Here is a 72,089-nt window from a genome sequence, read left to right as displayed (position 1 = left end):
TGCCCTGTTTCTGGGGGAGTCGCAGCTGAGGGTCCGCAGACAGAAGGGGAACTTCTTCAAACCTTCTGGTCATGAATCCTGAGTCAGATTGATGTCAAATCCCCACATTCTGCGATCCTCCTGAGAAGTCACAGAGACCATGGAACCTCACGGACCCTGGAGAAGCTCCCAGACCTCAGAGCTCTGCCCCACAGATCTGTGATACGGGGTCACCACATGGGGGCAGTGATCCCTCGGACTCACCCCCCACCCACAGACTCCACCCTCCGCATGTTATCTCCACTCTCACTGTGAGCTGCATGGAGTTACGTTTATCCACAGCCGCTCTCCTCCCCTGAAGACGCTGACTCTGGCTGGGGCCAGAAATACAAACCAAACATCTTCAATTCCCAGCACAAATTCAGTAAAAGTGCGCCACTTACCGGGCACTGTACATGGCTGGAGCAGACAACACCTCCCTCAATTATCCTGGTCCCAGACTGACCCAGAACAAGATCCCCCCTCACCCAGACCTCCAATCACCCTCGCCTGTACCAGACTGACCTAGAACCCTCCTCACCCTCCCCTGTCCCAGACTGACCGAGACCTCCCCTCAATCTGCCCTGTCCCAGACCTCCCCTCACACTCCCATGTTCCAGACTGAACCAGAATCCACTCACCCTCCCCTATCCCAGACCCCACCCCTCACCCTCCCCTGTCCCCGACGGACCCAGGACCCCCACACACTCCCCTGTCCCAGAACCCACGCCTCACCCTCTCCTGTCCCAGACTGACCCAGAACCCCCTCACCCTCCCCTGTACCAGATCTCCGCTCACCCACCCCTGTCCCAGACTGACCAGAATCCCTCACCCTCCCCTGTCCCAGATTAACCAAGACCTCCCCTCACACTCCCCGTCCCAGACAGACTCAGAACTCCACTCAGCCTCCACTGTCCCAGACTGACTTAGAACCCCTCACCCTCCACTGTCCCAGACTGACCCAGAACCCCCTCACCCTCCCCTGTACCAGACCTCCGCTCACCCTCCCCTGTCCCAGACTGACCCAGAACCCCCCTCACCCTCCCCTGTCCCAGACTGACCCAGAACCCCTCACCCTCCCCTGTCCCAGACTGACCAGAATCGCTCACCCTCCCCTGTCCCAGACTGACCCAGAACCCCCTCACCCTCCCCTGTCCCAGACTGACCCAGAACCCATCACCCTCCCCTGTCCCAAACTAACCCACAACCCCATCACCGTACCCTGTCCCAGACTGACCTAGAACCCCCTCACCCTACACTGTCCCAGACTGACCCTGGACCCCCTCACCCTCCCCTGTCCCAGACTGACCAGAACCCCTCACCCTCCCCTGTCCCAGACTGACCCAGAACCCCCTCACCCTCCCCTGTCCCAGACTGACCCAGAACCCCCTCACCCTCCCCTGTCCCAGACTGACCCAGAACCCCCTCACCCTCCCCTGTACCAGACTGACCCAGAACCTTCCTCACACTCCCCTGTCCCAGACTGACCCAGACCTCCCCTCATCCTCCCCTGTCCCAGACTGCCCCAGAACCCCCTCACCCTCCCCTGTCCCAGGCTGATCCAGACCTCCCGCACACTCCTCTGTCCCAGACTGACCTAGAACCCCCTCACCCTCCCCTATCCCAGACTGACCTAGAACCCCCTCACCCTCCCCTGTCCCAGAGTGACCCAGACCTCCCCTCATCCTCCCCTGTCCCAGACTGCCCCAGAACACCCTCACCCACCCGTGTCCCAGACTGACCCAGAACCCCTCACCCTCCCCTGTCCCAGGCTGACCCAGAACCCCTCACCCTCCCCTGTCCCAGGCTGATCCAGACCTCCCGCACACTCCTCTGTCCCAGACTGACCGAGAACCCCCTCACCCTTCCCTATCCCAGACTGACCCAGAACCCCCTCACCCTCCCCTGTCCCTGACTGACCCAGAACCCCTCAGCCTCCCCTGTCCCAGGCTAACCCAGAACCCCCTCACCCTCCCCTGTCCCACACTGACCCAGACCCCCCTCACCCTCCCCTGTCCCACACTGACCTAGAACCCCCTCACGCTCCCCGGTTCCAGACTGACCCAGGCCCCCCTCACTCTCCCCTGTACCAGACTGACCCAGACCTCCCCTCACCCTCCCCAGTCCCAGACTGACTCAGACCTCCCCTCAACCTCCCCTGTCCCAAACTAACCCAGAACCCCCTCACCCTACCCTGTCCCAGACTGACCTAGAACGCCCTCACCCTCCCCTGTCCCCGACTGACCCTGGACCCCCTCACCCTCCCCTGTCCCAGACTGACCAGAATCCCTCACCCTCCCCTGTCCCAGATTGACCCAGACCTCCCCTCACCCTCCCCATCCCAGATAGACTCAGAACTCCACTCAGCCTCCACTGTCCCAGACTGACTCAGAACCCCTCACCCTCCCCTGTCCCAGACTGACCCAGACGTCCCCTCACCCTCCCCTGTCCCAGACTGACCCAGAACCCCCTCACCCTCCCCTGTACCAGACCTCCGCTCACCCACCCCTGTCCCAGACTGACCCAGAACCCCCTCAGCCTCACCTGTCCCAGACTGACCCAGAACCCCCTCACCCTCCCTTGTCCCAGACTGACCAGAATCGCTCACCCTCCCCTGTCCCAGATTGACCCAGACCTCTCCTCACCCTCCCCGTCCCAGACAGACTTAAAACTCCACTCAGCCTCCAATGTCCCAGACTGACTCAGAACCCCTCACCCTCCCCTGTCCCAGACTGACCCAGACTTCCCCTCACCCTCCCCTGTCCCAGACTGACACAGAACCCCCTCACCCTCCCTTGTCCCAGACTGACCAGAATCCCTCAGCCTCCCCTGTCCCAGATTGACCCAGACCTCCCCTCACCCTCCCCGTCCCAGACAGACTCAGAACTCCACTCAGCCTCCACTGTCCCAGACTGACTCAGAATCCCTCACCCTCCCCTGTCCCAGACTGACCCAGAACCCCCTCACCCTCCCCTGTACCAGACCTCCGCTCAGCCTCCCCTGTCCCAGACTGACTCAGAATCCCTCACCCTCCCCTGTCCCAGACTGACCCAGAACCCCCTCACCCTCCCCTGTCCCAGACTGACCCAGAACCCCCTCACCCACCCCTGTCCCAGACTGACCCAGAACCCCCTCACCCACCCCTGTCCCAGACTGACCCAGAACCCCCTCACCCACCCCTGTCCCAGACTGACCCAGAACCCCCTCACCCACCCCTGTCCCAGACTGACCCAGAACCCCCTCACCCTCCCCTGTCCCAGACTGACCCAGACCTCCCCTCACCCTCCCCTGTCCCAGACTGACCAAGAACCCCCTCACCCTCCCCTGTCCCAGATTGACCCAGACCTCCCCTCACTCTCACCGTCCCAGACAGACTCAGAACTCCACTCAGCCTCCACTGTCCCAGACTGACTCAGACCTCCCCTCACCCTCCCCTGTCCCAGACTGACCCAGAACCCCCTCACCCTCCCCTGTACCAGACCTTCGCTCACCCATCCCTGTCCCAGACTGACCCAGAAACCCTCACCCTCCCGTGTCTCAGACTGACCCAGACCTTCCCTCACCCTCCCCTGTCCTCCCGGAGGACCCTCACACAGCACATGTCCCATCTCCCGGAGGACCCTCACACAGCACATGTCCCATCTCCCGGAGGACCCTCACACAGCACATGTCCCATCTCCCGGAGGGATTCACACAGCTCATGTCCCATCTCCCGGAGGACCCTCACACAGCACATGTCCCATCTCCCGGAGGGATTCACACAGCACATGTCCCATCTCCCGGAGGACCCTCACACAGCACATGTCCCATCTCCCGGAGGGATTCACACAGCTCATGTCCCATCTCCCGGAGGGATTCACACAGCTCATGTCCCATCTCCCGGAGGACCCTCACACAGCACATGTCCCATCTCCCGGAAGACCCTCACACAGCACATGTCCCATTTCCCGGAAGACCCTCACACAGCACATGTCCCATCTCCCGGAGGACACTCACACAGCACATGTCCCATCTCCCGGAGGGGCTCACACAGCACATGTCCCATCTCCCGGAGGTCCCTCACACAGCACATGTCCCATCTCCCGGAGGACCCTCACACAGCACATGTCCCATCTCCCGGAGGACCCTCACACAGCACATTCCCATCTCCCGGAGGACCCTCACACAGCACATGTCCCATCTCCCGGAGGTCCCTCACACAGCACATGTCCCATCTCCCGGAAGACCCTCACACAGCACATGTCCCATCTCCCGGAGGACACTCACACAGCACATGTCCCATCTCCCGGAGGGGCTCACACAGCACATGTCCCATCTCCCGGAGGGGCTCACACAGCACATGTCCCATCTCCCGGAAGACCCTCACACAGCACATGTCCCATCTCCCGGAGGACACTCACACAGCACATGTCCCATCTCCCAGAGGACCCTCACACAGCACATGTCCCATCTCCCAGAGGACCCTCACACAGCACATGTCCCATCTCCCAGAGGACCCGCACACAGCACATGTCCCATCTCCCGGAGGACCCTCACACAGCACATCTCCCATCTCCCGGAGGACCCTCACACAGCACATGTCCCATCTCGCGGAGGACCCTCACACAGCACATTCCCATCTCCCGGAGGACCCTCACACAGCACATGTCCCATCTACCGGAGGGGCTCACACAGCACATGTCCCATCTCCCGGAGGACCCTCACACTGCACATGTCCCATCTCCCGGAGGACCCTCACACAGCACATGTCCCATCTCCCAGAGGACCCTCACATAGCACATTCCCATCTCCCGGAGGACCCTCACACAGCACATGTCCCATCTCCCGGAGCACCCTCACACAGCACATGTCCCATCTCGCGGAGGACCCTCACACAGCACATGTCCCATCTCCCGGAGGACCCTCACACAGCACATGTCCCATCTCCCGGAGGACCCTCACAAGCACATGTCCCATCTCCCAGAGGACCCTCACACAGCACATGTCCCATCCCTCGGAGGACCCTCACACAGCACATGTCCCATCTCCCGGAGGACCCTCACACAGCACATTCCCATCTCCCGGAGGACCCTCACACAGCACATGTCCCATCTCCCGGAGGACACTCACACAGCACATGTACAACTCATGGAGAATCCTCACACAGCACATGTCCCATCTCCCGAAGGACCCTCACACAGCACATGTCCCATCTCCCGGAGGACACTCACACAGCACATGTCCCATCTCGCGGAGGACCCTCACACAGCACATGTCCCATCTCCCGGAGGACCCTCACACAGCACATGTCCCATCTCCCGGAGGGGCTCACACTGCACATGTCCCATCTCCCGGAGGACCCTCACACAGCACATGTCCCATCTCCCGGAGGACTCTCACAAAGCACATCTCCCATCTCCCGGAGGGGCTCACACTGCACATGTCCCATCTCCCGGAGGACCCTCACACAGCACATGTCCAGTCTCCCGAAGGACCCTCACACAGCATATGTCCCATCTCCCGGAGGGGCTCACACAGCACATGTCCCATCTCCCGGAGGGGCTCACACAGCACATGTCCCATCTCCCGGAGGGTCTCACACAGCACATATCCCATTTCCCGGAGGGGCTCACGCAGCACATGTCCCATCTCCCGGAGGGGCTCACACAGCATATGTCCCATCTACCGGAGGGGCTCACACAGCACATGTCCCATCTTCCGGAGGACCCTCACACAGCACATGTCCCATCTCCCGGAGGACCCTCACACAGCACATGTCCCATCTCCCGGAGGACCATCACACAGCACATGTCCCATCTCGCGGAGGACCCTCACACAGCACATTCCCATCTCCCGGCGGACCCTCACACAGCACATGTCCCATCTCGCGGAGGACCCTCACACAGCACATTCCCATCTCCCGGAGGACCCTCACACAGCACATGCCCCATCTTCCGGAGGGGCTCACACAGCACATGTCCCATCTCCCGGAGGTGCTCACACAGCACTTGTCCCATCTCCCAGAGGCTCTCGCACAGCATATGTCCCATCTCCTGGAGGACCCTCACACAGCACATGTCCCATCTCCTGGATGACCCTCACACAGCACATGTCCCATCGCCAGGAGGGGCTCACACAGCACATGTCCCATCTCCCAGAGGACCCTCACACAGCACATGTCCCATCTCCTGCAGGACCCTCACGCAGCACATGTCCCATCCCGCAGAGGACCCTCACACAGCACATTCCCATCTCCCGGAGGACCCACACACAGCACATGTCCCATCTCCCGGAGGGGCTCACACAGCGCATGTCCCATCTCCCGGAGGACCCTCACACAGCACATGTCCCATCTCCCGGAGGACGCTCACACAGCACATGTCCCATCTCCCGGAGGACCCTCACACAGCTCATGTCCCATCTCCCGGAGGACCCTCACACAGCACATGTCCCATCTCCCAGAGGACCCTCACACAGCACATGTCCCATCTCCCAGAGGACCCGCACACAGCACATGTCCCATCTCCCGGAGGACCCTCACACAGCACATGTCCCATCTCCCGGAGGACCCAAACACAGCACATGTCCCATCTCCCGGAGGACCCTCACACAGCACATGTCCCATCTCACGGAGGACCCTCACACAGCACATTCCCATCTCCCGGAGGACCCTCACACAGCACATGTCCCATCTCCCGGAGGGGCTCACACAACACATGTCCCATCTCCCGGAGGACCGTCACACAGCACATGTCCCATCTCCCGGAGCACCCTACCACAGCACATGTCCCATCTCCCGGAGGACCCTCACACAGCACATGTCCCATCTCGCGGAAGACCCTCACACAGATCATTCCCATCTCCCGGAGGACCCTCACACAGCACATGTCCCATCTCGCGGAGGAACCTCACACAGCACATGTCCCATCTCCCGGAGGTGCTCACACAGCACTTGTCCCATCTCCCAGAGGCTCTCGCACAGCACATGTCCCATCTCCTGGAGGACCCTCACACAGCACATGTCCCATCTCCTGGATGACCCTCACACAGCACATGTCCCATCTCCCGGAGGACCCTCACACAGCACATTCCCATCTCCCAGAGGACCCTCACACAGCACTTGTCCCATCTCCCGGAGGATCCTCACACAGCACATTCCCATCTCGCGGAGGACCCTCACACAGCACATGTCCCATCTCCCGAAGGACCCTCACACAGCACATGTCCCATCTCCCGGAGGGGCTCACACAGCGCATGTCCCATCTCCCAGAGGACCCTCACACAGCACATGTCCCATCTCCAGGAGGGACTCACACAGCAGATGTCCCATCTCCCGGAGTACACTCACACAGCACATGTCCCATCTCCTGGATGACCCTCACACAGCTCATGTCCCATCTCCCGGAGGTCCCTCACACAGCACATGTCCCATCTCCCGGAAGACCCTCACACAGCACATGTCCCATCTCCCGGAGGACCCTCACACAGCACATGTCCCATCTCCCGGAGGACCCTCACACAGCTCATGTCCCATCTCCCGGAGGACCCTCACACAGCACATGTCCCATCTCCCAGAGGACCCTCACACAGCACATGTCTCATCTCCCAGAGGACCCGCACACAGCACATGTCCCATCTCCCGGAGGACCCTCACACAGCACATTCCCATCTCCCGGAGGACCCTCACACAGCACATGTCCCATCTCGCGGAGGACCCTCACACAGCACATTCCCATCTCCCGGAGGACCCTCACACAGCACATGTCCCATCTCCCGGAGGACCATCACACAGCACATGTCCCATCTCGCGGAGGACCCTCACACAGCACATTCCCATCTCCCGGCGGACCCTCACACAGCACATTCCCATCTCCCGGCGGACCCTCACACAGCACATTCCCATCTCCCGGAGGACCCTCACACAGCACATATCCCATCTCCCGGAGGTGCTCACACATCACTTGTCCCATCTCCCAGAGGCTCTCGCACAGCACATGTCCCATCTCCCGGAGGACCCTCACACAGCACATGTCCCATCTCCCGGAGGACCCTCACACAGCACATGTCCCATCTCCCGGAGGACCCTCACACAGCACATGTCCCATCTCCCGGAGGACCCTCACACAGCACATATCCCATCTCCCGGAGGTGCTCACACACAGCACATGTCCCATCTCCCGGAGGACCCTCGCACAGCACATGTCCCATCTCCCGGAGGACCCTCGCACAGCACATATCCCATCTCCCGGAGGTGCTCACACACAGCACATGTCCCATCTCCCGGAGGACCCTCACACAGCACATATCCCATCTCCCGGAGGACCCTCACACAGCACATGTCCCATCTCCCGGAGGACCCTCGGGTGGCTGCTCTATATATTTTTAAATTCTTAATTTTTTCTAAAACAATATTCTTATCTATGTTAATGTTACTGAGAAAAACTAGGGTTATTAAATTGTAATATTTGAGCATGATCTTCAAGGGTGAAGACTGATGCAAGGTATTCATTAATATTTCTGCCATACTCAGTGAGTACTTTGTAACCTGTCCTTGAACACCCTTCAGTGGTCCAATACAGTCTTTAATAGTTCTGTGACTCTTTACATAAATAAAAAAGGCTCTTCCCATGACTGCCACAGTTGCCGACAATTCTTTTTTCAAAACAACCTTTTTGCTGATCGAATAGCAGCTTCCGTTTTCTTTAATTCTTTATATTCAACACTATTTATTTCACTGTTAAATTTCTTTAATTTATAGAGACGTTTCGGTTGACTTGTTATTTGTCTTTGTACAGAGCCAGTCAGCCACCTTGGCTTTTTGTTACCACATTTGCACCTTTAGATTTTGGCGAGGTTAGTTTTCCACATTTTAATTCTGAAACACGTTTCATTTATATTCAACATCGGTCACATCACCACCGAGTAGGGTTGGCCAATTTACCTGTTGCAAGTCATCTGCCATTTTGGAGAAGTTTGCTCTTCTGAAATGCGGTGCGAGTTGCAGGTTCTCAGTCACTTTGGTTCTCCCGGCCAATTGGGACCCTACAATGTGATCACTGTTGCCCAGATGTTCCCCCACACGGAGACCTGATAGGAGGTCAGGCTCACTACTAAACACCACATCCAATATATAATTTTCCCAAGTTACTTCATTAACATGTTGAGTCAGGAAACATTCCTGTATATTTTCAATAAATAAGAACAGAAGAACATAAGAAATAGGAGCAGGAGTAGGCCATAAGGCCTCTTGAGCCTGCTCCGACGTTCAATAAGATCATGGCTGATCCGATCATTAACTCAGCTCCACTTCTCTGCCCGCTCCCAATAACCCTTTATACCCTTATCATTTAAATAAATTTAACACAGAAATATACAGTTTCTTAATATCCCAACTTCCACAGCTCTCTGAGGCAACGAACTTCACAGATTCGCAACCGTTTGAGAGCGGAAATTTCTCGTCATCTCAGTTCGAAATGGGCAGCCCCTTATTCTAAGATCAAGCCATCTAGTTATAGTCTCCCCCATCAGTGGAAACATCCTCTCTGCATCCACCTTGTCCAGTCCTGTCATAATCTTATATGTTTCTATAAGATCACCTCTCATTCACAGAAACATAGAAAATCGGTGCAGGAGTAGGCCATTCGGCCCTTCGAGCCTGCACCACCCTTCAATCAGATCATGGCTGATCACTCCCTCAGTACCCCTTTACTGCTTTCTCTCCATACCCCTTGATCCCCTTAGCCGTAAGGGCCATATCTAACTCCCTCTTGAATATATCCAATGAACTGGCATCAACAACTGTCTGTGGCAGGGAATTCCACAGGTTAACAACTCACTGAGTGAAGAAGTTTCTCCTCATCTCAGTCCTAAATGGCCTACCCCTTATCCTAAGACTTTGTCCCCTGGTTCTGGACTTCCCCAACATCAGGAACATTCTTCCCGCATCTATCCTGTCCTGTCAGAATCTTTTATGTTTCTATGAGATCCCCTCTCATCCTTCTAAATTCCAATTTATAAAGGCCCAGGTGATCCAGTCTCTCCTCATATGTCATTCCTGCCATCCCGGCAATCAGTCTGGTGAATCTTCGTTGCACTCCCTCAATAGCAAGAACACCCTTCCTCAGATTAGGAGACCAAAGCTGAACACAATATTCCAGGTGAGACCTCACCAAGGGCCTGTATAACTGCAGTAAGACCTTTCTGCTCCTATACTCAAATCCCCTAGCTATGAAGGCCAACATACCTTTTGCCTCCTTCACATCCTGCTGAACCTGCATGCCAACTTTCAATGACTGATGAAACATGACACCCAGGTCTCGTTGCACCTCCCCTTTTGCTAATCTGCCACCATTCAAATAATATTCTGTCTTCGCGTTTTTGCCCCCAAAGTGGATAACCTCACATTTATCCACATTATAATACATCTGCCATGCATTTGCCCACTCACCTAACCTGTCCAATCAACCTGCAGTCTTTTAGCGTCCCCCTCACCGCTCACACTGCCACCCACTTTAGTGTCATCTGCAAACTTGGAGATATTACACTCAATTCCTTCATCCAAATCATTGATGTATGTTGTAAAGAGCTGGGGTCCCAGCACTGAGCCCTGCGGCACTCCACAGGTCACTGCCTTCCATTTAGAAAAGGACCCATTTATCCCGACTCTCTGCTTCCTGTCTGCCAACCAGTTCTCTATCCACGTCAGTATATTACCCCCAATACTATGTGCTTTGATTTTGCACACCAATCTCTTGTGTGGGACCTTGTCAAAAGCCTTTTGAAAGTCCAAATACATGACTTCCACTGATTCTCCCTTGTCCACTCTACTAGTTCCATCCTCAACAAATTGCAGAAGATTTTTCAAGCATGATTTCCCCTTCATAAATCCATGCTGACTTGCACTGATCCTGTCACTGCGTTCCACATGCGCTGCTATTTCATCTTTAATAATTGGTTCCAGCAATTTCCCCACTACTGATGTCAGGCTAACCAGTCTATAATTAACCACTTTCCCTCTCCCTCCCTTTTTAAAAAGTGGTGTTACATTAGCTACCCTCCAGTCCATAGGAACTGATCCAGAGTCGATAGACTGTTGGAAAATGATCACCAATGAATCTACTATTTCTAGGGCTACTTCCTTACACTCTGGGTTGCAGACTATCAGGCCCCGGTGATTTATCGGACTTCAATCCCATCAATTTCCCGAACACAATGTCCAACCTAATATGGATATCATTCAGTTCCTCCTTCTCACTAGGCACTCTGTCCCCTAGTACTTCCAGAAGGTTATTTGTGTCTTCCTTCGTGAAGACAGAACCGAAGTATTTGTTCAATTGGTTTGCCATTTCTTTGTTCCTCATTATAAATCACCTGAGTCCGACTGCAAGGGACCTACGTGTGTCTTCACTAATCTTTTTCTCTTCACATATCTCTATAAGCTTTTGCAGTCAGTTTTTATGTTCTCGGCAAGATTCTTCTCATACTCAATTTCCCCCCTCTTAATAATACCCTTTGTCCTCCTCTGCTGAATTCAAAATTTCTCCCAGTCCTCAGGTTTGCTGCTTTTTCTGGCCAATTTATAAGCAGCTTTCTTAGATTTAACACTATCGTTAATTTCCTTTGTTAGCCACGGTTGAGCCACCTTCCCAGTTTTATTTTTACTCCAGACAGGGATGTACAATTGCTGAAGTTCATCCATGTGATCTTTAAATGTTTGTCATTGCCTATCCACTGTCAAACCTTTAAGTATCATTTGCCAGACTATTCGAGCCAATTCACACATCAAACCATCAAAGTTACCTTTCCTTAAGTTCAGGACCTTAGTTTCTGAAATAAGTGTGTCACTCTCCATTATAATAAAGAATTCTACCATGTTTTGGTCACTCTTCCCCAAGGGGCCTCGCCCAACAAGATTGCTAATTAGTCCCTTCTCATTACATATCACCCAGTCGAGGATGGTCAGCTCCCGAGTTGGTTCCTCCACATATTGGTCTAGAAAACTATCCCTAATACACTCCAGGAAATCCTCCTCCACCGCATTGCTACCAGTTTGTTAGCCCAATCTATATGTAGACTAATGTCGCTCATGATAACTGCTGTAACTTTATTGCATGCATCCCTAATTTCTTGTTTGAAGCTGTCCCCAACCTCACTACTATTGTTTGTTGGTCTGTACGCAACTCCCTCTAGTGTTTTCTGCCTTTTGGTATTCCGTAGCTCCACCCATACCGATTCCACATCATCGAAGCAAATGTCCTTTCTTACTGTTGCTTTAATTTCCTCTTTATCTAACAATGCCACCCTGCCTCCTTTTCCTTTCTGTCTACTTTTTCTAAATGTTGAATACCCCTGGATGTTGTGTTCCCAGCCTTGGTCACCCTGGAGCCATGTCTCCGTGATGCCAATTACATCATACCAGTTAATTGCTATCTGCAGAGTTAATTCGTCCAACTTATTCCGAATACTCCTCGCATTGAGGCACAGAGCTTTCAGGCTTGTCTTTATTACACACCTTGCCCCTTTAGAATTTTGCTGTAATGTGGCCCTTTTTGCCTTCAGTTTCTCTGCCCTCCACTTTTACTTTTCTTATTTCTATCTATCTTTTGATTCTGCCCCCATTCTACTTCTCTCTATCTCCCTGCATAGGTTCCCATCCCCCTGCCATATAAGTTTAACTCCTCCCCAACAGCACGAGCAAACACTTCCCCGATGACATTCGTTCCAGCAATGCCCAGGTGCAAACCATCCAGTTTGTACTGGTCCCACCTCCTCCAGAACTGGTTCCAATGTCCCAGGAACTTGAATCCCTCCCTTTTGTACCACTCCTCAAGCCACGTATTCATCTGAGCTATCCAGAGAATCCTACACTGACTAGCACGTGGCACTGGTAGCAATCCTGAGATGACTACTTTTGAGGGAGCATTATTCTGCATTTAATCCATGTTGTACCTGTACTGGGAGTGTTTGATGGGACAGTGTAGAGGGAGCTTTATTCTGTATCTAACCCGTGCTGTACCTGCCTGGGAGTGTTTGATGGGACAGTGTAGCGGGAGCTTTACTCTGTATCTAACCCAGGCTGCAACTACCATGGGGTTGTTTGGTTTGACAGCACTGAGTGAGCTTTACCATATATCTAACCCATGCTGTACCTGCCTGGGAGTGTTTGATGGGACAGTGTAGAGGGAGCTTTACTCTGTATCTAACCCAGGCTGCAACTACCATGGGGTTGTTTGGTTTGACAGCACTGAGTGAGCTTTACCATATATCTAACCCATGCTGTACCTGCCTGGGAGTGTTTGATGGGACAGTGTAGAGGGAGCTTTACTCTGTATCTAACCCAGGCTGCAACTACCATGGGGTTGTTTGGTTTGACAGCACTGAGTGAGCTTTACCATATATCTAACCCATGCTGTACCTGCCTGGGAGTGTTTGATGGGACAGTGTAGAGGGAGCTTTACTCTGTATCTAACCCAGGCTGCAACTACCGTGGGGTTGTTTGGTTTGACAGCACTGAGTGAGCTTTACCATATATCTAACCCATGCTGTACCTGCCTGGGAGTGTTTGATGGGACAGTGTAGAGGGAGCTTTACTCTGTATCTAACCCAGGCTGCAACTACCATGGGGTTGTTTGGTTTGACAGCACTGAGTGAGCTTTACCATATATCTAACCCATGCTGTACCTGCCTGGGAGTGTTTGATGGGACAGTGTAGAGGGAGCTTTACTCCGTATATAACCCGTGCTGTAGCTGCTCTGGGAGTGTTTGATGAGACAGTGTAGAGGGAGTTTTACTCTGTATATAACCCGTGCTGTAGCTGCTCTGGGAGTGTTTGATGGGACAGTGTAGAGGGAGTTTTACTCTGTATATAACCCGTGCTGTAGCTGCTCTGGGAGTGTTTGATGGGACAGTGTAGAGGGAGTTTTACTCTGTATATAACCCGTGCTGTACCTGCTCTGGGAGTGGTGAAGTGAACCTAGCTGTGTCCATTCTCATTCTTGTTGAAGATGTTGGATCTTCTCCCCTGTTTGGACCTTCAGCCATGGTGATGACAGGTGTTCCCAGGTTCTGATGCTCTGTAATAAATATATTAATAGGAGGGTTAGAGGGAAATATTAAAATGGGAAGGAGGACATTGCCTTGTTAAACATGATACCCAGTCCCTCCTCCCCCACCAGTACAACAGCGGTTAGCTCTGGCATCGAGCATTTCCCAAGTGTTACGATGAACTCTCCACATCGGGTGTGACACAGACAGCTGTCCAATGAAATCCAGTGAGTCCCACTAATCTCCACAACCCAGTTCCAGACGGGCTCCTGTTGGCCGAGACTCCGCACTGGGAGTGCCCATTGGTGAGATTTACTCACGGTGCAGGCCCAAACCATTATACCCAAGGTAGGGAATATTCAGCAGGGAAATGTGGAGCGGGTGATCATTGATGGATTAAATGATCCTTCACTCAGTTTTACATAGTCTGGCATAAGAACATAAGAAATGGGAGGAGTAGGCCATCTGGCCCCTCAAGCCTGCTCCGCCATTTAATGGCGGTATTGTATTATTTTTATTCACAGATGTGTGTTTAATATTTTTGAGTTGGGATATTAATTTATGGCATTTTATGACTATTATATCTATCCACATACTCAACATATAGCTGGGTGTAATTCCTCTGGTCTCTATGGGCAGTGATATTGTCCGTGTGTTCAGGGAGATGTGAACTGGCTGCTGCTTCTATTTGAATATATTGACCATATCTCATGGTGTCAGCACCTGACTAATGAACTCCACTGGGCGAGCCACATTGTTCACATGCCTGACACAAGACTCCCAAAGCAAGCGCTCTGCTCGTAACTCCTTCACGGCAAACGAGCCCAAGGTGGACGGAGGAAACGTTTCAAGGACACCCTCAAAGTGTCCTTGATGAAATGCAACATCACCACTGACACCTGGGAGGTCCCTGGCCAAAGACCACCCTAAGTGAAGGAAGTGAATCCGGGAGGGCGTTGAGCACCTCGAGTCTCGTTGCTAAGAGCATGCAGAAATCAAGCTCAGGTAGCAGAAGGAGCCTGCGGCAAACCAGTCTCACCCACCCTTTCCCTCAACCACAGTCTGTCCCACCTGTGACAGAGATTGTGTTTCTTGTATTGGACTCACTTTTAGAGTGGAAGCAAGTTTTCCTCGATTCTGACGGACTACCTGCGATGATGAAGAATGAGCACTTTAGGAGGTGAGGACATTTCCCACTGTCCCACTGATAACATAATGTAGAATGAATTGTGTACCTTCCCAGTAAGGGGATATATAACATTGATTTGTTAAATTATCTTTAGGTGTTTTACAATCTCAAAACACCATAAATATATCATTGGTAGAGTTAGCTGCTGTTTTACAATCACAATTCTCCACTTGTGCGTGTGCAGACACACGCTCATGCACGTTAACTCTCAGCATCCTTTCCTTTCCCCACTGTGGAAATGCAAGCGATTCAGTCTCGGATAAGGAATTTCTCCAAACAGTTGTTGAAGTTATTCTCTGGCATTAATTTGTGAGGAGTTAGGAAATGAGCAACAGGGTTTTGGAGGACTGCAAGTTTACGGAGGGTGTAAGAAGGGAGGCCGGCCAGGAGAATGATGGAATATTCAAGTCTAGAGGTAGCAAAGGCAGAGATAACCTTTTCAGCAATGGATAGTTCACCTGCTGTTGTTCCTCAGTCTGCAACCCCTGTTCACTTCGAGCTGCAGACCTTTTTCTATCACTCCATCATTTACCCGAGATCTAATTATGCGAGACAGAAAATTACATAAATATTGATAAAGTGACTTGGATTGGGACTCCCGATGACCTTTTTCCCCAGTCCATTACCAGGACCAGTGTGTATCTGAGACAATGGGACTCTCTCTGACCATTCCCCCCAGTCTATCCCCATGACCAGTGTGTATCTGAGTCAATGGGACTCTCTCTGACATTTACCCCCAGTCCCCCAGGACCAGTGTGTATCTGAGTCAATGGGACTCTCTCTTAACTTTCTCCCCAGTCCTCCAGGACCAGTGTGTATCTGAGTCAATGCGACTCTCGCTGACCTTTCCCCCCAGTCTATCCCCAGGACCAGTGTTTATCTGAGTCAACAGGACTCTCTGATCTTTTCCCCCAATCCCCCAGGACCAGTGGGTACCTGAGTCAATGGGACTCTCACTGAACTTTCTTCGCATTCTATCCCCAGGACCAGTGTGCATCTGAGTCAACAGGACTCTCTCTGACCTTTCTCCCGAGTCTATCCCCAGGACCAGTGTGTATCTGAGTCAATGGGACTCTCTCTGACCTTTCTTCGCAGTCTATCCCCAGGACCAGTGTGTATCTGAGTCAATGGGACTCTCTCTGAAATTTCTCCCCAGTCTATCCCCAGGACCATTGTGTATCTGAGTCAATGGGACTAACTCTGACCTTTCTCCCTAGACCCCCAGGACCAGTGTGTATCTGAGTCAATAGGACTCTCTCTGACCTTTTTCCTCAGTCTATCCCCAGGACCAGTGTGTATCTGAGTCAACAGGACTCTCTGACCTTTCTCCCCAGTCTATCCCCAGGAACAGTGTGTATCTGAGAAAATGGGACTCTCTCTGAACTTTCTCCCCAGTCCCCCAGGACCAGTGTTTATCTGAGTCAATGGGACTCTCTCTGACCTTTCTCCCCAGACTATATCCAGGACCAGTGTGTATCTGAGACAATGGGAATCTCTCTGACCTTTCTCCCCAGTCCCCCAGGACCAGTGTGTATCTGAGTCAATGGGACTCTCTCTGACCTTTCTCCCCAGTCTATCCGCAGGACCAGTGTGTATCTGAGTCAAGGGGACACTCTCTGAACTTTCTCCCCAGTCTATCCCCAGTACCAGTGTGTATCTGAGTCAATGGGACTCTCTCTGACCTTTCTCCCCAGTCTATCCCCAGGACCAGTGTGTATCTGAGTCAATGGGACTCTCTCTGACATTTCTCCCCAGTCTATCCCCAGCACCAGTGTGTATCTGAGTCAATGGGACACTCTCTGACATTTCTCCCCAGTCTATCCCCAGTACCAGTGTGTATCCGAGTCAATGGGACTCTCTCTCAGATTTCTCTCCAGTCTATCCCCAGTACCAGTGTGTATCTGAGTCAATGGGACTCTCTGACCTTTCTCCCCAGTCTATCCCCAGGACCAGTGTTTATTTGAGTCAATGGGACTCTCTCTGACCTTTCTCCCCAGTCTATCCCCAGGACCAGTGTTTATCTGATTCAATGGGACTCTCTGACCTTTCTCCCCAGTCCCCCAGGACCAGTGTGTATCTGAGTCAATGGGACTCTCTCTGACCTTTCTCCCCAGTCTATCCCCAGGACCAGTGTGTATCTGAGTCAATGGGACACTCTCTGACCTTTCTCCCCAGTCTATCCCCAGTACCAATGTGTATCTGAGTCAATGGGACTCTCTCTGACCTTTCTCCCCAGTCTATCCCCAGGACCAGAGTGTATCTGAGTCAATGGGACTCTCTCTGACAGTTCTCCCCAGTCTATCCCCAGGACCAGTGTGTATCTGAGTCAATGGGACTCTCTCTGACATTTCTCCCCAGTCTATCCCCAGTACCAGTGTGTATCGGAGTCAATGGGAGACTTTCTGACATTTATTCCCAGTCTATCCCCAGTACCAGTGTGTATCTGAGTCAATGGGACTCTCTCTGACATTTCTCCCCAGTCTATTCCCAGTACCAGTGTGTATCTGAGTCAATGGGACTCTCTGATCTTCTCCCCAGTCTATCCCCAGGACCAGTGTTTATCTGAGTCAATAGGACTCTCTCTGACCTTTCTCCCCAGTCTATCCCCAGGACCAGTGTTTATCTGATTCAATGGGACTCTCTGACCTTTCTCCCCAGTCTATCCCCAGGACCAGTGTTTATCTGAGTCAATGGGACTCTCTCTGACATTTCTCCCCAGTCCCCCAGGACCAGTGTGTATCTGAGTCAATGGGACTGTCTCTGACATTTCTCCCCAGTCCCCCAGGACCAGTGTGTATCTGAGTCAATAGGACTCTCTCTGACCTCTCTCCCCAGTCTATCCCCAGGACCAGTGTTTATCTGAGTCAATGGGACACTCTCTGACCTTTCTCCCCAGTCTATCCCCAGGACCAGTGTTTATCTGAGTCAATGGGACTCTTTCTGACCTTTCTCCCCAGTCTATCCCCAGGACCAGTGTGTATCTGAGTCAATGGGACTCTCACCTTTCTCCCCAGACCCCCAGGACCAGTGTTTATCTGAGTCAATGGGACTCTCTCTCACCTTTCTCCCCAGACCCCCAGGACCAGTGTTTCTCTGAGTCAATGGGACTCTCTCTGGCCTTTCAGCCCAGTCTATCCCCAGAACCAGTGTTTATCTGAGTCAATGGGACTCTCTCTCACCTTTCTCCCCAGACCGCCAGGACCAGTGTTTATCTGAGTCAATGGGACTCTCTCTGACATTTCTCCCCAGTCTATCCCCAGGACCAGTGTTTATCTGAGTCAATGGGACACTCTCTGACCTTTCTCCCCAGTCTATCCCCAGGACCAGTGTTTATCTGAGTCAATGGGACTCTCTCTGACCTTTCTCCCCAGTCTATCCCCAGGACCAGTGTGTACCTGAGTCAATGGGACTCTCTCTCACCTTTCTCCCCAGACCCCCAGGACCAGTGTTTATCTGAGTCAATGGGACTCTTTCTGACCTTTCTCCCCAGTCTATCCCCAGGACCAGTGTGTATCTGAGTCAATGGGACTCTCTCTCACCTTTCTCCCCAGACCCCCAGGACCAGTGTTTATCTGAGTCAATGGGACTCTCTCTCACCTTTCTCCCCAGACCCCCAGGACCAGTGTTTATCTGAGTCAATGGGACTCTCTCTGGCCTTTCACCCCAGTCTATCCCCAGGACCAGTGTTTATCTGAGTCAATGGGACTCTCTCTCACCTTTCTCCCCAGACCCCCAGGACCAGTGTTTATCTGAGTCAATGGGACTCTCTCTGACATTTCTCCCCAGTCTATCCCCAGGACCAGTGTGTACCTGAGTCAATGGGACTCTCTCTGACCTTTCTCCCCAGTCTATCCCCAGGACCAGTGTTTATCTGAGTCAATGGGACACTCTCTGACCTTTCTCCCCAGTCTATCCCCAGGACCAGTGTTTATCTGAGTCAATGGGACTCTCTCTGACCTTTCTCCCCAGTCTATCCCCAGGACCAGTGTGTACCTGAGTCAATGGGACTCTCTCTCACCTTTCTCCCCAGACCCCCAGGACCAGTGTTTATCTGAGTCAATGGGACTCTCTCTCACCTTTCTCCCCAGACCCCCAGGACCAGTGTGTATCTGAGTCAATGGGACTCTCTGACCTTTCTCCCCAGTCTATCCCCAGGACCAGTGTGTATCGGAGTCAATGGGACTCTCTCCGATCTTTCTCCCCACACCCCCAGGACCACTGTTTATCTGAGTCAATGGGACTCTCTGACCTTTCTCCCCAGTCTATCCCCAGGACCAGTGTGTATCTGAGTCAATGGGACTCTCTCTGACCTTTTTCCCCAGTCTATCCTCAGGACCAGTGTGTATCTGAGTCAATGGGACACTCTATGACCTTTCTCCCAAGTCTATCCCCAGGACCAGTGTGTATCTGAGTCAATGGGACTCTCTCTGACATTTCTCCCCAGTCTATCCCAAGGCCCAGTGTGTATCTGAGTCAATAGGACTCTCTCTGACCTTTCTCCCCAGACCGCCAGGACCAGTATTTATCTGAGTCAATGGGACTCTCTCTGAACTTTCTCCCCAGACCCCGAGGACCAGTGTGTATCTGAGTCAATATGACACTCTCTGACCTTTCTCCCCAGTCTATCCCCAGGACCAGTGTGTATCTGAGTCAATGGGACTCTCTGACCTTTCTCCCCAGTTTATCCCCAGGACCAGTGTGTATCTGAGTCAATGGGACTCTCTGACCTTTCTCCCCAGTCTATCCCCAGGACCAGTGTTTATCTGAGTCAATGGGACTCTCTCTGACCTTTCTCCCCAGTCTATCCCCAGGACCAGTGTTTATCTGATTCAATGGGACTCTCTGACCTTTCTCCCCAGTCTATCCCCAGGACCAGTGTGTATCTGAGTCAATGGGCCTCTCTGACCTTTCTGCCCAGTCTATCCCCAGGACCAGTGTGTACCTGAGTCAATGGGACACTCTCTGACATTTCTCCCCAGTCTATCTCCAGGATCAGTGTTTATCTGAGTCAATGGGACTCTCTCTGACCTTTCTCCCCAGTCTATCCCCAGGACCATTGTTTATCTGAGTCAATGGGACTCCCTCTGACCTTTCTCCCCATTCTATCCCCAGGACCAGTGTGTATCTGAGTCAATGGGACTCTTTCTGACATTTCACCCCAGTCCATCCCCAGGACCAGGGTGTATCTGAGTCAATGGGACACTCTCTGACCTTTCTCCCCAGTCTATCCCCAGGACCAGTGTGTATCTGAGTCAATGGGACACTCTCTGACCTTTCTCCCCAGTCTATCCCCAGGACCAGTGTGTATCTGAGTCAATGGGACTCTCTGACCTTTCTGCCCAGTCTATCCCCAGGACGAGTGTGCATCTGAATCAATGGGACACTCTCTGACCTTTCTCCCCAGTCTATCCCCAGGACCAGTGTTTATCTGAGTCAATGGTACTCTCTGACCTTTCTCCCCAGTCTATCCCCAGGACCAGTGTGTATCTGAGTCAATGGGACACTCTCTGACCTTTCTCCCCAGTCTATCCCCAGGACCAGTGTGTATCTGAGTCAATGGGACTCTCTGAACTTTCTCCCCAGTCTATCCCCAGGACCAGTGTGCATCTGAGTCAATGGGACTCTCTCTCACCTTTCTCCCCAGACCCCCAGGACCAGTGTTTCTCTGAGTCAATGGGACTCTCTCTGGCCTTTCAGCCCAGTCTATCCCCAGAACCAGTGTTTATCTGAGTCAATGGGACTCTCTCTCACCTTTCTCCCCAGACCGCCAGGACCAGTGTTTATCTGAGTCAATGGGACTCTCTCTGACATTTCTCCCCAGTCTATCCCCAGGACCAGTGTTTATCTGAGTCAATGGGACACTCTCTGACCTTTCTCCCCAGTCTATCCCCAGGACCAGTGTTTATCTGAGTCAATGGGACTCTCTCTGACCTTTCTCCCCAGTCTATCCCCAGGACCAGTGTGTACCTGAGTCAATGGGACTCTCTCTCACCTTTCTCCCCAGACCCCCAGGACCAGTGTTTATCTGAGTCAATGGGACTCTTTCTGACCTTTCTCCCCAGTCTATCCCCAGGACCAGTGTGTATCTGAGTCAATGGGACTCTCTCTCACCTTTCTCCCCAGACCCCCAGGACCAGTGTTTATCTGAGTCAATGGGACTCTCTCTCACCTTTCTCCCCAGACCCCCAGGACCAGTGTTTATCTGAGTCAATGGGACTCTCTCTGGCCTTTCACCCCAGTCTATCCCCAGGACCAGTGTTTATCTGAGTCAATGGGACTCTCTCTCACCTTTCTCCCCAGACCCCCAGGACCAGTGTTTATCTGAGTCAATGGGACTCTCTCTGACATTTCTCCCCAGTCTATCCCCAGGACCAGTGTGTACCTGAGTCAATGGGACTCTCTCTGACCTTTCTCCCCAGTCTATCCCCAGGACCAGTGTTTATCTGAGTCAATGGGACACTCTCTGACCTTTCTCCCCAGTCTATCCCCAGGACCAGTGTTTATCTGAGTCAATGGGACTCTCTCTGACCTTTCTCCCCAGTCTATCCCCAGGACCAGTGTGTACCTGAGTCAATGGGACTCTCTCTCACCTTTCTCCCCAGACCCCCAGGACCAGTGTTTATCTGAGTCAATGGGACTCTCTCTCACCTTTCTCCCCAGACCCCCAGGACCAGTGTGTATCTGAGTCAATGGGACTCTCTGACCTTTCTCCCCAGTCTATCCCCAGGACCAGTGTGTATCGGAGTCAATGGGACTCTCTCCGATCTTTCTCCCCACACCCCCAGGACCACTGTTTATCTGAGTCAATGGGACTCTCTGACCTTTCTCCCCAGTCTATCCCCAGGACCAGTGTGTATCTGAGTCAATGGGACTCTCTCTGACCTTTTTCCCCAGTCTATCCTCAGGACCAGTGTGTATCTGAGTCAATGGGACACTCTATGACCTTTCTCCCAAGTCTATCCCCAGGACCAGTGTGTATCTGAGTCAATGGGACTCTCTCTGACATTTCTCCCCAGTCTATCCCAAGGCCCAGTGTGTATCTGAGTCAATAGGACTCTCTCTGACCTTTCTCCCCAGACCGCCAGGACCAGTATTTATCTGAGTCAATGGGACTCTCTCTGAACTTTCTCCCCAGACCCCGAGGACCAGTGTGTATCTGAGTCAATATGACACTCTCTGACCTTTCTCCCCAGTCTATCCCCAGGACCAGTGTGTATCTGAGTCAATGGGACTCTCTGACCTTTCTCCCCAGTTTATCCCCAGGACCAGTGTGTATCTGAGTCAATGGGACTCTCTGACCTTTCTCCCCAGTCTATCCCCAGGACCAGTGTTTATCTGAGTCAATGGGACTCTCTCTGACCTTTCTCCCCAGTCTATCCCCAGGACCAGTGTTTATCTGATTCAATGGGACTCTCTGACCTTTCTCCCCAGTCTATCCCCAGGACCAGTGTGTATCTGAGTCAATGGGCCTCTCTGACCTTTCTGCCCAGTCTATCCCCAGGACCAGTGTGTACCTGAGTCAATGGGACACTCTCTGACATTTCTCCCCAGTCTATCTCCAGGATCAGTGTTTATCTGAGTCAATGGGACTCTCTCTGACCTTTCTCCCCAGTCTATCCCCAGGACCATTGTTTATCTGAGTCAATGGGACTCCCTCTGACCTTTCTCCCCATTCTATCCCCAGGACCAGTGTGTATCTGAGTCAATGGGACTCTTTCTGACATTTCACCCCAGTCCATCCCCAGGTCCAGGGTGTATCTGAGTCAATGGGACACTCTCTGACCTTTCTCCCCAGTCTATCCCCAGGACCAGTGTGTATCTGAGTCAATGGGACACTCTCTGACCTTTCTCCCCAGTCTATCCCCAGGACCAGTGTGTATCTGAGTCAATGGGACTCTCTGACCTTTCTGCCCAGTCTATCCCCAGGACGAGTGTGCATCTGAATCAATGGGACACTCTCTGACCTTTCTCCCCAGTCTATCCCCAGGACCAGTGTTTATCTGAGTCAATGGTACTCTCTGACCTTTCTCCCCAGTCTATCCCCAGGACCAGTGTGTATCTGAGTCAATGGGACACTCTCTGACCTTTCTCCCCAGTCTATCCCCAGGACCAGTGTGTATCTGAGTCAATGGGACTCTCTGAACTTTCTCCCCAGTCTATCCCCAGGACCAGTGTGCATCTGAATCAATGGGACACTCTCTGACCTTTCTCCCCAGTCTATCCCCAGGACCAGTGTTTATCTGAGTCAATGGTACTCTCTGACCTTTCTCCCCAGTCTATCCCCAGGACCAGTGTGTATCTGAGTCAATGGGACACTCTCTCACCTTTCTCCCCAGTCTATCCCCAGGACCAGTGTATATCTGAGTCAAAGGGCCTCTCTCTGACCTTTCTCCCCAGTCTATCCCCAGGACCAGTGTGTATCTGAGTCAATGGGACACTCTCTGACCTTTCTCCCCAGTCGATCCCCAGGACCAGTGTGTATCCGAGTCAATGGGACACTCTCTGACCTTTCTCCCCAGTCTATCCGCAGGACCAGTGTGTATCTGAGTCAATGGGATTCTCTCTGATCTTTCTCCCCAGTCTATCCCCAGGACCAGTGTGTATCTGAGTCAATGGGACTCTCTGACCTTTGTCCATAGTCTATCCCCAGGACCAGTGTGTATCTGAGTCAATGGGACTCTCTGACCTTTCTCCCCAGTCTATCCCCAGGACCAGTGTGTATCTGAGTCAATGGGACTCTCTCTGACTTTTCTCCCCAGTCTACCTCCAGGACCAGTTTGTATCTGAGTCAATGGGGCTCTCTCTGACCTTTCTCCCCATTCTATCCCCAGGACCAGTGTGTATCTGAGTCAATGGGACACTCTCTGTCCTTTCTCCCCAATCCCCCAGGACCAGTGTTTATCTGAGTCAATGGGGCACTCTCTGATCTTTCTCCCCAGTCTATCCCCTGGACCAGTGTTTATCTGAGTCAATGGGACTCTTTCTGACATTTCACCCCGGTCCATCCCCAGGACCAGGGTGTATCTGAGTCAATGGGACACTCTCTGACCTTTCTCCCCAGTCTATCCCCAGGACCAGTGTGTATCTGAGTCAATGGGACTCTCTCTGACCTTTCTCCCCAGTCTATCCCCAGGACCATTGTGTATCTGAGTCAATGGGACTCACTCTGACCTTTCTCCCAAGACCTCCAGGACCAGTGTGTATCTGAGTCAATAGGACTCTCTCTGACCTTTCTCCCCATTCTATCCCCAGGACCAGTGTGTATCTGAGTCAATGGGACACTCTCTGACCTTTCTCCCCAGTCTATCCCCAGGACCAGTGTGTATCTGAGTCAATGGGACTCTCTCTGACCTTTCTCCCCAATCCCCCAGGACCAGTGTTTATCTGAGTCAATGGGACACTCTCTGATCTTTCTCCCCAATCTATCCCCTGGACCAGTGTTTATCTGAGTCAATGGGACTCTTTCTGACATTTCACCCCGGTCCATCCCCAGGACCAGGGTGTATCTGAGTCAATGGGACTCTCTGACCTTTCTCCCCAGTCTATCCCCAGGACCAGTGTTTATCTGAGTCAATGGGACTCTCTCTGACCTTTCTCCCCAGTCTATCCCCAGGACCAGTGTTTATCTGATTCAATGGGACTCTCTGACCTTTCTCCCCAGTCTATCCCCAGGACCAGTGTGTATCTGAGTCAATGGGCCTCTCTGACCTTTCTGCCCAGTCTATCCCCAGGACCAGTGTGTACCTGAGTCAATGGGACACTCTCTGACATTTCTCCCCAGTCTATCCCCAGGATCAGTGTTTATCTGAGTCAATGGGACTCTCTCTGACCTTTCTCCCCAGTCTATCCCCAGGACCATTGTTTATCTGAGTCAATGGGACTCCCTCTGACCTTTCTCCCCATTCTATCCCCAGGACCAGTGTGTATCTGAGTTAATGGGACTCTTTCTGACATTTCACCCCAGTCCATCCCCAGGACCAGGGTGTATCTGAGTCAATGGGACACTCTCTGACCTTTCTCCCCAGTCTATCCCCAGGACCAGTGTGTATCTGAGTCAATGGGACACTCTCTGACCTTTCTCCCCAGTCTATCCCCAGGACCAGTGTGTATCTGAGTCAATGGGACTCTCTGACCTTTCTGCCCAGTCTATCCCCAGGACCAGTGTGCATCTGAATCAATGGGACACTCTCTGACCTTTCTCCCCAGTCTATCCCCAGGACCAGTGTTTATCTGAGTCAATGGTACTCTCTGACCTTTCTCCCCAGTCTATCCCCAGGACCAGTGTGTATCTGCGTCAATGGGACACTCTCTGACCTTTCTCCCCAGTCTATCCCCAGGACCAGTGTGTATCTGAGTCAATGGGACTCTCTGAACTTTCTCCCCAGTCTATCCCCAGGACTAGTGTGCATCTGAATCAATGGGACACTCTCTGACCTTTCTCCCCAGTCTATCCCCAGGACCAGTGTTTATCTGAGTCAATGGGACACTCTCTGACCTTTCTCCCCAGTCTATCCCCAGGACCAGTGTGTATCTGAGTCAATGGGACACTCTCTCACCTTTCTCCCCAGTCTATCCCCAGGACCAGTGTATATCTGAGTCAAAGGGCCTCTCTCTGACCTTTCTCCCCAGTCTATCCCCAGGACCAGTGTGTATCTGAGTCAATGGGACACTCTCTGACCTTTCTCCCCAGTCGATCCCCAGGACCAGTGTGTATCCGAGTCAATGGGACGCTCTCTGACCTTTCTCCCCAGTCTATCCGCAGGACCAGTGTGTATCTGAGTCAATGGGATTCTCTCTGATCTTTCTCCCCAGTCTATCCCCAGGACCAGTGTGTATCTGAGTCAATGGGACTCTCTGACCTTTGTCCATAGTCTATCCCCAGGACCAGTGTGTATCTGAGTCAATGGGACTCTCTGACCTTTCTCCCCAGTCTATCCCCAGGACCAGTGTGTATCTGAGTCAATGGGACTCTCTCTGACTTTTCTCCCCAGTCTACCTCCAGGACCAGTTTGTATCTGAGTCAATGGGGCTCTCTCTGACCTTTCTCCCCATTCTATCCCCAGGACCAGTGTGTATCTGAGTCAATGGGACACTCTCTGTCCTTTCTCCCCAATCCCCCAGGACCAGTGTTTATCTGAGTCAATGGGACACTCTCTGATCTTTCTCCCCAGTCTATCCCCTGGACCAGTGTTTATCTGAGTCAATGGGACTCTTTCTGACATTTCACCCCGGTCCATCCCCAGGACCAGGGTGTATCTGAGTCAATGGGACACTCTCTGACCTTTCTCCCCAGTCTATCCCCAGGACCAATGTGTATCTGAGTCAATGGGACTCTCTCTGACCTTTCTCCCCAGTCTATCCCCAGGACCATTGTGTATCTGAGTCAATGGGACTCACTCTGACCTTTCTCCCAAGACCTCCAGGACCAGTGTGTATCTGAGCCAATAGGACTCTCTCTGACCTTTCTCCCCATTCTATCCCCAGGACCAGTGTGTATCTGAGTCAATGGGACACTCTCTGACCTTTCTCCCCAGTCTATCCCCAGGACCAGTGTGTATCTGAGTCAATGGGACTCTCTCTGACCTTTCTCCCCAATCCCCCAGGACCAGTGTTTATCTGAGTCAATGGGACACTCTCTGATCTTTCTCCCCAATCTATCCCCTGGACCAGTGTTTATCTGAGTCAATGGGACTCTTTCTGACATTTCACCCCGGTCCATCCCCAGGACCAGGGTGTATCTGAGTCAATGGGACACTCTCTGACCTTTCTCCCCAGTCTATCCCCAGGACCAGTGTGTATCTGAGTCAATGGGACTCTCTGAACTTTCTCCCGAGTCTATCCCCAGGACCAGTGTGCATCTGAATCAATGGGACACTCTCTGACCTTTCTCCCCAGTCTATCCCCAGGACCAGTGTTTATCTGAGTCAATGGTACTCTCTGACCTTTCTCCCCAGTCTATCCCCAGGACCAGTGTGTATCTGAGTCAATGGGACTCTCTCTGACCTTTCTCCCCAGTGTATCCCCAGGACCAGTGTTTATCTGAGTCAATGGGACTCTCTCTGTACTTTCTCCCCAGTCTATCCCCAGGACCAGTGTTTATCTGAGTCAATGGGACACTCTCTGACCTTTCTCCCCAGTCTATCCCCAGGAGCAGTGTTTATCTGAGTCAATGGGACACTCTGACCTTTCTCCCCAGTCTATCCCCAGGACCAGTGTGTATCTGAGTCAAAGGGACTCTCTCTCACCTTTCTCCCCAGTCTATCCCCAGGACCAGTGTATATCTGAGTCAAAGGGCCTCTCTCTGACCTTTCTCCCCAATCTATCCCCAGGACCAGTGTGTACCTGAGTCAATGGGACACTCTCTGACCTTTCTCCCCAGTCTATCCCCAGGACCAGTGTGTATCTGAGTCAATGGGCCTCTCTGACCTTTCTGCCCAGTCTATCCCCAGGACCAGTGTGTACCTGAGTCAATGGGACTCTCTCTGACATTTCTCCCCAGTCTATCCCCAGGACCAGTGTGTACCTGAGTCAATGGGACTCTCTCTGACCTTTCTCCCCAGTCTATCCCCAGGACCAGTGTTTATCTGAGTCAATGGGACACTCTCTGACCTTTCTCCCCAGTCTATCCCCAGGACCAGTGTTTATCTGAGTCAGTGGGACTCTCTCTGACCTTTCTCCCCAGTCTATCCCCAGGACCAGTGTGTACCTGAGTCAATGGGACTCTCTCTCACCTTTCTGCCCAGACCCCCAGGACCAGTGTTTATCTGAGTCAATGGGACTCTCTCTCACCTTTCTCCCCAGACCCCCAGGACCAGTGTGTATCTGAGTCAATGGGACTCTCTGACCTTTCTCCCCAGTCTATCCCCAGGACCAGTGTGTATCGGAGTCAATGGGACTCTCTCCGATCTTTCTCCCCACACCCCCAGGACCACTGTTTATCTGAGTCAATGGGACTCTCTGACCTTTCTCCCAAGTCTATCCCCAGGAGTAGTGTGTACCTGAGTCAATGGGACTCTCTCTGACATTTCTCCCCAGTCTATCCCCAGGACCAGTGTGTACCTGAGTCAATGGGACTCTCTCTGACCTTTCTCCCCAGTCTTTCCCCAGGACCAGTGTGTATCTGAGTCAATGGGACACTCTCTGACATTTCTCCCCAGTCTATCCCCAGGATCAGTGTTTATCTGAGTCAATGGGACTCTCTCTGACCTTTCTCCCCAGTCTATCCCCAGGACCATTGTTTATCTGAGTCAATGGGACTCCCTCTGACCTTTCTCCCCATTCTATCCCCAGGACCAGTGTGTATCTGAGTCAATGGGACTCTTTCTGACATTTCACCCCAGTCCATCCCCAGGACCAGGGTGTATCTGAGTCAATGGGACACTTTCTGACCTTTCTCCCCAGTCTATCCCCAGGACCAATGTGTATCTGAGTCAATGGGACACTCTCTGACCTTTCTCCCCAGTCTATCCCCAGGACCAGTGTGTATCTGAGTCAATGGGACTCTCTGACCTTTCTGCCCAGTCTATCCCCAGGACCAGTGTGCATCTGAATCAATGGGACACTCTCTGACCTTTCTCCCCAGTCTATCCCCAGGACCAGTGTTTATCTGAGTCAATGGTACTCTCTGACCTTTCTCCCCAGTCTATCCCCAGGACCAGTGTGTATCTGAGTCAATGGGACTCTCTGAACTTTCTCCCCAGTCTATCCCCAGGACCAGTGTGCATCTGAATCAATGGGACACTCTCTGACCTTTCTCCCCAGTCTATCCCCAGGACCAGTGTTTATCTGAGTCAATGGTACTCTCTGACCTTTCTCCCCAGTCTATCCCCAGGACCAGTGTGTATCTGAGTCAATGGGACACTCTCTCACCTTTCTCCCCAGTCTATCCCCAGGACCAGTGTATATCTGAGTCAAAGGGCCTCTCTCTGACCTTTCTCCCCAGTCGATCCCCAGGACCAGTGTGTATCCGAGTCAATGGGACACTCTCTGACCTTTCTCCCCAGTCTATCCGCAGGACCAGTGTGTATCTGAGTCAATGGGATTCTCTCTGATCTTTCTCCCCAGTCTATCCCCAGGACCAGTGTGTATCTGAGTCAATGGGACTCTCTGATCTTTGTCCATAGTCTATCCCCAGGACCAGTGTGTATCTGAGTCAATGGGACTCTCTGACCTTTCTCCCCAGTCTATCCCCAGGACCAGTGTGTATCTGAGTCAATGGGACTCTCTCTGACTTTTCTCCCCAGTCAACCTCCAGGACCAGTTTGTATCTGAGTCAATGGGGCTCTCTCTGACCTTTCTCCCCATTCTATCCCCAGGACCAGTGTGTATCTGAGTCAATGGGACACTCTCTGACCTTTCTCCCCAATCCCCCAGGACCAGTGTTTATCTGAGTCAATGGGACACTCTCTGATGTTTCTCCCCAGTCTATCCCCTGGACCAGTGTTTATCTGAGTCAATGGGACTCTTTCTGACATTTCACCCCGGTCCATCCCCAGGACCAGTGTGTATCTGAGTCAATGGGACACTCTCTGACCTTTCTCCCCAGTCTATCCCCAGGACCAGTGTGTATCTGAGTCAATGGGACTCTCTCTGACCTTTCTCCCCAATCCCCCTGGACCAGTGTTTATCTGAGTCAATGGGACTCTTTCTGACATTTCACCCCGGTCCATCCCCAGGACCAGGGTGTATCTGAGTCAATGGGACACTCTCTGACCTTTCTCCCCAGTCTATCCCCAGGACCAGTGTGTATCTGAGTCAATGGGACTCTCTGAACTTTCTCCCCAGTCTATCCCCAGGACCAGTGTGCATCTGAATCAATGGGACACTCTCTGACCTTTCTCCCCAGTCTATCCCCAGGACCAGTGTTTATCTGAGTCAATGGTACTCTCTGACCTTTCTCCCCAGTCTATCCCCAGGACCAGTGTGTATCTGAGTCAATGGGACTCTCTCTGACCTTTTTCCCCAGTGTATCCCCAGGATTAGTGTTTATCTGAGTCAATGGGACTCTCTCTGACCTTTCTCCCCAGTCTATCCCCAGGACCAGTGTTTATCTGAGTCAATGGGACACTCTCTGACCTTTCTCCCCAGTCTATCCCCAGGAGCAGTGTTTATCTGAGTCAATGGGACTCTCTCTGACCTTTCTCCCCAGTCTACCTCCAGGACCAGTTTGTATCTGAGTCAATGGGGCTCTCTCTGACATTTCTACCCATTCTATCCCCAGGACCAGTGTGTATCTGAGTCAATGGGACACTCTCTGACCTTTCACCCCAGTCTATCCCCAGGACCAGTTTGTATCTGAGTCAATGGGACTCTCTCTGACCTTTCTCCCCAATCCCCCAGGACCAGTGTTTATCTGAGTCAATGGGACACTCTCTGATCTTTCTCCCCAGTCTATCCCCTGGACCAGTGTTTATCTGAGTCAATGGGACTCTTTCTGACATTTCACCCCGGTCCATCCCCAGGACCAGGGTGTATCTGAGTCAATGGGACACTCTCTGACCTTTCTCCCCAGTCTATCCCCAGGACCAGTGTGTATCTGAGTCAATGGGACTCTCTCTGACCTTTCTCCCCAGTCTATCCCCAGGACCATTGTGTATCTGAGTCAATGGGACTCACTCTGACCTTTCTCCCCATTCTATCCCCAGGACCAGTGTGTATCTGAGTCAATGGGACACTCTCTGACCTTTCTCCCCAGTCTATCCCCAGGACCAGTGTGCATCTGAGTCAATGGGACTCTCTCTGACCTTTCTCCCCAATCCCCCAGGACCAGTGTTTATCTGAGTCAATGGGACACTCTCTGATCTTTCTCCCCAGTCTATCCTCTGGACCAGTGTTTATTTGAGTCATGGGACTCTTTCTGACATTTCACCCCGGTCCATCCCCAGGACCAGGGTGTATCTGAGTCAATGGGACACTCTCTGACCTTTCTCCCCAGTCTATCCCCAGGACCAGTGTGTATCTGAGTCAATGGGACACTCTCTGACCTTTCTCCCCAGTCTATCCCCAGTACCAGTGTGTATCTGAGTCAATGGGACTCTCTCTGACCTTTCTCCCCAGTCTTTCCCCAGGACCGGAGTGTATCTGAGTCAATGGGACTCTCTCTGACAGTTCTCCCCAGTCTATCCCCAGGACCAGTGTGTATCTGAGTCAATGGGACACTCTCTGACATTTCTCCCCATTCTATCCCCAGTACCAGTGTGTATCTGAGTCAATGGGACACTCTGACCTTTCTCCCCAGTCTATCCCCAGGACCAGTGTGTATCTGAGTCAATGGGACTCTCTCTGACATTTCTCCCCAGTCTATCCCCAGGACCAGTGTTTATCTGAGTCAATGGGACTCTCTCTGACCTTTCTCCCCAGTCTATCCCCAGGACCAGTGTGTAGCTGAGTCAATTGGACTCTCTTTCACCTTTCTCCCCAGACCCCCAGGACCAGTGTTTATCTGAGTCAATAGGACTCTCTCTCACCTTTCTCCCCAGACCCCCAGGACCAGTGTTTATCTGAGTCAATGGGACTCTCTCTGGCCTTTCTCCCCAGTCTATCCCCAGGACCAGTGTTTATCTGAGTCAATGGGACTCTCTCTCACCTTTCTTCCCAGACCCCCAGGACCAGTGTTTATCTGAGTCAATGGGACTCTCTGACCTTTCTCCCCAGTCTATCCCCAGGACCATTGTGTATCTGAGTCAATGGGACTCTCTCCGATCTTTCTCCCCACACCCCCAGGACCAGTGTTTATCTGAGTCAATGGGACTCTCTGACCTTTCTCCCCAGTCTATCCCCAGGACCAGTGTGTATCTGAGTCAATGGGACTCTCTCTGAGCTTTTTCCCCAGTCTATCCTCAGGACCAGTGTGTATCTGAGTCAATGGGACACTCTCTGACCTTTCTCCCAAGTCTATCCCCAGGACCAGTGTGTATCTGAGTCAATGGGACTCTCTCTGAACTTTCTCCCCAGACCACGAGGACCAATGTGTATCTGAGTCAATATGACTCTCTCTGACCTTTCTCCCCAGTCTATCCCCAGGACTAGTGTTTATCTGATGCAATGGGACTCTCTGACCTTTCTCCCCAGTCCCCCAGGACCAGTGTGTATCTGAGTCAATGGGACTCTCTCTGACAGTTCTCCCCAGTCTATCCCCAGGACCAGTGTGTATCTGAGTCAATGGGACTCTCTCTGACATTTCTCCCCAGTCGATCCCCAGTACCAGTGTATATCTGAGTCAAAAAACTCTCTCTGACATTTCTCCCCAGTCTATCCCCAGTACCAGTGTGTATCTGAGTCAATGGGACTCTCTCTCACCTTTCTCCCCAGTCTATCCCCAGGACCAGTGTTTATCTGAGTCAATGGGACTCTCTCTCACCTTTCTCCCCAGACTCCCAGGACCAGTGTTTATCTGAGTCAATGGGACTCTCTGACCTTTCTCCCCAGTCTATCCCCAGGACCAGTGTGTATCTGAGTCAATGGGACTCTCTCCGATCTTTCTCCCCACACCCCCAGGACCAGTGTTTATCTGAGTCAATGGGACTCTCTGACCTTTCTCCCCAGTCTATCCCCAGGACCAGTGTGTATCTGAGTCAATGGGACTCTCTCTGACCTTTTTCCCCAGTCTATCCTCAGGACCAGTTTGTATCTGAGTCAATGGGACACTCTCTGACCTTTCTCCCAAGTCTATCCCCAGGACCAGTGTGTATCTGAGTCAATGGGACTCTCTCTGAACTTTCTCCCCAGACCCTGAGGACCAGTGTGTATCTGAGTCAATATGACACTCTCTGACCTTTCTCCCCAGTCTATACCCAGGAACAGTGTGTATCTGAGTCAATGGGCCTCTCTGACCTTTCTCCCCAGTTTATCCCCAGGACCAGTGTGTATCTGAGTCAATGGGACACTCTCTGACCTTTCTCCCCAGTCTATCCCCAGGACCAGTGTGTACCTGAGTCAATGGGACTCTATCTGACATTTCTCCCCAGTCTATCCCCAGGACCAGTGTGTACCTGAGTCAATGGGACTCTCTCTGACCTTTCTCCCCAGTCTTTCCCCAGGACCAGTGTGTATCTGAGTCAATGGGACACTCTCTGACATTTCTCCCCAGTCTATCCCCAGGACCAGTGTTTATCTGAGTCAATGGGACTCTCTCTGACCTTTCTCCCCAGTCTGTCCCCAGGACCATTGTTTATCTGAGTCAATGGGACTCCCTCTGACCTTTCTCCCCATTCTATCCCCAGGACCAGTGTGTATCTGAGTCAATCGGACTCTTTCTGACATTTCACCCCAGACCATCCCCAGGACCAGGGTGTATCTGAGTCAATGGGACACTCTCTGACCTTTCTCCCCAGTCGATCCCCAGGACCAATGTTTATCTGAGTCAATGGGACTCTCTCTGACCTTTCTCCCCAGTCTATCCCCAGGACCAGTGTGTATCTGAGTCAATGGGACTCTCTCTGATCTTGCTCCCCAGTCTATCCCCAGGACCAGTGTTTATCTGAGTCAAGGGACTCTCTCTGACCTTTCTCCCAAGTCGATCCCCACGACCAGTGTGTACCTGAGTCAATGGGACTCTCTCTGACCTTTCTCCCCAGTCCATCCCCAGGACCAGTGTGTATCTGAGTCAATGGGACACTCTCTGACCTTTCTCCCCAGTCTGTCCCCAGGACCAGTGTTTATCTGAGTCAATGGGACTCTCTCTGACCATTCTCCCCAGTCTATCCCCAGGACCAGTGTGTATCTGAGTCAATAGAACACTCTCTGACCTTTCTCCCCAGTCTATCCCCAGGACCAGTGTGTATCTGAGTCAATGGGACACTCTCTGACCTTTCTCCCCAGTCTATCCCCAGGACCAGTTTGTATCTGAGTCAATGGGACACTCTCTGACCTTTCTCCCCAGTCTATCCCCAGGACCAGTGTGTATCTGAGTCAAGAGAACACTCTCTGACCTTTCTCCCCAGTCTGTCCCCAGGACCAGTGTTTATCTGAGTCAATGGGACGCTCTCTGATATTTCTCCCCAGTCTAACCCCAGGACCAGTGTGTATCTGAGTGTATGGGACTCTCTCTGACCTTTCTCCCCAGTCTATCCCCAGGACCAGTGTTTATCTGAGTCAATGGGACTCTCTCTGACCTTTCTCCCCAGTCTATCCGCAGGACCAGTGTGTATCTGAGTCAATGGGACTCTCTGACCTTTCTCCCCAGTCTACCCCCAGGACCAGTTTGTATCTGAGTCAATGATACTCTCTCTGGCCTTTCTCCCCAGTCTATCCCCAGGACCAGTGTTTATCTGTGTCAATGGGTCTCTCTCTCACCTTCCTACCCAGACCCCCAGGACCAGTGTTTATCTGAGTCAATGGGACTCTCTGACCTTTCTCCCCAGTCTATCCCCAGGACCAGTGTGTATCTGAGTCAATGGGACTCTCTCCGATCTTTCTCCCCACACCCCCAGGACCAGTGTTGATCTGAGTCAATGGGACTCTCTCTGACCTTTCTCCCCAGTCTATCCCCAGGACCAGTGTTTATCTGAGTCAATGGGACTCTCTCTCACCTTTCTCCCCAGTCTATCCCCAGGACCAGTGTTTATCTGAGTCAATGGGACACTCTCTGACCTTTCTCCCCAGTCTATCCCCAGGACCAGTGTTTATCTGAGTCAATGGGACACTCTGACCTTTCTCCCCAGTCTATCCCCAGAACCAGTGTGTATCTGAGTCAAAGGGACTCTCTCTGACCTTTCTCCCCAGTCTATCCCCAGGACCAGTGTGTATCTGAGTCAAAGGGACTCTCTCTGACCTTTCTCCCCAGTCTATCCCCAGGACCAGTGTGTATCTGAGTCAATGGGACACTCTCTGACCTTTCTCCCCAGTCGATCCCCAGGACCAGTGTGTATCCGAGTCAATGGCACACTCTCTGACCTTTCTCCCCAGTCTATCCCCAGGACCAGTGTGTATCTGAGTCAATGGGATTCTCTCTGATCTTTCTCCCCAGTCTATCCCCAGGACCAGTGTGTATCTGAGTCAATGGGACTCTCTGACCTTTCTCCACAGTCTATCCCCAGGACCAGTGTGTATCTGAGTCAATGGGACTCTCTCTGACTTTTCTCCCCAGTCTACCTCCAGGACCAGTTTGTATCTGAGTCAATGGGGCTCTCTCTGACCTTTCTCCCCATTCTATCCCCAGGACCAGTGTGTATCTGAGTCAATGGGACACTCTCTGACCTTTCTCCCCAGTCTATCCCCAGGACCAGTGTTTATCTGAGTCAATGGAACTCTCTCTGACCTTTCTCCCCAATCCCCCAGGACCAGTGTTTATCTGAGTCAATGGGACTCTCTCTGATCTTTCTCCCCAGTCTAACCCCAGGAGCTGCGTGTATCTGAGTCAAAGGAACTCTCTCTGACCTTTCTCCCCATTCTATCCCCAGGACCAGTATTTATCTGAGTCAATGGGACACTCTCAGATCTTTCTCCCCAGTCTCTCCCCTGGACCAGTGTTTATCTGAGTCAATGGAACTCTCTGACCTTTCTCCCCAGTCTATCCCCAGGACCAGTTTGTATCTGAGTCAATGGGACACTCTCTGATCTTTCTCCCCAGTCTATCCCCAGGACCAGTGTGTATCAAAGTCAATGGGACTCTCTCTGACCTTTCTCCCCAGTCTATCCCCAGGACCAGTGTGTATCTGAGTCAATGGGACTCTCTCTGACCTTTCTACCCAGTCGATCCCCAGGACCTGTGTGTATCTAAGTCAATTGGACACTCTCTGACCTTTCTCCCCAGTCTATCCCCAGGACCAATGTTTATCTGAGTCAATGGGACTCTCTCTGACCTTTCTCCCCAGTCTATCCCCAGGACCAGTGTGTATCTGAGTCAATGGGACTCTCTCTGATCTTGCTCCCCAGTCTATCCCCAGGACCAGTGTTTATCTGAGTCAAGGGACGCTCTCTGACCTTTCTCCCAAGTCGATCCCCACGACCAGTGTGTACCTGAGTCAATGGGACTTGCTCTGACCTTTCTCCCCAGTCCATCCCCAGGACCAGTGTGTATCTGAGTCAATGGGACACTCTCTGACCTTTCTCCCCAGTCTATCCCCAGGACCAGTGTTTATCTGAGTCAATGAGACTCTCTCTGACCTTTCTCCCCAGTCTATCCCCAGGACCAGTGTGCATCTGAGTCAATGGGACTCTCTCTGACCTTTTCCCTCAGTCCATCCCCAGGACCAGTGTTTATCTGAGTCAATGGGACTCTCTCTGACCTTTCTCCCCCGTCTATCCCCAGGACCAGTGTGTATCTGAGTCAACAGAACACTCTCTGATCTTTCTCCCCAGTCTATCCCCAGGACCAGTGTGTATCTGAGTCAATGGGACACTCTCTGACCTTTCTCCCCAGTCCATCCCCAGGACCAATGTTTATCTGAGTCAATGGGACACTCTCTGACCTTTCTCCCCAGTCTATCCCCAGGACCAGTGTGTATCTGAGTCAATAGAACACTCACTGACCTTTCTCCCCAATCTATCCCCAGGACCAGTGTTTATCTGAGTCAATGGGACTCTCTGACCTTTCTCCCCAGTCTATCCCCAGGACCAGTGTGTATCTGAGTCAATGGGACTCTCTCCGATCTTTCTCCCCACACCCCCAGGACCAGTGTTGATCTGAGTCAATGGGACTCTCTCTGACCTTTCTCCCCAGTCTATCCCCAGGACCAGTGTTTATCTGAGTCAATGGGACTCTCTCTCACCTTTCTCCCCAGTCTATCCCCAGGACCAGTGTTTATCTGAGTCAATGGGACACTCTCTGACCTTTCTCCCCAGTCTATCCCCAGGACCAGTGTTTATCTGAGTCAATGGGACACTCTGACCTTTCTCCCCAGTCTATCCCCAGAACCAGTGTGTATCTGAGTCAAAGGGACTCTCTCTGACCTTTCTCCCCAGTCTATCCCCAGGACCAGTGTGTATCTGAGTCAAAGGGACTCTCTCTGACCTTTCTTCCCAGTCTATCCCCAGGACCAGTGTGTATCTGAGTCAATGGGACACTCTCTGACCTTTCTCCCCAGTCGATCCCCAGGACCAGTGTGTATCCGAGTCAATGGGACACTCTCTGACCTTTCTCCCCAGTCTATCCCCAGGACCAGTGTGTATCTGAGTCAATGGGATTCTCTCTGATCTTTCTCCCCAGTCTATCCCCAGGACCAGTGTGTATCTGAGTCAATGGGACTCTCTGACCTTTCTCCACAGTCTATCCCCAGGACCAGTGTGTATCTGAGTCAATGGGACTCTCTCTGACTTTTCTCCCCAGTCTACCTCCAGGACCAGTTTGTATCTGAGTCAATGGGGCTCTCTCTGACCTTTCTCCCCATTCTATCCCCAGGACCAGTGTGTATCTGAGTCAATGGGACACTCTCTGACCTTTCTCCCCAGTCTATCCCCAGGACCAGTGTTTATCTGAGTCAATGGAACTCTCTCTGACCTTTCTCCCCAATCCCCCAGGACCAGTGTTTATCTGAGTCAATGGGACTCTCTCTGATCTTTCTCCCCAGTCTAACCCCAGGAGCTGCGTGTATCTGAGTCAAAGGAACTCTCTCTGACCTTTCTCCCCATTCTATCCCCAGGACCAGTATTTATCTGAGTCAATGGGACACTCTCTGATCTTTCTCCCCAGTCTCTCCCCTGGACCAGTGTTTATCTGAGTCAATGGAACTCTCTGACCTTTCTCCCCAGTCTATCCCCAGGACCAGTTTGTATCTGAGTCAATGGGACACTCTCTGATCTTTCTCCCCAGTCTATCCCCAGGACCAGTGTGTATCTGAGTCAATGGGACTCTCTCTGACCTTTCTCCCCAGTCTATCCCCAGGACCAGTGTGTATCTGAGTCAATGGGACTCTCTCTGACCTTTCTACCCAGTCGATCCCCAGGACCTGTGTGTATCTAAGTCAATTGGACACTCTCTGACCTTTCTCCCCAGTCTATCCCCAGGACCAATGTTTATCTGAGTCAATGGGACTCTCTCTGACCTTTCTCCCCAGTCTATCCCCAGGACCAGTGTGTATCTGAGTCAATGGGACTCTCTCTGATCTTGCTCCCCAGTCTATCCCCAGGACCAGTGTTTATCTGAGTCAAGGGACGCTCTCTGACCTTTCTCCCAAGTCGATCCCCACGACCAGTGTGTACCTGAGTCAATGGGACTTGCTCTGACCTTTCTCCCCAGTCCATCCCCAGGACCAGTGTGTATCTGAGTCAATGGGACACTCTCTGACCTTTCTCCCCAGTCTATCCCCAGGACCAGTGTTTATCTGAGTCAATGAGACTCTCTCTGACCTTTCTCCCCAGTCTATCCCCAGGACCAGTGTGCATCTGAGTCAATGGGACTCTCTCTGACCTTTTCCCTCAGTCCATCCCCAGGACCAGTGTTTATCTGAGTCAATGGGACTCTCTCTGACCTTTCTCCCCCGTCTATCCCCAGGACCAGTGTGTATCTGAGTCAACAGAACACTCTCTGATCTTTCTCCCCAGTCTATCCCCAGGACCAGTGTGTATCTGAGTCAATGGGACACTCTCTGACCTTTCTCCCCAGTCCATCCCCAGGACCAATGTTTATCTGAGTCAATGGGACACTCTCTGACCTTTCTCCCCAGTCTATCCCCAGGACCAGTGTGTATCTGAGTCAATAGAACACTCACTGACCTTTCTCCCCAGTCTATCCCCAGGACCAGTGTTTATCTGAGTCAATGGGACGCTCTCTGATATTTCTCCCCAGTCTAACCCCAGGACCAGTGTGTATCTGAGTCAATGGGACTCTCTCTGACCTTTCTCCCCAGTCTATCCCCAGGACCAGTGTGTACCTGAGTCAATGGGACACTCTCTGACATTTCTCCCCAGTCTATCCCCAGGACCAGTGTTTATCTGAGTCAATGGGACTCTCTCTGACCTTTCTCCCCAGTCTATGCCCAGGACCAGTGTGTATCTGAGTCAATGGGACTCTCTCTGACCTTTCTCCCCAGTCTATCCCCAGGACCAGTGTTCATCTGAGTCAATGGGACTCTCTCTGACCTTTCTCCCCAGTCTATCCGCAGGACCAGTGTGTATCTGAGTCAATGGGACTCTCTGACCTTTCTCCCCAGTCTACCCCCAGGACCAGTGTTTATCTGAGTCAATGGGACTCTCTCTGACCTTTCTCCCCAGTCTATCCCCAGGACAAGTTTGTATCTGAGTCAATGGGACTCTCTCTGACCTTTCTCCCCAGATCCCCAGGACCAGTATGTATCTGAGTCAATGGGACTCTCTCTGACCTTTCTCCCCAGTCTATCCCCAGGACCAGTGTGTATCTGAGTCAATGGGACACACTCTGACCTTTCTCCCCAGTTTATCCCCAGGACCAGTTTGTATCTGAGTCAATGGGACTCTCTCTGACCTTTCTCCCCAGTCTCTCCCCAGGACCAGTGTGTATCTGTGTCAATGGGACTCTCTCTGACCTTTCTCCCCATCTATCCCCAGGACCAGTGTGTATCTGAGTCAATGGGACTCTCTCTGAACTTTCTCCTCAGTCTATCCCCAGGACCAGTTTGTATCTGAGTTAATGGGACTCTCTGACCTTTCTCCCCAGTCCATCCCCAGGACCAGTGTTTATCTGAGTCAATGGGACTCTCTGACCTTTCTCCCCAGTCTATCCCCAGGACCAGTGTGTATCTGAGTCAATGGGACACTCTCTGAACTTTCTCCCCAGTCTATCCCCAGGACCAGTGTGTATCTGTGTCAATGGGACTCTCTCTGACTTTTCTCCCCAGTCTATCCCCAGGACCAGTGTTTATCTGAGTCAAGGGACGCTCTCTGACCTTTCTCCCAAGTCGATCCCCACGACCAGTGTGTACCTGAGTCAATGGGACTTGCTCTGACCTTTCTCCCCAGTCCATCCCCAGGACCAGTGTGTATCTGAGTCAATGGGACACTCTCTGACCTTTCTCCCCAGTCTATCCCCAGGACCAGTGTTTATCTGAGTCAATGAGACTCTCTCTGACCTTTCTCCCCAGTCTATCCCCAGGACCAGTGTGCATCTGAGTCAATGGGACTCTCTCTGACCTTTTCCCTCAGTCCATCCCCAGGACCAGTGTTTATCTGAGTCAATGGGACTCTCTCTGACCTTTCTCCCCCGTCTATCCCCAGGACCAGTGTGTATCTGAGTCAACAGAACACTCTCTGATCTTTCTCCCCAGTCGATCCCCAGGACCAGTGTGTATCTGAGTCAATGGGACACTCTCTGACCTTTCTCCCCAGTCCATCCCCAGGACCAATGTTTATCTGAGTCAATGGGACACTCTCTGACCTTTCTCCCCAGTCTATCCCCAGGACCAGTGTGTATCTGAGTCAATAGAACACTCACTGACCTTTCTCCCCAGTCTATCCCCAGGACCAGTGTTTATCTGAGTCAATGGGACGCTCTCTGATATTTCTCCCCAGTCTAACCCCAGGACCAGTGTGTATCTGAGTCAATGGGACTCTCTCTGACCTTTCTCCCCAGTCTATCCCCAGGACCAGTGTGTACCTGAGTCAATGGGACACTCTCTGACATTTCTCCCCAGTCTATCCCCAGGACCAGTGTTTATCTGAGTCAATGGGACTCTCTCTGACCTTTCTCCCCAGTCTATGCCCAGGACCAGTGTGTATCTGAGTCAATGGGACTCTCTCTGACCTTTCTCCCCAGTCTATCCCCAGGACCAGTGTTCATCTGAGTCAATGGGACTCTCTCTGACCTTTCTCCCCAGTCTATCCGCAGGACCAGTGTGTATCTGAGTCAATGGGACTCTCTGACCTTTCTCCCCAGTCTACCCCCAGGACCAGTGTTTATCTGAGTCAATGGGACTCTCTCTGACCTTTCTCCCCAGTCTATCCCCAGGACAAGTTTGTATCTGAGTCAATGGGACTCTCTCTGACCTTTCTCCCCAGATCCCCAGGACCAGTATGTATCTGAGTCAATGGGACTCTCTCTGACCTTTCTCCCCAGTCTATCCCCAGGACCAGTGTGTATCTGAGTCAATGGGACACTCTCTGACCTTTCTCCCCAGTTTATCCCCAGGACCAGTTTGTATCTGAGTCAATGGGACTCTCTCTGACCTTTCTCCCCAGTCTCTCCCCAGGACCAGTGTGTATCTGTGTCAATGGGACTCTCTCTGACCTTTCTCCCCATCTATCCCCAGGACCAGTGTGTATCTGAGTCAATGGGACTCTCTCTGAACTTTCTCCCCAGTCTATCCCCAGGACCAGTTTGTATCTGAGTTAATGGGACTCTCTGACCTTTCTCCCCAGTCCATCCCCAGGACCAGTGTTTATCTGAGTCAATGGGACTCTCTGACCTTTCTCCCCAGTCTATCCCCAGGACCAGTGTGTATCTGAGTCAATGGGATTCTCACTGACCTTTCTCCCCAGTCTATCCCCAGGACCAGTGTGTATCTGAGTCAATGGGACTCTCTGACCTTTCTCCACAGTCTATCCCCAGGACCAGTGTGTATCTGAGTCAATGGGACACTCTCTGACCTTTCTCCCCAGTCTATCCCCAGGACCAGTGTGTATCTGTGTCAATGGGACTCTCTCTGACTTTTCTCCCCAGTCTATCCCCAGGACCAGTTTGTATCTGAATCAATGGGGCTCTCTCTGACCTTTCTCCCCATTCTATCCCCAGGACCAGTGTGTATCTGTGTCAATGGGACTCTCTCTGACTTTTCTCCCCAGTCTATCCCCAGGACCAGTTTGTATCTGAGTCAGTGGGGCTCTCTCTGACCTTTCTCCCCATTCTATCCCCAGGACCAGTGTTTATCTGAGTCAATGGGACACTCTCTGATCTTTCTCCCCAGTCTATCCCCAGGACCAGTGTTCATCTGAGTCAATGGGACTCTCTCTGACATTTCTCCCTAGTCTATCCCCAGGACCAGTGTGTATCTGAGTCAATGGGACACTCTCTGACCTTTCTCCCCAGTCTATCACCTGGACCAGTGTGTATCTGAGTCAATGGGACTCTCTCTGACCTTTCTCCCCAGTCCCCCAGGACCAGTGTGTATCTGAGTCAATGGGACTCTCTCTGACCTTTCCCCCCAGTCCATCCCCAGGACCAGTGTGTATCTGAGTCAATGGGACACTCTCTGACCTTTCTCCCCAGTCTATCCCCAGGACCAGTGTTTATCTGAGTCAATGGGACTCTCTGACCTTTCTCCCCAGTCTATCCCCAGGACCAGTGTGTATCTGAGTCAATGGGACTCTCTCTGACCTTTCTCCCCAGTCTATCCCCAGGACCAATGTGTATCTGAGTCAATGGCACTCTCTCTGACCTTTCTCCCCAGTCCCCCAGGACCAGTGTTTATCTGAGTCAATGTGAGACTCTCTGACCTTTCTCCCCAGTCTATCCCCAGGACCAGTGTTTTTCTGAGTCAATGGGACACTCTCTGACCTTTCTCCCCAGTCTATCCCCAGGACCAGTGTGTATCTGAGTCAATGGGACTCTCTCTGACCTTTCTCCCCAGTCTATCCCCAGGACCAGTGTTTATCTGAGTCAATGGGACGCTCTCTGATCTTTCTCCCCAGTCTATCCCCAGGACCAGTGTGTATCTGAGTCAGTGGGACTCACTCTGACCTTTCTCCCCAGTCCCCCAGAACCAGTGTTTATCTGAGTCAATGGGACTCTCTCTGACCTTTTGCCATTGTCCATCCCCAGGACCAGTGTGTATCTGAATCAATGGGACTCTCTCTTCCCTTTTGCCCCTATCGATGTATGAAAGCTCTTTGAATCAATTGTTTTCTCTGTTTGGTGCTCTCACAATTCCGGGCAGGTTCACCTGGTGTTGTTCCTCAGTCTACAATCCCTGTTAGGTTCTCAAGCACTCCTAAATTCACCGGGACATCTGATCAGGACAGAAAATGAGAACAATATTATCGGTGTGAAATAGAGTGCGATGTTAACCTACCTTGTAGTTACTGGTCGAAACAAAACATTCAAGTAAAAATAATTCAATATTCCATGGTTAGAGTTTCCTCATATATCGGCCGTGCATTTTCCAGGAGTAGGTCCATATTGAAGATAGAAACATAGAAAATAGGTGCAGGAGTAGGCCATTCAGCCCTACTAGCCTGCACCGCCATTCAATAAAATCATGGCTGATCATTCAACCACAGTACCTCACCCCTGCCTTCTCTCCATAAACCTTGATCCCTTTAGCCCTAAGGGCCACATCTAACTCCCTTTTGAATATATTTAGTGAACTGGCCTCAACAACTTTCTGTGGCAGTGAATTCCACAGGTTCACCACTCTCTGAGTGAAGATGTTTCTCTTCATCTCGGTCCTAAACGGCTTACCCCTTATCCTTAGACTATGTCCCCTGGTTCTGGACTTCCCCAACATCGGGAACATTCTTCCCGTATCTACCCTGTCTAATCCCATCAGAATTTTATATGTTTCTATGAGATCGCCTCTCATTCTTCTAAATTCCAGTGAGTATAAGCCTAGCTGATCCAGTCTTTCCTCTTGTCAGTCCCGCCATCCCCGGACTCAGTCTGGTGAACCTTCGCTGCACTCCCTCAATAGCATTAATGTCCTTCCTCAGATTAGGAGACTAAAACTGCACACAATACTCCAGGTGTGGTCTCACCAAGGTCCTGTACAACTGCAGTGAGACCTTCCTGCTCCGATACTCAAAGCCTCTCGCTATGAAGGCCAGCATGCTTTCTCCGCTATCTACAATCACTGCCCATTCCTTTATATTCCTGGCTGATGCCCATCCAGGACACACACGCCCAGTCTCCACCTGTCTGTCTGTCCCTCGTGTTTTACTTTCTCTCAGTGACACCTCAGGCAGAGAGAGAGCTGACAGACAAGATATTCAGCTCAGACAACTCAGCAACTTCCCTGGAGCGTTGGCAAGCTTTAATGACACTGATTAACAAGGGCTTTCTCCCTCCCACTCCCACTTTCTGGGGCTCTCTCTGTGTCCGGAGAGACAACAGTGGACATCCAACTCGCTCTCAATTCCTGTCTGAGAGAGGGACCGCCCACCGTGTGTGAGGTCAGGGCCCCGCCCACCGTGTGTGAGGTCAGGGCCCCGCCCACCGTGTGTGAGGTCAGGGCCCCGCCCACCGTGAGTGAGGTCAGGACCCCGCCCACACAGCCCCTGAGCCCAGCAATGTGAGAGAATAAAGAGAGAAGGTGCTGGGAACAGTCAGCCTGAGAGCTCAGGCAGTGTGTGGGGGAGGACAGAGAGAGAGAATGGAGCTGAGGGAAGATCATTGTCATTGGCCTGACATTCAGGGCCACGGGCCTTTACCTGCTGCTGGGGGCAGTGCAGCTGAAAGATTGAGTGACAATATACAGCACTGTTTCCTGACACAACATGTTAATGCAGTCACTGGGGAAAACCAGAGATTGGATCTGGTGTTTAGTAGTGAGCCTGACCTGGGATCAGGCCTCCGTGTGGGGAACATCTGGGCAACACTGATCACATTATACCGTCCCGATTGGCTGGGAGAACCAAAGGGACGGAGACCCTGCGACACGGACCGCATTTCAGTGCAATCTTCTCCCAAACTGGCAGAGGATTGTAACAGGTAAATTGGTCAACCCTCCTCGGTGGTGATGTGACCAATGTTGGATATAAATGGAAAGGTTTTAAAAACAAGTTTAAAAATGTGGTAAACAAATGTAGTCAAAATCAAAAGATAGAAATGTGGTAAGAAAAAGCCGAGGTGGGCGACTGGCTCTGTACAAAGATGTAAACAGAAAAGTTTCCACAAATTAAATAAATTTCACACTTAAATAAATAGGGTGAATACAAGGAACAACTAAAGAAAACGAAGGCTGCTATTTGATCAGCAAAAAGTCTCTGGGAATAAAAGGATTGCAGACAACTGGCCGTCATGGGCAGAGCTTTTTCAGTTATGTGCTGAGTCCGAGAACTATCAAAGTCTGTATTGAGCCACTGAAGGGTGTTCAAGGACAGGTTACACAGGACTCACTGAGTATGGTGGGAATATCAGTGAGTACTGTGCATCAGTCTTCACCCTTTAACATCATGCTCAAATATTAGAATTTAATAATACTAGTTTTATCAGTAACATTAACATATATAAGCATATTGTTTTAGAAAACATTCAGAACTTAAAAAGAGATAGAGCAGCCGGACTGGAGGATATCAATCCAAGGGTCCTCCGCGAGATGGGACATGTGCTGTGTGAGGGTTCTCCGCGAGATGGGACATGTGCTGTGTGGGGGTCCTCCGGGAGATGGGACATTTGCGAAGTGAGCCCCTCCGGGAGATGGGACATGTGCTGTATGAGGGTCCTCCGGGAGATGGGACATGTGCTGTGTGGGGGTCCTCCGGGAGATGGGACATTTGCGAAGTGAGCCCCTCCGGGAGATGGGACATGTGCTGTATGAGGGTCCTCCGGGAGATGGGACATGTGCTGCGTGAGGGTCCTCCGGGAGATGGGACATGTGCTGTGTGAGGGTCCTCCGGGAATGGGACATGTGCTGTGTGAGGGTCCTCCGGGAGATGGGACATGTGCTGTGTGAGGGTCCTCCGGGAGATGGGACATGTGCTGTGTGAGGGTCCTCCGGGAGATGGGACATGTGCTGTGTGAGGGTTCTCCGCGAGATGGGACATGTGCTGTGTGGGGGTCCTCCGGGAGATGGGACATTTGCGAAGTGAGCCCCTCCGGGAGATGGGACATGTGCTGTATGAGGGTCCTCCGGGAGATGGGACATGTGCTGTGTGGGGGTCCTCCGGGAGATGGGACATTTGCGAAGTGAGCCCCTCCGGGAGATGGGACATGTGCTGTATGAGGGTCCTCCGGGAGATGGGACATGTGCTGCGTGAGAGTCCTCCGGGAGATGGGACATGTGCTGTGTGAGGGTCCTCCGGGAATGGGACATGTGCTGTGTGAGGGTCCTCCGGGAGATGGGACATGTGCTGTGTGAGGGTCCTCCGGGAGATGGGACATGTGCTGTGTGAGGGTTCTCAGCGAGATGGGACATGTGCTGTGTGAGGGTCCTCCGGGAGATGGGACATGTGCTGTGTGAGGGTCCTCCGGGAGATGGGACATGTGCTGTGTGAGGGTCCTCTGGGCGATGGCACATGTGCTGTGTGAGGGTCCTCCGCAAGATGGGACATGTGCTGTGTGAGGGTTCTCCGCGAGATGGGACATGTGCTGTGTGAGGGTCCTCCGGGAGATGGGACATGTGCTGTGTGAGGGACTTCCGGGAGATGGGACATCTGCTGTGTGAGGGTCCTCCGGGAGATGGGACATTTGCGAAGTGAGCCCCTCCAGGAGATGGGACATGTGCTGTGTGAGGGTCCTCCGGGAGATGGGACATGTGCTGCGTGAGGGTCCTCCGGGCGATGGGACATGTGCTGTGTGAGCCACTCCAGGAGATGGGACATGTGCTGTGTGACGGTCCTCTGGACGATGGGACATGTGCTGTGTGAGGGTCCTCTGGGCGATGGGACTTGTGTTGTGCGAGCCCCTGGCGTGTATGTTTAATATCTCACTGTGAAATAGTTCCTACAGATTGGAAGGATGCTAATGAAGTCCCCATTTTAATAAAAATGTGACAAGGCAGACCCGGGTAACCAGAGGCCCATCAGTTTAACATCAGTAAGAGGTAAGATGCTTGAAAGAATCATAGGGGATGCAATATATGAAGACTTGGATAGGGAGGGACATATTAGGAACTCCACAACCCATAATAAAGAGTTCATGTCTCACAACTCTAATTGTATTTTTTGAAGAAGTTACAAAGTTGGTGGATGAGGGAAGCCCAGTAGACATTATCTACTTAGATTTCCAAAAACCTTTTGATAAGTTACCGCACAAGAGGCTTCTCTATAAGATCGGAGCCTCTGGTATTAGTGAAATATATTGAGCTGGATACAGAACTGTCTGGCAGGAAGCAGGTAAAGAGCAGTTATAGATGGATTTGGATCTGTTTGGTACCGGTCACCAGTGGTGTCCTGCAGGGATCAGTGTTGGGACCATTTCATTTTACTATTTTTATTAATGATCAGGATTTTGGGTTTAGGGGCACAATTTGCAAATTTTGAAATTATACCAAGATCTGTGCGAGTGCTCGAACTGTAGAAGTGGCTCGTCTGATTCAGGCAGATCTTAATGTGTTGGGAGACTGGCCTCATGACTGGCAAATGATGTATAACTTAGATAAGTTCAGTGTTATTCATGTTGGAAGGGCAAATGCTCAACATTCATACACCCTCCAGGGAAAGGCATTAAAAAGATGGTGGAGATAGAAAGAGATTTAGACATTCTAGTGAATACATCCTTAAAGGTACACGAGCAATGCAGTGTAGTGACAGTTAGAGCAAATAGGGTGTTGGGGTGTATCCATAGGACAATTCAGTATAAGGCGAGGAGTACTGTTTTGTCCTTATACAAGACCTTAGTCAGGCCACACTTGGAATACTGTGTCCAGTTTTGGTCTCCTCACATGGTGGGTGATATTGAGGTTCTGGAAAGGGTCACTAGACTAATTCCAAGTCTAAAGCATCTTAGTTACCAAGACAGGTTAAAAGAGTTGGGACTCTTTACCTTAGAGCAGCGTAGACTTCGGGCGATATGAGTGCGGTTTATAAGATAATGAAGGTGAAAGAGAGTGTTCCAGCTGACTGTTTATTTCAATTAAGTAGGTTAGGCAGGAGCAGGGGACACAAATTTCAGTTGTACAAGGCTAGATCTAGGTTAGACATCAGGAGGTGGTTCTTTTCCCTGAGAACAGTAGACCTCTGGAACAAGCTGCCCTCTCATGTGGTGGATGCAGACTCACTGAATTCCTTCAAGTAAAAGCTGGATTTGTTTCTGGCTGCGGCGGAGATTAACACTTACAGAAGGTAGGTACTGCAGGGAGTTTAATGGCCAGAGTGATCTCCTGGACTAGTTTCCATCACTTCGATGGGTCGGAGCTGAATTTCCCAGATTTTATTTTCCCAAATTGTCCTAGTTTTTTTTTAAATCTGTATTTTTGCCTCTCCCAGGAGATCACATGGATTTGGGTGGAGTGGAATGTATACGCTGTGATATATCGCAATTGTGTGGGACAGGCTTGATGGACCAGATGGTCTTTACCTGTCCGTCATTTATCGTGTGTATCAAAACGTTTCCTCTACACTGTCCCATCGAACACTACCAGAGCAGGTACAGCACGGCTTAGATACAGAATAAATCTCAGGCCCCGAATTCGTGCCCACAGGCCCCGTGGTGACAGGCCCGGGGGAGCAGGGTCACTGGCGGCCATCTTGCACAGAGCGGGATCAGGACGCGTGCGCGGCCATCTTGGTTCAGGAATAGAGAGTGGGCGGGGCTTCAGAATCTCTGTTCCCAACTGGATCCCAGTGCCCGGGAGATGGACATTCTGGGCAACACATTTTTCATCATCTTAGAATCAGAGACTGGTTACAACATGGAAGGAGACCATTTGGCCCGTCGAGCCCATGCCGGCTATCTGCAAGAGCTTCTACTAATCCCACTCTATCTACTCTGTCCAGACCCCTCATGATTTTGAACACCTCTGTCAAATCTCCTCTCAATCTTCTCTGTTCTGAGAACAACCCCAACTTCTCCAGACTATCCACATAACTGAAGTCCCTCATCCCTGAAATCATTCTTGTAAAACATTTCTGCACGCTCTCAAAAGGCCTTTGTATACTTACTAAAATGCGGTAGCCAGAATTGCTCCAGCTCAGTCAACAGGCTCCCCTCTGAAGAGGAACTAAACTACAGAACCAGTGGCAATCTGTTCAACCTTCGTCGTCTCCAGGCCAGGTCCAAGACCACCCCAATCTCTGTCGCTGAGCTACCGTACGCGGACAATACCTGCGTCTGCGAACATACAGAGGCTGAACTTCAAGTCATAGTCAACGTATTTACTGAGGCATGGGCCTTACACTAAACATCAGTAAGACAAAGTCCTCCACCAGCCTGTCTCGCCGCACAGCACTCCCTCCACCCACCCCCCGCAGTCATCAAGATCCATGGCACGGCCCTGGACAACGTGGACCATATCCCATACCTCGGGAACCTCTTATCAACAAGACCAGACAAGATTCAACACCGCCTCCAGTGCAGCCTTCGGCCGCTTGAGGAAAAGAGTGTTTGAAGACCACGCCCTCAAATCTACCACTAAGCTCATGGTCTACAGGGCTATAGTAATACCCACCCTCAGAGACATGGACTATGTACAGTAGACACCTCAAGTTGCTGGGGAAATACCACCAACGAGGTCTCCGCAAGATCCTGCAAATTCTCTGGGAGGACAGATGCACCAACGTTTGTGTCGTCGACCAGGCCAACATCCCCAACAGTGAAGCACGGACCACATTTGATCAGCTCCGCTGGGCAAGCCACATTGTTCGCATGCCAGACACGAGATTCCCAAAGCAAGTACTCTACTCAGAACTCCTTCACAGCAAACGAGCCAAAGATGTGCCAGAGGAAACATTACAAGGACACGCTCAAAGCCTCCCTGATAAAGTGCAACATCCCCAGTGACAGCTGGGAGCCCCTGGCCAAAGACCTTCCTAAGTGGAGGAAGGGCATCCGGGAGTCTCATCGCTGAGAGCGTGCAGAAATCAACCGCAGGCATCAGAAAGAGCGTGCGGCAAACCTGTCCCACCCATACCTTCCCTCAACGACAATCTGTCCCACCTGTGACCGGGACTGTGGCTTCGTATTGGACTGTTCAGCCACCTAAGGTCTCATTTTTAGAGTGGAAACATGTCTTCCTCGATCCGAGGGACTGCCTATGATGATGATGATGACCCAGAACTGGACACAATACTCCAGTTGAGGCCGAATCTGAGTTTTACGTGGGTTCAACATAATATCCACACTTCTGTACTCTATACCGCCATTCATGAAGCCGAGGGTCCTGTAAGTCTTTGTAACCACTTTCTCAACCTGTGCTGCTACCTTCAGTGATTGGTGCACATATACTCCTGGGTCTCACTGTTCACGCACCCCTTTACAATTGTACCCTTTAGTTTATATTTCCTCTCCTCTTTCTTCCTCCCAAAATGTATCACTTTTAAACTTTTCTACGTTAAGTTTCATCTGCCACATCTGCCCATTCCACCAGCCTGTCTATGTCTTTCTGAAGTCTATCACTACCTCCTCACTGTTCACTGTACTTCCAAGTTTTGTGTGAGCTGTAGATTTGGAAATTGTGCCCTGTACACCCAAGTCTAGGTCATGAATATAGATTAAAAAAAGCAGTGGCCCCAATACCGACCCCTGGGGAACACCACTTCCTCCAGTCTGAAAAACAATGTTCACTACTACTCTGTGTGTGTCACTTAGCCACTTTTATATCCATGCTGCCACTGTCCCCGTTATTCCATGGGCTTCGATTGTTCTGGTATTGGTAACACGCCTGGGATCACTAAACACAAAACCCAGTCTGTTAATCACTTTCAGCTACTGGACTTAGCATGTACCCCACAGCATCTCTTCTACCTTCAATATGTGAATAGAGCATCACGCCTGTAAACCTGGTTTAAGTTTATATCCACTCAGCAAATCTATTTAAGAAAAGCCTGTAGGCCAATGAGACACTGTTAAGGTGCCAGTGTGCTGCTGGTTTGATTGGCATTTTGCCTGTAATGGACTCCGTATTTTGGTCTCCGTATTTAAGGAAGGATATATCTGCATTGGAGGCAGTTCAGAGAAGGTTCACTCGGTTGATTCCGGAGATGAGGGGATTTACTTATGAAGATAGCTGGCGTAGGTTGGGCCTAAACACATTGGAGTTCAGAAGAATGAGAGATGATTTTATCGAAACATAAGATAATGAGGGGGCTTGATAGGTGGATGCAGAGAGGATATTTCCACTTACACGGGAAACTAAAACTAGGGGACATAGTCTTAGAATAAGGGGCCACCCAATTAAAACTGAGATGCGGAATTTCTTCTCTGAGGGTTGTAAATCCATGGAATTCTCTGCCCAGGAGAGCTGTGGAGGCTGGGTCTTTGAATATATTTCAGGCGGAGATTAAAAAGATTTTTGAGTGATAAGGGAGTAAAGGGTTATGGGGAGTGGGCAGGGAAGTGGAACTGAGTCCATGATCAGATCAGCCATGATCTTATTGAATGGCGGAGCAGGCCCGAGGGGTCAAATGGCCTACTCCTGCTCCTATTTCTGATGTTCTCATGTTCTAACTGAACATTTCTCCCAGTGTAACCTTGTCTGTAATGAAATATGTGTCATTTAATAAGCCTCAGGTCCTTGCTCATGTCTGCTGCAGATTCCGGAGATGAGCGGATTGACTTATGACGATAGGTTGATTTGGTTGAGCCTATACACATTGGAGTTCAGAAGAATGAGGTGATCTCTGTGTGGCCCTGAAGGACTGTGTCCACGTTGAAGTTCTGTTCCCCCTGTAAGATCCTCCCCACAGATTGTCCTTTCTCAGCTCCAGCCAGGTGATGCTATACACTCAGGTGGGAAAGACAAAAATCCACAGCAATGTGTTGAAAGCAAAACTAATTTATGTGTCCATATCCCAAATATTATACCTCTTTCCAGTTACAGGAGTTATTACCATCAGCGTTGCAGGATTTATAAACCCCAACTGTCAGAATGAACACGATGCAGTCCAGGATGTGATTACCAGCAGCAATAACACCAGAATCCAACCCCTGCGGTCACTTGTGAACTCGCTGGTGTCTCAGCAGGTTGCCTGACAGAGAGAATCCCTTCCCACACTCAGAGCAGGTGAACGGCCTCTCTCCAGTGTGAACTCGCTGGTGTGTCAGCAGGTCGGATGACCGAGTGAATCCCTTCCCACAGTCGGAGCAGGTGAACGGCCTCTCTCCAGTGTGAACTCGCTGGTGTGTCAGCAGGTCGGATGACCGAGTGAATCCCTTCCCACAGTCGGAGCAGGTGAACGGCCTCTCCCCAGTGTGAAGTCGCTGATGCCTCAGCAGGTGGGATGATGTAGTGAATCCCATCCCACAGTTAGAGCAGATGAACGGCCTCTCCCCAGTGTGAACTCGCTGGTGTGTCAGCAGGTCAGATGACTGAGTGAATCCCTTCCCACACTCGTAGCAGGTGAACGGCCTCTCCCCAGTGTGAACTCGTTGATGTCTCAGCAGGTCGGATGACCGAGTGAATCTCTTCCCACAGTTGGAGCAGGTGAACGGCCTCTCCCCAGTGTGACCTCGCCGATGTGTTTCCAGCTGGGACGGGTAGTTGAATCGTTTCCTACAAGCCCCACATTTACACGGTTTCTCCCCAGTGTGACTGTGCTTGTGTCTCTCCAGGTTGGATGATTGACTGAAGCCTTGTCCACACACAGAGCACGTGTACAGTTTCTCCCCACTGTGAACGGTGCCTTCTGCTTCCATGGTCAAAAGCTGATGATATTCCAGTCCTGATGTACCGAGTGACCGTCAGATCTTGATATGATATTTGGTTTGAGCTTCCAGTCTACAAATCCTCCCCATTTAACACCCTGTAAAGTGAATTTCAAACAGGAAACGTGAGTGTGAGAGAGAACCCACAAAAACACAAAGGCAGGTTGTGAAATTGAGCTTAATGAATCTGGTCATTTGTGGGGCCGGCACAAGAGAAAAGTGACCATGAAAGCTGCCGGATTGTCGTAAAAACACATCTGGGTCACTGCTGTCCTTCAGGGAGGGGAACCCACCTCCCTCGACAGACCCACATGGGAAATTGTTGGTCCCACTGGGCCCAGAAGTACTGAGGGTGATATCCAGCAGCTTCTACCCCCTCTCCATCCAGCTCAAACTGATGCAACAAACAGACCCACACAGGAGGCCAGTGAGTGACTTCCACATCCAGCGCCCACCTGATACAGAGCGGCTGGGAATTGCTGGGCCTGCTGTCTAAATGTAAGTTGTTGTTTTCCTGGTGTGGGGGAGGTGCTGCCCCCTGGGGTTTCTGGTGCCGGGCCCAGTGTATCCGACTCAGGGCCCGTGAGCCGCGCTCGGCGTTGCCCGGGGCCCGTGAGCCGCGCTCTGTGTTGCCCGGGGCCCGTGAGCCGTGCTCGGTGTAGCCCGGGGCCCCGACAGCCACGCTCGGTGTTGCCCGGGGCCCCGACAGCCGCGCTCGGCATTGCCCAGGGCCCGTGAGCCACGCTCGCCGTTGCCCGGGGCCCCGACAGCCGCGCTCGGCATTGCCCAGGGCCCGACAGCCGCGCTCGGCATTGCCCAGGGCCCGTGAGCCGCGCTCGGTGTTGCTCGGGCCCCGACAGCCGCGCTCGGCATTGACAAGGGCCCGTGAGCCGCGCTCGGCGTTGCCCGGGGCCCCGACAGCCGCGCTCGGCGTTGCTCAGAGCCCGTGAGACGCGCTCGGCGTTGCCCAGGGCCCCGACAGCCGCGCTCGGTGTTGCCCGGGGACTGAGAGCCACACTCGGTGTTGCCCAGGGACCGAGAGCCACACTCGGTGTTGCCCGGGGACCGAGAGCCACACTCGGTGTTGCCCGGGGACCGAGAGCCACACTCGGTGTTGCCCGGGGACTGAGAGCCACACTCGGTGTTGCCCGGGGACTGAGAGCCGCACTCGGTGTTGCCCGGGGACTGAGAGCCACACTCGGTGTTGCCCGGGGACCGAGAGCCACAATCGGTGTTGCCCGGGGACCGAGAGCCACACTCGGTGTTGCCCGGGGACTGAGAGCCACACTCGGTGTTGCCCGGGGACCGAGAGTCACACTCGGTTAAAAAGGAGGCAGACAAAAAGCAGGAAATTAAAGACCAGTTCACCTAACATCTGTGGATGGGAAAATGTTGAAGAGTTCATTCTTAAAGAAGCATTAGCACAACATTTGGAAAAGCATAATTCGGTCAGGCAGTCAGCATGGATTTATGAAGGGGAGGTTAATTCTTTGAGCATGTAATGAACAGGGTGGATAAAGTGGGTGTGGTGTATTTGGACTCCCAGAAGGCATTTGACAAGGTTCCACATAAAAGGTTACTGTACAAGATAAAAGTTCACGGGGCTGGGGGTAATATATTAGCATGGATAGAGGATTGGCTAACTAACAGAAAACAGAGAGTCAGGAAATATGGTTCATTTTCCGGTTGGCAATCAGTAACTAGTGGGGTGCCGCAGGGATCAGTGTTGGGACCCCAACTATTTACAATCTATATTAACGACTTGGAAGAAGGGACCGAGTGTAACGTAGCCAAGTTTGCTGGCAATACAAAGATGGGAGGAAAAGCAACGTGTGAGGAGGACACACGTAATCTGCAAAAGGACACAGACAGGCTAAGTGAGTGGCAAAAATTTGGCAGATGGAGTGTAATGTTGGAAAGTGTGAAGTGATGCACTGTGGCAGAAAAAAATCAAAGAACAAGTTATTATTTGAATGGAGAAAGATTGCAAAGTGCTGCAGTACTGAGGGACTTGGGGGTACTTGTGCATGAAACACAAAAGGTTAGTATGCAGGTGCAGCAAGTGATCAGGAAGGCCAATGCAATCTTGGCCTTTTTTGCAAAGGGGTTGAAGTATAAGAGCAGGGAGGTCTTGCTACAGTTATACAGGGTATTGGTGAGGCCACACCTGGAATACTGCGTGCAGTTTTGGTTTCCATATTTATGAAAGGATACACTTGCTTTGGAGGAAGTTGAGAGAAGGTTCACTTGGTTGAGATGAGGGGTTGACTTATGAGAAAAGGTTGAGGAGGTTGGGCCTCTACTCATTGAATTCAGAAGAATGAATGAGAGGTGATTTATCGAAACGTATAAGATAATGAGGCAGCTTGACAAGGTGGTAGCAGAGAGGATGTTTTCACTGATCGGGGGAGACTAGAACTAGGGGGCATAATATTAGAATAAGGGGCACCCCATTTAAAACTGAGGTGAGGAGGAATTTCTTCTCACACAGGGTTATAAACCTGTGGAATTCGCTGCCTCAGAGAGCTGTGGAAGCTGGGACATTGAATATATTTAAGACAGAGATAGACAGTGTCTTAACCGATAAAGGAATACAGGGTTATGGGAAACGGGCAGGGAAGTGGACCTGAGTCCATGATCGGATCAGCCATGATCGTATTAAACGGTGGAGCAGGCTCGAGGGACCATATGGCCCACTCCTGCTCCTATTTCTTATGTTCTTATTTTCTTATATAGTGGATGTCTGGTATGGGAGTGTGGATTTGACTCTATATCTGTCCATCTCTGGTATGTGGATGAGGGTTTTACTCTCTGTTAGTTTCTGACACGAAAGCATGGATTTTATCCTGTACCTGTCAATTTCTGGTCATTGCCTGTGGGTTTCATTCTGTAACAAAAAGGGCCACATTACAACATAATTCTAAAAGGACAAAGAGTGTTTAAAAAAAACAAGCCTGAAAGCTCTGAGTCTCAAAGCGAGAAGCATTCGTAATAAGGTGGACAAATTAACTGCACAGATAGCTGTTAATGGATATGATGTAATTGGGATTACTGAGACATGGCTCCAGGGTAACCAAGGCTGGGAACATAACATCCAGTGGTATTCAATATTCAGGAAGGATAGCCAGAAAGGAAAAGGAGGTGGTGTAGTGTTAATGGTTAAAATGGAGGTTAATGCAACAGTAAGGAAGGACATTGGCTGGGATAATGTGGAATCTACATGGGTAGAGCTGCGAAACATCGAAGGGCAGAAAACGTTAGTTGGGGTTGTGTACAGACCATCAAACAGTAGTAGGGAGGTTGGGCATTGTATCAAACAGGAAATTAGGGACGCGTGCAATAAGGGTACAGCAGTTATCATGGGTGACAACCTGCATATTGATTGGGCTAACCAAACTTGTAGCAATACTGTGGAGGAGGATTTTCTGGAGTGTATAAGGGATGGTTTTCTAAACCCAATATGTCGAGGAACCAACTGGAGAGCAGGCCATCCTAGACTGGGTCTTGTGTAACGAGAGAGGATTAATTAGCAATCTGGTCTTGCATGGCCCCTTGGGGAAAAGTGACCATAATATGGTAGAATTCTTCATTAAGATGGAGAGCAACACAGTTAACTCAGAGACTAGGGTCCTGAACTTAAAGGAAACTTCAATGGTATGAGACGTGATTTGGCTAGGATAAACTGGCGAATGATACTTAAAGGGTTGATGGTGGATAGGCAATGGCAGACATTTAAAGATCACATGGATGAATTACAACTATTGTACATCCCTGTCTGGCGGAAAAATTAAACAGGAAAGGTGGCTCAACCGTGGCTCACAAGGCAAATTAGCGACAGTGTTAAATCCAAGGAAGAGGCATATAAATTGGTCTGAAAAAGCAGCAAACCTGAGGACTGGGAGAAATTTAGAATTCAGCAGAGGAGGACTAAGGGTGTAATTAGGAGGGGGAAAATAGAATCTGAGAGTAAGCTTGCAGGGAACATAAAAAACTGACTGCAAAAGCTTTTATAGATATGTGAAGAGAAAAAGATTAGTGAAGTCTAATGTCGGCCCCTTGCAGTCAGTATCAGGTGAATTCATAATGGGGAACAAGGAAATGGCAGACCAATTGAACAAATAGTTTGGTTCTGTCTTCACTAAGGAAGACACGAATAACCTCCCAAAAATACTAGGGGACCGAGGGTCTAGCGGGAAGGAGGAACTGAGGGAAATCCTTATTAGTCAGGAAATGGTTGGAGGGAAACTGATGGGACTGAAGTCCAATAAATCCCCAGGGCCTGATAGTCTGCATCCCAGAGTAGTTAAAAAAGTGGTCCTAGAAATAGTAGATGCATTGGTGATCATTTTCCAGAATTCCATTGACTCTGGATCAGTACCTATGGATTGGAGGGTAGCTAATGTAACCCCACTTTTTAAAAAGGAGGGAGAGAGAAAACAGGGAATTATAGACCGGTTGGCCTGACATCGGTGGTGGGGAAAATGCTGGAATCAATTATTAAAGATGTAATAGCAGAGCATTTGGAAAGCAGTGACAGGATCGGTCCAAGTCAGCATGGATTTATGAAAGGGAAATCATGCTTGACAAATCTTCTAGAGGTTTTTGAGGATGTAACTAGTAGAGTGGACAAGGGAGAACCAGTGGATGTGGTGTATTTGGAATTTCAAAAGGCTTTTGACAAGATCCCACACAAGAGATTAGTGTGCAAAATTAATGTCCACATTTTTTTTTCTGCAGTTCTTGTCAGGTAGAACAGTTCCACTTTGGAACAGAATTTTTTCTTCAAAAGGGGGCGTGTCCGGCCACTGACGCCTGATTTGAAAGTTTCCACAATGAAAACGTACTCCAAACTAACTCAGAATGGAGCAAGTGAAGATTTTTGTAGAACTGAAAAAACCTGTTCTACACATTAAAAAATCAGGCGCAGATTTCAAATTAGGCGTCCAGAACGAGGTGGGGGGGGAGGGAAGTCATTAAATTCTACAATCAATCCTTATTGTTTTTATACAAATATTATACAAATAAATCGAACCTGAATAAACATTTATAAGCAAAGAAGAGATTAAATAAAGCATCTTCCTATCTGTGTGAAAGTTCTTCAGCCAGGGAGAATGCTGCAGCAAGCCTCACAAAATGAGGCAGCCGTTCCCGAAGGTGGGCGGGCCGGAGTGAACCGAGCGACTGAACGCGGGGGGGGGGAACAAAGCCATTCCAGATGGCGGGAGGGAGGGAGGGAGGAAAGGAGACAGAATGCTGCAGGAAGCCACAAAAATTGAGGAGCCATTTCCCGACGGCAAAAGGGTATGTTGTCGGGAAACGGCTGCCTCAACTTTCTGAGGCTTCCTGCACCTTCTCAGTGCTGATGGCAATGTGGTTTTATTAAACAATGTTCAAAAACTAAACAGCTACAAAGAACTACAAAAATGGCCGAGTGCCAATGTTTCCTTCACACTGAGCATGTGCGAACGCTCCAACGCACACGCGCAGCGTTGCCGGCAGGAAAACAAATAATTTAAATAGTACCCGCCCCCTCCCACTTACAAAATCGGTGCGAGTGTAGGCTCCGCCCCCCTGGGCGCCGCACCAAGCAGACAAGGAGCTGCAGGGCTCTCCAGAATCGCCAGTTTTTTTCCGGCGCCGTTTTAGGCGCGAAAAACGGGCGCCCAGCTTGGAGGGTGACCGTTTTTTATCGTGTGGAGTCTTGGGCCCATAGTATTGGGGGTAATGTATTGACGTGGTGGGAGAACCGGTTGGCAGCCAGGAAGCAAAGTGTGGGAATAAACAGGTCCTTTTCAGAATGGCAGGCAGTGACTAGTGGGGTGCCGCAAGGTTCAGTGCTGGGACCCCAGCTATTTGCAATATACATCAATGATTTAGATGAAGGAATTGAGTGTAATATCTCCAAGTTTGCAGATGACACAAAGCTGGATGGCAGTGTGAGCTGTGGTAAGGTTTCTAAGAGGCTGCAGGGTGACTTGGACAGGTTAGGTGAATGGACAAATGCATGGCAGATGCAGTATAGTGTGTATAAATGTGAGGTTATTCACTTTGGTGGCAAAAACAGGAAGGCAGATTATTATCTGAATGGTGACAGGTTAGTAAAGTGGGAGGTGCAAAGAGACCTGGGTGTCATGGTACATCAGTCACTGAAGGTAGGCATGTAGGTACGGCAGGCAGCAAAGAAAGCAAATAGCATGCTGGCATTCATAGCGAGAGGATTTGAGTATAGGAGCAGGGAGGTCGTACTGCAATTGTATAGGGCCTTGGTGAGACCACACCTTGAGTATTCTGTGCAGTTTTGGTCTCTTAATCTGAGCAAGGACGTGCTTGCTATTGAGGGAGTGCAGCGAAGGTTCACCAGACTGATTCCCGTGATGGCAGGACTGACATATGAAGAAAGACTGGATCAGCTAGGCTTATACTCACTGGAATTTAGAAGAATGAGAGGGGATCTCATAGAAACATGTAACATTATGACGGGAGTGGACAGGTTAGATGCAGGAAGAATGTTCCCGATGTTGGGGAAGTCCAGAACCTGGGGTCACAATCTAAGGATAAGGGATAAACCTTATAGGACTGAAATGAGGAGAAACTTTTTCACCCAGAGAGTGGTAAACCCGTGCAATTCTCTACCACAGAAAGTTGTGGAGTCCAGTTCGTTGGATATATTCAAGAGGGAGTTAGATGTGGTCTTTACGGCTAAGGGGATCAAGGGATAGGGAGAGAAAGCGGGAGTGGGGTACTGAAGTTGCATGATCAGCCATGATCATACTGAATGGCAGTGCAGGCTCGAAGGGCCAAATGGCCTGCTCCTGCACCTATTTTCTATGTTTCTATGTATCTTTCCATTCCTGGTGTGTGAGTATGTGTTCTGTGCTGTATCTGTCCATCTCTGTTACGTGAATGTGAGCTCTACTCCATACCCGGCATTCTCCAGTATGTTAGTATTGTTTTACTGTGTACCCCAATTCCTGATAGTTAGAAAATAAAACGAATACTCTATCAATTTGTGTTATGGAGGGGAGTGTTTATGCTGAATCTGTCGGTCTCTGGGAAATGAGTCTGAGTTTCACTCTGTATCTATCTGTCTCTGCTATGTGAGTGTGGGCCTTTCTCTGTTTCTCCATTTCTGTTATGGGAGTCTGGGTTTTATGCTGTATCTGTCAAGTTCTGACATGTGATTGTGGGCCTTACTCTATAACTGCCAGTTTCTGTTTAATTGTGAGTGGACTTTCCTTTGTACCTGTCAGTTTCTGTAATGAAAGAGATCTTTACCCTGTACCTGTCAATTACTGGCTCGTGAGTATGGGCATGTCACTGTCTGTCAATTTATGTTATGGGAATATGGATTGTAATATGTCAGCCTCTGATATGTGAGTGTGGGTTTTATACTGTATCTCTCAGTCTCTGATATGTGAGTGTGGGTTTTATACTATATCTCTCAGTCTCTGATATGTGAGTATGGGTTTATACTGTATCACTCAGTCTCTGATATATGAGTGTGGGTTTTATACTGTATCTCTCAGTCTCTGATATGTGAGTATGGGTTTTATACTATATCTCTCAGTCTCTGATATGTGAGTGTGGGTTTTTTACTGTATCACTCAGTCTCTGATATATGAGTGTGGGTTTTATACTGTATCACTCAGTCTCTGATATATGAGTGTGGGTTTTATACTGTATCACTCAGTCTCTGATATATGAGTGTGGGTTTTATACTGTATCTCTCAGTCTCTGATATGTGAGTGTGGGTTTTATACCATATCTCTCAGTCTCTGATATGCAAGTGTGTGTATTTTTCTGTAACTGTCAGATTTTGGTGTATGTTGAGGTTTAATCTGTGCTTTTCAGTTTCTTCTATGTTGGACTGTACCTATTTGTTCCTGCTACTTGATTGTGTGTTTTAGACTGTTCCTATCGGTTCCTGCTATGTGAGTGTGGAATTTACTCTGTATCTGCTAGTCTCTGGTATGTGAACGTGAGAATCAATGTTACTTTTTACATGTATTTCTCTGATATGTGAGTGAAGATTTTGCATTCTCCATGTCATTGTTCAGATGTGTGGGTGTGGGTTTTACTCTGCCCCGATCAGTTTCTGCGATGCAAGTAACAATTTTACTTACTTCCTTTCAGTTTTCCGATATGTGCACATGGGATTTACACTTTACCTGTCACTCTCTGGTATGTAAGTGGGGATTTTATTCTGTTACTGTCACTTTCATATATGTGGGTGTGTGTTGTATACTGTATCTGTCAGTCTATGGTACGGGAATGTGGGTTTTATTCTGCACCAGTCATCTTCTGGTATGTTCGGGGGTTAAATACTGAATCCGTCAGATTCTGAAACATGAATATGGCTTTTGCTCTGTACCCATCAGCTTCTGATATGCGAGTGTGGTTTATACTTTCTGTTTAACATTTTTTCTGATAGATGATTGTCTTTTATTCTCCACCTGCCAGTTTCTGGCAAATGAGTGTTGGTGTTTAATGTACCTGTCAGTGTGATCTGTTTCAATGGTGAAACAGCATGTGATTCTACTGCTCCATGTGGCTGTAAGATTCACAGTGTAACTCTGTCACTTCGGATCACTGTGGGACTGACAGCTTCTGCTGTCTGTGACAATAGGATTGAGGCCAGTTCTGTGTCTCTGCGCTCTGTGAGTGATAATCTACTTACTGTATGTGAGAAGGAGCTGCCTGCACTGTTCCTTGTATTCTGGGTGGAGGAATGATCACATTTGTTCTGGCTGGTTGAAGAATTTTGCTCTGAGAATAATAATACGAGAACATTATTAGTTCTAAGATATGGATGCGGGGACAATACGATGTATCTGAGGGAGTGACAATGGAGCTCTCGATCATCAGCAACACGGTCCTGGAGAACTCAGCTCACCGAAACAATATAACCCGTCTTTAAAATATCTTCTCCCACACTCCTCTCCTGGTGCCTGCAATAGATGCACTTTGTGAAACTCCCCAAATCCTCACTCTCAAGCTGTGTTTCCACTGCTCACTGTCCGAGAACAACAGACACGGTGAGATTGGAACTGAATCAGGAACATTGACTACTGATTTGGGGAAAGAATGCAGCAATGATTGGAAAGAGCGAGTGGTTTACTTTCTCTGTTACCTTACACTATCCACACACAGCCCGAGAATGGCCTCTCGCTTCCCCCACTCACATCTTGTTCCGGAACTAGTTCCTGATCCACTCTGCCCTTACACACAGCCCCCGAGGGAACTAAACCAGGAACGTTCACTCCTGGTTTGGAGAGAGAAAGCAGCAGATTGTAAACAGCAGATTCTGCCCATTCTGTCTCCCTTACCCTGGACACACGTTGTCGAAACACAGCCCGAGAATGGCCTCTCCCTTCCCCCACTCACACCACGCACTGACACTGATTCTTGGTCCACTCTGCCTCTTACACACAGCCCCCGACTCCCCCTGAACTCCCTCCGGACTCAATGCCGAACTCTGAGCCCATCTGCGGACACACTCCCAAAGCGCTGCGCTGCTGTAAGGAGGCTGCTGCTCGCTGCCTTACCCCGGGGACACGGTGTCACCATTCCCGGCTGTTTTAAACCATCTTCTTCCGCTCACTGAGTGAATGGCGATCACAGGCAGTGCTGGGGGAGGGGAGGGCGCATGTGCTCTTCTGCTCACTGGAAATCCACACAGGGGGTGGGGCTGAACTGTGCATGCGCAGCTCTCTGCAATAATTCAATCTGTAAAAATCAAAGTGCACTTTTCTCAATTTACTTTTATCAGAATCTGAGCAAAGGAACTGGGCCTGGGGGGAAAGGACAGAGAATGAGTAAAGCTGCAAGCCTTGTCCCTTGGAGATGATCAATTTGGGATCATTCCGTGCAGGGTGTTTCTCTCCATCAGCCCGTCTTCACAAAGCAATCCTGCAGCAACATCGGAGGGACGAGGGAGTGGGAGTGTTTGCTGGGACCGTGCAGGAGTTAATATCTGACAGAAACAATCCAAGATCAGTTGAATTAGAGTAAAACACTCGGTCACTGAGAGTAATACCGAAGTGTATAATCAAGGGGCTTTCGTGAGGGAAGAACTTAATACAATAACAATTCATAATGAAGTAGTACTCGGTAAAATAATGGGACTAAAGGCAGACAAGTCACCTTGCCCTGATGGTTTACATCGTAGGATCTTAAGAGAAGTGGCTGCAGAGATAGTGGACACATTAGTTGTAATCTACCAAAATTCCCTGGATTCTGGGGCAGTCCCAACAGATTGGAAAACCGAAAATGTAACGCCTATATTTAAAAAAGGAGGCAGACAAAAAGCAGGAGACTAAAGACCAGTTAGCCTAACATCTGTCATTGGGAAAGTGCTGGAGACCATTATTAAGGAAGCAGTAGTGGGACATTTGGAAAAGCATGATTCAATCAAGCAGAGTCAGTATGGCTTAATGAAAGGGAAATCATGTTTGACAAATTTGCTGGAGTTCTTTGAGGATATAATGAGTAGGATGGATAAGGCGGAACCAGTGGATGTGGTGTATTTAGATTCCCAGAAGGCATTTGATAAGGTGGGACATAAAAGGTTACTGCACAAGATAAAAGCTCACTGGGTTGGGGGCAGTATATTAGCACAGATGGAGGATAGGCTAACTAACAGAAAACAGAGAGTCGGGATAAATGGGTCTTTTTCTGGTTGGCAAATGGTGACTAGTGGGGTGCCGCAGGAATCGGTGCTATGTCCTCAACTATTTAAAATCTATATTAATGACTTTGATAAAAGAACCAAGTGTAATATAGCCAAGTTTGCTGATGATACAAAGATAGGTGGGAAAGCAAATTGAGGACAAACAAAATCTGCAAAGGGATATAGACAGGGTAAGTGAGTGGGCAAAAATTTGTCAGATGGAGTATAATATGGGAAAATGTGAGGTTATCCACGTAGGCAGAAATAATAGAAAAGCAAATTATAATTTAAATGGAGAAAAATTGCAAAGTGCTACAGGACAGAGAGACCTGAGGGTGTTTGTGCATAAAACACAAAAAGTCAGTATGCAGGTTCAGGAAGTAGTCAGGAAGGCAAATGTAATGTTGGCCTTTATTGTCAGGGGGATAGAATAAAAAGCAGAGAATCCTGCTCTAAGTGTACAGGGTATTGGTGGGACCACACCTGGAACACTGTGTGTTTAAGCAGAGAAGTCCTGCTCCAAGTGTACAGGGTATTGGTGGGACCACACCTGGAACACTGTGTGTTTAAGCAGAGAATCCTGCTCCAAGTGTGCAGGGTATTGGTGGGACCACACCTGGAACACTGTGTGTTTAAGCAGAGAAGTCCTGCTCCAAGTGACCAGGGTATTGGTGGGACCACACCTGGAACACTGTGTGTTTAAGGAAGGATATACTTACACTGGAGGCTGTTCAGAGGTTGATTCCGGCGAGGAGGGGGTTCTCTGATGAGGACAGGTTGAGCAGGTTGGGACGATACACTTTGGAGATCAGAACAATGAGAGAAATCCGAGGTGTGAGAATAAAATAACTCAGCTCTTATTTTACCAAGATGGCCGCGCATGCGCTTTGCTGCACACTGAACCAAGATGGCGGAGGACTGACCCTGCCTTCCTGTACAAAGATGGCCGCCGTTACCCGGGGCCTGTGACCGGGAGAAAGCCTCGAGGCTGCAGCCGCCGATATTCCGGTTGTTATTCCGGGCTTCCGGCGGGCACCAGGTGTTTCTGAAGCCTCCCCGGCTCCCCGCTGGTCCTTTACTCACCTCCGCCCCGCGGAGTAGGAGCTGTTTGGCGGAACACATTTCACCACAGCCGCTCCGCCATTACACGCACCGCGCATGCTCCAAATACCGCCAGGTCTCGCGCCTGCGCACTGGGCCCCTGTAGTCTGGGCTCGGCACATTCTCCATCGCGGGGGAAGCTGGGTAAATACCCAAGACCACCTCAGTGACTGGGACAGGATTTACTGGGCCCCCATTGGGCACTGAACATGTTCATTCTGGCCCTCAGTCGTTGTTCCTGCTGCTCTGTATAACCCTGTCCCTGAGCTGGACAGTAATGTTCTGTCTCAGGATTGTTTCAAACACCCTGTGTCCAATATTTCATTTTTTCATAACCATCATCATCATCACAGGCAGTCCCTGGAAGCGAGGATGACTTCTTTCCACCCCAAAAAAGATTAAGTTCACAGGTGTTTTAATGAAGGATCTAATATTCCAGATCCTGAGCTACATCTTGAAGGGTGGAAGCTGTCCGTGTTTGGATTTTTTAAATGTGTGGTGGCCGTTGCACACCAGCCACCACACTGGCTTGACAGAGCTCAGTCTTGGTCCAGTGGCAAGGATTACCCCAGGCGACTGGAGACCAGCTGTGCTGCACGGACTGAGCACACATATACCAGTTTGGGCTGGCCCGTGCTGCCCCTAGGCCCTTGCCCCTTCTGTGCCCCAGTCTCATGCCTCTCCTGGGCCCCGGTCACTTCCTTCTATAATCTATTGCCGCTCCTTCGCCCCTCCTGCTGTGCCTGCCCGCACTGCAATTAGCGACGTGACGTTGCAGCCGTCACCATCCTACAATGGAATGCCACCGCCGCACAGTGCTCCCTCTGATGGCCCCGACCTGCTGATGGTCATGCAGGCCGGGACCGTGCCGCTGCACGGGAGACTAATTCATGTTCCCTTCCCTTCCATTTTGGGCCTTTTCTTACTCTAGATTATTTCACTTCTCACGCAGTTCATCTTTTGCCACATCAAATCCCAAGCTTGTTTCATTTGAGTATATGGCTTGTGGATATCATACACTGAACCGGCATGTCTCACTTTACACTCATTTGACGTTCCTTGAAAGAACTATCTTGCTTAAGACTGGAACTCTCTTATTTTCCATATTGTTTAACGATTTTTGAATGCGGTTAATAGATCTCCACACATAATGCATGTGATCACCTTTGAAATGTTCTGGTCTTTGTAATTGTCTTTGCTAATTTTGATGGGTTAGTTGATTATAATTATTTGTTAATAACATACGTTGCAGAAATCTTTTGCATCAAAATAATTGTTTAAACACTTCCTTTATCGGGTCTTTAGCTTCCCCACTGATCTCTGTTGCCTCTTGTGGGGAAATCGAGAACTAGGTGGCATAGTCTGAGCATGAGGTGTCGCCCATTTAAAACGGAAATGAGGATGAATTTCTTCTCTCAGAGAGTCGTGAATCTTTGAAATTCTCTACCCCAGAGAGCAACGGACGCTGGGTCATTGAATATATTTAAGTTGCAGATGGACTGATTTTTGAAAGATAGGGAAGTCAAGCGTTATGTGGAGAGGGCAGGGAAGTAGAATTGAGGCCAAGATCAGATCAATCATGATATTATTGAATGGCAGAGCGTGCTCAAGGGGCTAGATGGCCGACTTCTGCTCCTATTTTTTATGTTCTTAGCATTGATTAGGGGCTGGGTTTAGATGTAGGTTTAGTGGTTAGTGGGTGTGGTTTGTGGTTATGTGTTAGGATTGGGATTAGTGATTGGGATAGTCAATATGATATTCGGCTTAGGATATAGTGATTAACGTAGAAAGCACTATTGGCAATATAAGTGTCACTGAACTTGCCCTTTTCCATTTCATGTTTTTAACCTCTCACAGACGAGTCACAAAACAGCCTCACAATGTGTTAATTCAAGGAACCTTCGTTTCTGCCCAAGCCTCATTTCCTCCCTTCTTTTACATCTCTACATTTCTCACAGAAAAATCAATTTGTGACATTAGATTTGGGGATTTTGGGACAATAACAGAAGGATACATTTGTTGTGCTGGTTACATTTAATCATCAGCCTGCTTGACAAGGTCTTCTGACAATAATCTGTCACCAGGCCTCACCAGTCACCGTCTGATTCCACCATCATATCTTCATTCATTACCCACCTTTTCCCCCTAACTAGAGCTGCTTTCAGCGGCATGGCCATTCCCCATACTGAGGCTCTCTAATTACCGAGCAGAGCATGAACAATGGCACAGACTGGTTAGTCCGAATGGTCCATTTCTGTGCCATATTTCTGATGTAATTCTATAGTCTCAGTGTAAGTGGTCCAAGGATTTGGTGCCTCAGTGTTATTGGTCTCTGGATTTGTTGTCACGGTATTAGTAATCCCTCAAATTGGTGTCACGATGTAATTTATCATGGATTTGATGTCTCATTGTAACTGGTCCCTGTATTTGTTGCCTCAGTGTAAGGGGTCCCTGGATTTGATGACTCAATGTAAGTTGTCCCTGGATTTGGAGGCACAAGGTATGTGGTCCCTGGATTTGGTGTCAACAATACCTCATCACTGGGACTGAGGGTAAACCCGCCGCCCAGCCACGCATTCAGCACAGAATGATCCCACTCAAATCTTTTCCCAATTAACACTTCCCACATTAATTCACCAGAAACAGTCCAGTGCCTGCAAGGAACTGCAACCCCTCGTCTAACTTCAGTGAAACACACAATACAAAACATTTTAAAGGAAAAATAAACCCCATCATAGTTCAACAAAGGCAATTAAGGGGCTGTAAATCCCACTCACTCATACACCTTCTTCACCCCTACTCTCCACCTCCCCCTCCCCAACTACTCTTTCAACCCAACTCCCCAACCCCTCACCCCAACTCCTCTATCATCGCATTTCTCTCAAACCCTCACCCCAACTCCTCTTTTACGCCTAATCTCTAAACCCTCCTCACCCAACTCCTCTTTTAACCGACAATTTAATGTTTAACATCACTTACATAAGTCATCCACACTGGAGGTAAATCTCAGGACCTTCTGTGCGATGGTGAAGTGATCACTGGGCAATAAAATGCAGAGACTGGGGGGAGGCTGCTTATTACCCTCGGTGAGATTTAATCCCATTTCCCACAGTATACTGCGGACAAGTGGTCACCTTGGTAACGGAATGGTCAGTGTGACATCACTTTCGAAACAGGAGCACGCAAGACAATGGGTCATCAATAAATGGGAAAGCAATTAAACACTCTGCAATTACATTGTAAATAAGAACAAATAAAATGCTGGAAAATAACTGGCGAAGACAATAGCTTATCTCTGTGTAATTCACTGTTAAACATTAAGAATGATGTGTTTTGTTTACACACACGCACACACACACGCATATATATCAAAGACTTTGTGTGTGCACTTTTCAGTTGTTGTGCTTAACCAAATGCGTTATAATTTTTGGCCTTTAGGACCTTGCGGGAGCCCACCGGCGGTGCTTGCTGTGTGAGGATATAAGGAGACCGCGCGCGTTTGCTCCTCCCAAACCTGGGGGGAATGGAGCAGATATTAAAAGGGACCCGGACTCCCTTTTCACTGCCTATTTATACTTAAAGGAACAGTGCAGTTTATCTCGGAGTGTCGGAGGACTTCACGAACCGAGCTCCCATTAACAGTCGCTCCCTTCTGTACTGTGCAGTGATTGAAAAGCTGTCGATTTCAGTGACTTGCGCCTTTCTAAAATGTCACACTCTTTTTAATGATCCATTGGACTTGAATTTGGAAAGACTGCAGAATTGTGCAGTGTGACGAAGGTTTCATTTAAAGCTGGAGTAAAATGTGTTTCAAACTATTATTTTAAACCCTCCCCCCATCCCCCAAATTTTAGAACAATCTGCAATACTGACTGGGAAGTTCCCAAGTTCGTTCCTTGATCTGTGCTGTTAGTTGATCTCAGCCAAGGCAGCAGTTCAGGGGTTATAATTGTCCTCACTACCACTGGGCTAAATATGATTAAAAATTAGTCAGTGCCCATGTTCTTGATGCCGTTCCAATGACCTCAACTGGGAAATGACCTCAACTGGGAAGTGTGTGGTTGTAATTTGAGGGCAGGACTGGACTCGACTCTGATGCCTACCACAGTGGAAATGTCTATCCTGTACTTAAAGTAACAACGCTTGTAACCGCCATTTGCAGGGTATCAGAAGGTGAGGGTCTACAGCTGGGAAACTGAAACCAAACATCACGGCAAGATTTGAGAGATTCACCGGATTGATCAGGATCACCTTATCATCAGTCTTTGGAAAAACACCAATCACAGTGGTGAGAAACAGGACACATGTTCTGTGTGTGGATGCACCTTCAACCAATCGTCTAGCCTGTGAGACTCGTGTGCCCAGCTGACTCAACACTGTAAACGTGGGGACAGTGGGAATGGATGCAGATGCTCGTTGGGTGGAAAGACATTAGGGAGAGGCCGTTTACCAGCTGAATGTGGAAAGTGATTCAGTCTCTCATCTCACCAACTGACATTCGAGGACTTAGATAACAGACTTTCTCCTGTGAATATAGAGCTGGCTTACTGGGCCGTGATATTTTTACTTGTTCATCTTGTTGACTGTAAACTTTTGCCAATTACTTGATGTGATGGGTTCACTTGTACATTTTTCTTCAAATACATTTACTGAATGGATTCAAATTTAAATCGAAACCAGATTTGCACGATTCTCTATTCACACATCGAAAGTGAGAGAGATGCTGCCAGGAACGCGCTAAGTCCTGTAGCTGATAGGGATTAACAGACTGTGTTTTGTGTTTAATGATCCCAGGCGTGATAGCTATCCCTACTCTGGACACCAAGGCAAAGAGAGCCACTCTGGAAGGTATAAGGAACTGGGACTTCTCCCTGAGAGTAACCAAAGGCATGAGAACTGAAACAATCTAGAGATAGAAAGGAGAAAAGGACCAAAATATAACAGGACATCAATTAGTCTCCTCTTATCATGGATATTTTAAATATCGACACATTGTATTATTTGAAATATCAAAATATTAAACTCCATCCCAGTTTTCGGGGTTAGTAATATCAGCAGAAACAAATCCCAACTGACAGAATGAACACGATTCAGTCAGGATGCGATTAACAGCAGTAATAACAGTGGAACATAACCCGGGCAGTCACTTGTGAACACGCAATTCAGATGACTGAGTGAATCCCTCCACACACTTCCCCAGTGTGAACTCACTGGAGTTTCATCAGGTTGGATGACTGAGTGAACCCCTGCCCACACACAGAGCAGGTGAACAGCCTCTCTTCGGTGTGACTGTGACAATGAATTTCTAGATCAGACGGGAAACTGAATCCCTTTTCACAGTCTCCACATTCCCACGGTTTCTCCATGATGCAGGTGTCCTTGTGTCTCTCGAGGTTGGATGATCAGTTGAAGTTTTGTCCACACACAGAACACGCGTAGTTTCTCCCTGCTGTGAATGGTGCAATATTTTTTCATCTGTGTAACTGATTGAAGCTCTTTCCACAGTCAGTGCACTGGAACACTCTCACTCGGATGTGTGTGTGCTTTTCCAGTCACACTGATGTCTGAAATATTTTCCCACAGACATGCTGTGGAATAATATTTCCGAGACTGTATAATATATAAAGAGAGGTTTATTAAATCGGAGACAAAGCTTTGGGAGAAGTGTTAGAGACTCCTCTCTCTGAACCAGCTTCTCAATTTGGTATCTCCAGTGAGGTTCTTTTATCTTACAAATTAGGTCACTTTACATCACATGCTTTAGCACTAGTCCTTCAGTCTAATCATCGCATTACAAGGTTTACAAAGCTTTTCATACAATTACTATCCAAGGCTGAGCTCTTGATATAATCCATCCTCGCATTGTGACAGGGCATTATAAACAAATGCAGGTTTTTTGGCACCGGTATAGACAAACAGGCCCCCACTTATCTCTCCAGTCGTTCATTATCTCACTTTCCTATCTCCATAACTCAAGGCCAGCATACCTTGAAGTCTAAATGTGTTTTTTCTTATATAAAGCATCAGTATTGTCCCTTACAAAATTCATTAAAGCGGAATATAAAAACAAATGTTTGATCCCGTATATGTCCAAAGATCCGCTCCAACAATATTCCCCCTTTTGGTCCTGGAGGATGTTCACGAAATCCAGATGACCACAATGATAATAGCATGGTGTCATATATTCGTCCTTTGGGGTATGTTACTTTCCTGATGTTCCGTATGTCCACCTTGCCTGGAGCTCTAGGCTACCCTTCAAAGATAGTGGTCGGTGTCATCGTGATCTGTTTCTTCATCCTTGGTGCCTTCAAGTATTTCCATCAGGTGTGCTTCTTCTTCGGCGATTACACTTGCTACTGGCATCAGTCGAGCCATCATAACTTTACAGCAGATATTAAAACACCCGATAATCAGACAGCAAGTAATTATTATTACAACCAGAATAATTACCAGAGTAATTATGCATAATTACTCCATGCATAAGATAGGACCCACAGGATGCCCCTAACAGCCAGTCAAACCAGCTAGATCCTCCTGCTGTCGTGGATAACTTCTTTACCTCCCTTCTTATGTGATCAGCGAGGTTGGTTATGTTTTCTGAATTATCGGGAATGTAAGTGCAACATTCAGCTCCAATTAAGGCACATGTGCCCACACTTTGTGCTATATCTAGGGCCATTCGGTTCTGGAGTACCATTGTGCGTATAGCTACCATTTCAGCCGTTATGCCCTCTATTGCTTCAGCACTGTCGTTAACTATCTGTTCCAGTACCCTTTCTAGGTTATGTAATTCATCTATGGTGCGTCCTATCCCGAATGGGTATGGTTCATGCGCTCTACCATCCCAGAACTCTGCGGGTGGTCGGGGATGTGGAATTATTGTTTTAAGCCCATCAGCTGGCATATATTTTTTACAATTTTTTTCCGGTGAAGTGGGTACCTTGGTCAGAATATCCTTGCCACTGTGAGGCAGTGCAATCACGTGTGGGAAAAGCTTCCACCAACTGGATAAATTGATCTATAATCACGAGGCAATATCTTTTTCCATGGGATGGGGGCAAAGGACCTGTGAAATCAATGTGTACGTGTTCCCATGGCCCCCGTGAACGGAGCTGGTGTCCCATTTTAATTTTAATCGGCCTGCCTGGATTATATTGTGTACACGTAACGCCTCGATGGCAATATTTGGCGATATCTCTCCCCATCCCTTTCCACCACGAATCTCTTCCAAGACTCCCGGTCATGGCCTCTCGTCCTGAATGAGACAGGCCATGATGCAACTCTGTATGCATTCAGGCGCCGTTACCTTGTCGTTTCGTCTCCAAACGGTATCCTTCCCTTGCGTTGCGCCCTGCTTTGTCCACATACCTATTTCCTCCTCAGAAGTGTCCTGGTGTAGTTTCTCAATACTTATCAGTTCGTCTCGGGCCCCAGCGGCACTGACTGAGGCTTCCTCACACTCTTCCAGTTCTAATGCCTTCTGTGCAGCTACATCTACAGCTTTATTTACCTGGTGACTCAGCCAATCTGGACTGGTTCAGTCCGGCTCCCTCCTGTGGGCTTTAATTTGAATAACCGCTACCTGTTTTGGTTTATTACTGGCTGCTAAATGAGCTTCTATTCTCAGCTGATGCTTTATGGGATGTCCGCTAGTTGTGATAAAACCCCTTCTCCCCCATGCTGTCATATAATCGTGTACTACCCCGAATGCATATCTACTGTCCATA

At 50.0% G+C, this 72,089-nt stretch overlaps 1 protein-coding gene across 7 annotated transcripts; it reads right to left on the bottom strand.

Moving 5' to 3' along the window:
• Nucleotides 1-51,705: 51,705 nt before the first annotated feature.
• Nucleotides 51,706-64,415, bottom strand: LOC139241536 (zinc finger protein 551-like). Of its 7 annotated transcripts, none has more exons than XM_070870041.1 (4): nucleotides 64,345-64,407; nucleotides 63,981-64,060; nucleotides 61,270-61,358; nucleotides 51,706-52,690 (listed from the first exon to the last, which is right to left on the bottom strand). In XM_070870041.1, exon 4 carries the CDS (start codon nucleotides 52,581-52,583, stop codon nucleotides 51,882-51,884), a length of 702 nt encoding a protein of 233 aa, XP_070726142.1. In that variant the 5' UTR covers nucleotides 52,584-52,690; nucleotides 61,270-61,358; nucleotides 63,981-64,060; nucleotides 64,345-64,407; the 3' UTR covers nucleotides 51,706-51,881. The 7 variants fall into 7 exon arrangements, with proteins under 7 accessions (XP_070726142.1, XP_070726146.1, XP_070726143.1 ...); XM_070870045.1 differs by lacking the exon at nucleotides 63,981-64,060 and adding an exon at nucleotides 62,138-62,318 and having other exon boundaries at nucleotides 64,345-64,390; XM_070870042.1 differs by lacking the exon at nucleotides 64,345-64,407 and adding an exon at nucleotides 62,138-62,318 and having other exon boundaries at nucleotides 63,981-64,321.
• Between the last annotated feature and the right edge of the window lie 7,674 nt (nucleotides 64,416-72,089).

The sequence above is a fragment of the Pristiophorus japonicus genome, unplaced genomic scaffold (assembly GCF_044704955.1).
Source record: "Pristiophorus japonicus isolate sPriJap1 unplaced genomic scaffold, sPriJap1.hap1 HAP1_SCAFFOLD_110, whole genome shotgun sequence".
NCBI lineage: Eukaryota > Metazoa > Chordata > Chondrichthyes > Pristiophoridae > Pristiophorus > Pristiophorus japonicus.
This window is presented reverse-complemented; position numbering and strand designations above follow the sequence as displayed.

Bases quoted from the DNA above. Each gene is read 5' to 3' on its own strand.
- LOC139241536 (XM_070870043.1), bottom strand. From the start codon at position 52,583: ATGGAAGCAGAAGGCACCGTTCACAGTGGGGAGAAACTGTACACGTGC.